The 72,089-nt window shown below is 45.1% G+C and overlaps 1 protein-coding gene and 3 pseudogenes across 2 annotated transcripts; 3 read left to right on the top strand and 1 right to left on the bottom strand.

Annotated features, from left to right (window-relative positions):
• Window positions 1-30,837: 30,837 nt before the first annotated feature.
• LOC136507270 (uncharacterized) lies at window positions 30,838-33,274 on the bottom strand (annotated as a pseudogene).
• Window positions 33,275-33,490: 216 nt separating this feature from the next.
• Window positions 33,491-35,729, top strand: LOC136509540 (uncharacterized; annotated as a pseudogene).
• A 4,223-nt stretch (window positions 35,730-39,952) lies between these two features.
• LOC136507269 (1,4-dihydroxy-2-naphthoyl-CoA thioesterase 1-like) lies at window positions 39,953-42,849 on the top strand (annotated as a pseudogene).
• Window positions 42,850-45,817: 2,968 nt separating this feature from the next.
• LOC136508573 (protein-tyrosine-phosphatase PTP1-like) lies at window positions 45,818-51,645 on the top strand. Of its 2 annotated transcripts, none has more exons than XM_066503285.1 (9): window positions 45,818-46,254; window positions 46,974-47,055; window positions 47,176-47,252; window positions 47,369-47,506; window positions 49,731-49,856; window positions 50,410-50,552; window positions 50,627-50,768; window positions 51,141-51,210; window positions 51,327-51,645. In XM_066503285.1, exons 1-8 carry the CDS (start codon window positions 46,015-46,017, stop codon window positions 51,207-51,209), a joined length of 1,017 nt encoding a protein of 338 aa, XP_066359382.1. In that variant the 5' UTR covers window positions 45,818-46,014; the 3' UTR covers window position 51,210; window positions 51,327-51,645. The 2 variants fall into 2 exon arrangements, with proteins under 2 accessions (XP_066359382.1, XP_066359381.1); XM_066503284.1 differs by having other exon boundaries at window positions 51,321-51,645.
• The last annotated feature ends 20,444 nt before the right edge of the window (window positions 51,646-72,089 follow it).

The following is a 72,089-nucleotide window of genomic DNA, read 5'->3' as shown; positions in this document are numbered from 1 at the left end:
GGGCGACCGGCTCCTTCGGGTCGGCCCTCGCCGACACCACGCCAAGTTGTATGGCGGCTTGCGCCTCCACCACCCAGTGGGCGGTGGAGCTAGGGCTCACCTTGAGCGCCTTAAGGGGCACCAAGGTGGGCACCTCCACAGGTCGCTTCCAGCTAAAGACAAAATACTTACGGGGTCAGCATGAGACTGAAGAACGAACGGAAAATGATGCAACTCCGCCGAAAATATGCTTACCTCGAGCGGGGCTGCAACCGCTTCGGCACAGCGACCCTCCTCTACGAAGGCGGTGGCGGCGGTAGAGGCACGGCCTCTGTATCCGCCGGCACCGGCCGGTCCTCGACGGACTCCGGCGCCCCCTCGGTTCTCTGCGGGGGCAGTTGTGTCGCCCCCGCCGCCACCTGCTCCACCGCCGCCGTCGAGCCCACCGGGCTGACGGCGCGCTTTCCCAACGCCCGTGCCTCGGGCGTGTCGGCCTCGGCACCGGGGCGGGCGATCGCCTGCCCCGAGGCATCTCCTCCTCTTGGGAGCGCCGAGCCGCTCGCCGATGCCCCAGGCGCCATCTCCCCGACGTCAGGGAGATGGTCCAGGGGACCCCGCCCCCTAGCGACGGCCTCGGACGTCGGGTGACGTTGAAGTTGCTCTCCATCTTGGCATAGTAGTCACCATGGCCTCCTCTGCCTCTAGCGCCGCCAGCGATGTGAGCATCTTGGTGATGGACCGTCCTTGTCTTCCTCAGCGGCTAGGAAGAGGGAGGCATCGCCGGCCAGCCACGATGATGGCACTCGCATGAATCCCTCAAGGTCCGGTGTAGCTATCTAGGTCCTTTCGATTCTAAGTGCTTAAGTTGGGCGTAGGGCAGCGTTGGAGTAGCAGGGGCCAATATTGGCCTACGAATGGGGATGGCACGAGCGGTCTCAGAAGCAGCGTCCAGACGTGCGTCCTGTGGCCGAATGTCCGGGGGCTGGCCCTTCCGGTATTATTTTGTTACCCTTGCAACACACGGCTATGAGTTTAGCAAATCTACTACCACCTAAAAAAGGAGAGGCGGTTTCGTGCACTTCGTGTGCGTGCTCGGCCCCTAGCCCCTGGCCTAGAGGCTACGATCATGTGCGCACTCGCTTCAATCGCTCACCCATGCTACGGAGTCTGTCATCTAATCGTATGCCAGCTGGAATTAAATATGCAAGCGTGTACATGCACACCGCAAGGAGAGGCTGTTAGATTAATAGGGTCCACTAGCCATAGATCCAATGGGTCAAACTGACATTTGGGATATGGAGTAAACCCTAGAACTTGATCTAGTGTGAGGAAACAGAGAGAGAGATAGAGGTTGCAGAGGTGCAAATCATCGGCCACCTTCGTAGAAGACAAGCTTGCCATGGGGTGCTTGTCGTGCAGAGGCGGTAGTGGCCGGTGGCGGTCTTCCCGTCACTGGCAGCGCCCCCTCACAAGATCGGCTTAGGGTTTAGGGACTGTAGGTGGCGGCTCAGGTGAACCTCTAAAAGCTCTAGTTTGGTTTTGGTGAATTGATGAAACCCTAAGTGCTAACCTAGTTTATCACGTGATCATGAGATAGGTAGCACACTCCAAGTGATGAAGCAAATGAAGATCATAGCATGCTGATGATGATACCATGATGATGATCAAGTGCTTGGACTTGGAAAGAAGAAAGAGAAAAACAAAAAGCTCAAGGCAAAGGTATAAACCATAGGAGCTATTTTGTTTTGGTGATCAAGACACTTAGAGAGTGTGATCACATTTAGGATTGATAGCCGTACTATTAAGAGGGGTGAAACTCGTATCGGAATGCGGTTATCAAAGTGACACTAGATGCTCTAACTCATTGCATATGCATTTAGGATCTAGTGGAGTGCTAACACCCTTAAAAGGTTTGTGAAAACATGCTAACACATGTGCACAAGGTGATACACTCGGTGGTTGGCACATTTGATCAAGGGTGGTGAAGTTTAGGTGCAAGGGTAAGAAACTCCACCGGCGCCCTAGATAGAAAAGACGGAGGTCACTGTAAGTGACCAGACGTTGGCCTTGGTTGGACCAGCATGTCTGGTCATGTGTAACAGTGAAGACGCTGGCGTCGGTCAAATGACCGGATGCTGGGTCGCTCAATGACTGGACACTGGCAGGGTGCGTCCGGTCAGTGCTGACGTACGCTGACGTGAGGCGCACAGAGAAGACGTTGAGTGACCAGACGCTAGGTGTGTCCGGTCAGGCATGACCGGACATGTCCGGTCGTGAAAATTCATGTTTGGAACCTTACTAGAAATGACCGGACGCTGAGGTCCAGCGTCCGGTCACTTTCTAACTGACGCGTCCAGTCATCACTTGACCGTTGAAATCGGGCGATCGGCGTTTGAAGCCGATGACACATGGCGATCGGTGTTTGAAGCCGATGACACGTGGCGCACATCATACGATCGGACGTTGAGATCCAGCGTCCGGTCAATATGATCGGAGGGTCCGGTCGGCCCATGTTCAGTGCAGTGAGGAGCCCAACGGCTCTATTTCGTGGGGGCTTCTATTTAAGCCCCATGGCCGGCTTAAGCTCACTCTCTTGGCCATTTGCATTGACATAGCAACCTTGTGAGCTTAGCCAAAGCCCTCCCACTCATCTCCATCATTGATTCATCATCTTTGTGAGATTGGGAGAGAATCCAAGTGCATTGCTTGAGTGATTGCATCTAGAGGCACTTGGTGTTCGTGTTTCGCTATGGATTTCGCTTGTTACTCTTGGTGGTTGCCGCCACCTAGATGGCTTGGAGCAGCGAGGATCGTCGAGCGAAGGTTGGTGATTATCTCCGACTCTGATCGTGGTGATTGTGAGGGGTTCTTGACCTTTCCCCGATGGAGAGCCAAAAGGTACTCTAGTGGATTGCTCGTGGCTTGTGTGATCCTTATCTTGTGTTGGTTGTGCGGCACCCTATTGAGGGTTTGGCGTGTGAAGCCAATTAGCACGTGAACCTCCAAGTGAGTGAATCACCACAACGAGGACTAGCTTGCCAGCAAGCAAGTGAACCTCGGTAAAAATCATTGTGTACATCATTGATTCTGAGGTGATTGGTCTTCATTGTCATTCATCCTTGTAATTGATTGGTTCCTTCATCTACACGGTGGGATAACCTTCTTGATCACTCTCTTTATATTACCGCAAACTAGTTATCAAGCTCTTTAGTGTAGCTAGTTGTGAGAGCTTGCTTGCTTGGTTGGTGTGGCTCTTTAGTTAGCCTTTGAGAGCACACTAACATAGGGTAGTGTCATAGCTATTGTGTGAATATATACTATCTAAACTAGAATTGTTGTAGGTGGCTTGCATTTTGAGTAGGCTAGCGCAACACTTGCTTCGCCTCATAATTGTCTAACCATTTTGTTAAGTGTTGTTGTAGAAATTTTTATTAGGCTATTCACCCCCCCCCTCTAGCCATTAGGATCTTTCAAGTGGTATCAGAGCCGAGGTCACCATGATTTGAGTCTTAACAACCTTCGGTGTAAAAATGGCTCAAATCAACAACACCAAGAAGCCACCCCAATTTGATGGCTCAAATTATCCTTATTGGAAGGCTAAGATGACAACATATATCAAGTCAATCAATAGGAAGGTGTGGAAGGTAGTAGAAACTAAAATTGAGATTGGTGATCCAGAGAATCCCACCGCGGCCGAAGAAGTACTTCTCCAAAACAATGACATTGCTCTAAGTGCTATTCATGATGCAATTGATGAGAGAACATTTGAGCAAATCAAGAATATTGAGATGGCTCATGAGGCTTGGAAGAAATTGGAGGAATCATTTGAGGGCACTCAAGCCGTGAAGGGTGCAAAGGCATACATCCTCAAAGAGAAGTTTGCAAGCTTCAAGATGAAGGAGGGTGAGAGTGTGCCAGAGATGTTTCATAGGCTTCAAGTGCTTGTCAATGATCTCAAAGCACTTGGAGAAGAGGTGAAGGACAAGGACTTCTCCCACAAGTTCTTAAGATGCTTACCTTCAAGATTTGGCACATTGGTCACTATTCTAGTAAGGAGTGGTTTGGACACCATGACACCAAACCAAGTGTTGGGAGACATCATGACCGATGATACATATAGAGATGAAGATGAGAAGGAAGAAAAGAAGGAGAAGAAAGATGAGAAGAAGAGTGTGGCATTCAAGGCCACATCATCCAAGGGCAAAGCTAAGCAAGAAACATCTAGTGAAGAAGATGATTCATGGGATGATGATGATGATGAGAAGATGGCTCTCTTTGTCAAGAGATTTGGCAAGTTCATGGTGAAGAAGGGCTACCGTGCTAGAAGAAAGAAGTCTTCATCCAACAACAAGGAAGAGTCAAGAAGGTGCTTCAAGTGTGGAAGCAAAGATCATCTTGTTGCTCAATGCCCATACAATAGCGACAATGATGATGACAACAAGAAGAATAAGAAGGACAAGAAGGAAAAGAAAGAGAAGAAGGACAAGATGGCATTCAAGAAGAAGAAGGGTGGTTCATATGTAGTCACTTGGGATAGTGATGCTTCCTCAAGTGATGATGATGATGATAGTGATGATAACAAGACCACCAAGAAAAAGGTTCTTGCAAGCATTGCTATCAATGAGAAGCCTTCTCTCTTTGAATCTTCATCATGCTTCATGGCTAAGGCCACTAAGGTACAATCTTGTGATGATGAAAGTGATGAAGAACATGATGATGAAAATGAACATGAAAATGAAAATGATAGTGATAGTGATAATGATGAACCCACTAAAGATGAATTATTTGACATGCTAGAAGATGCTAAAGAACACTTTGACATCAAGAGAAGAGAATGCAAAAGCTTGCGTAAGGAACTAATAGCCCTTAAGCAAGCCTTTGATGAGCTCAATGCATCTCATGAGAGGCTAGAGTAAGCCAATGAGAAGCTTGGCAAAGCTCACAAAAAGCTTGAAAAGGCTCATTCCTTTTTGTTTGATGAGCAAAATAAAAAGAAGCATGTTGAAACTTGCAATGTAGGTTTAACTTGCGATATAATTGATGAATCACTATCTATGTCTATCATTGTTCCTCCCACTAACCCTTCTTGTAGCACTTCCACTTCTACCTCATCTAGTAGTGATGGTCTCACTTATGATGCCTCACTAGTGGTTGAGAATGAGAACCTCAAGAAGGAGGTCAATAAGCTCACTCACACCTTAGCTAAAGCTTATGGTGGTGAGGACCGCTTGCTTATGTGGTTGGGTAGCCAAAGAGCTTCTCTCTACAAAGAGGGATTGGGCTATACCCCCAAGAAAGGCAAGGCGGCCTTTGCTCCTCATAAGACTAGTTTTGTGAAGAACAATGGTCGGTTTTGCACAAGTTGCAAGCAAGTTGGTCACAAAGAGCAAGAATGCAAAAACAAGAGCAAAAATGCTAATGTATCCTTCATTAAGATTGATTCATGCTATATGCTTACTAAGGGTACAAATGGTGTGAAGGCTAAGTTCATTGGTAAACCATGGATGGGCTCAAAGAAGAAAGCCATTTGGGTACCAAAGAGCTTAGTGACTAACCTTCAAGGACCCAAGCAAGTTTGGGTACCTAAAAGGAATTGATCTTCTTTTGTAGGTTAATTACAAAGCTAGAGGAAGGCATTGGGTTCTTGATAGTGGGTGCACTCAACACATGACCGGTGATGCAAGAATGTTCAACTCAATCAACACCAATGGCAATGATGGTTATGATAGTATCACATTTGGTGACAATGGCAAAGGCAAGGTCAAAGGGCTTGGTAAGATTGCAATATCCAATGACATGAGCATATCCAATGTGTTGCTAGTAGAGAGCTTGAATTTCAACTTGCTATTCATGGCTCAATTGTGTGATCTTGGATTCAAATGCATATTTGGGGTAGATGATGTAGAGATCATAAGTGTAGATGGATCTAACTTGATCTTCAAAGGCTTTAGATATGAGAATCTATACTTGGTTGATTTCAATGCTAGTGAAGCTAGATTATCTACATGCTTGTTCACTAAGTCTAGCATGGGTTGGTTATGGCATAGAAGGCTTGTTCATGTTGGAATGAAACAATTGAATACATTGGTTAAGCATGACTTAGTTAGAGGCTTGAAAGATGTTGTGTTTGAGAAGGATAAGCTTTGTAGCTCTTGTCAAGCTGGCAAACAAGTTGGAAACACCCATCCTAAGAAAAGCTTGATGAGCACTAGTAAAGCATTTGAGTTATTGCACATGGATTTGTTTGGGCCAACACAATACACTAGCATCGGTGGTAATAAATATGGCTTTGTGATAGTGGATGATTACACTAGATACACATGGGTATTCTTTCTAGTGGACAAAAGTGATGTGTTTGCAACATTCAAATCATTTGTCAAGGGCATTCACAATGAGTTTGAAACAACCATCAAGAGAGTTAGAAGTGACAATGGTAGTGAGTTCAAGAACACTAGAATTGATGAGTTGTGTGATGAATTTGGAATTAGACATCAATTCTTGGCCAAGTACACTCCACAATCAAATGGCCTTGTTGAGAGGAAGAATAGAACACTCATTGATATGGCAAGGTCTATGCTTAGTGAGTACAATGTGAGTCAATCTTTTTGGGCCAAAGCTATCAACACGGCTTGCTATTGTAGCAACTGCCTCTATTGTCACCCATTGAAAGAGAAGACACCATATGAGCTCTTGAATGGTAGAAAGCCCAACATTGCATATTTTCGGGTCTGTGGTTGCAAATGCTATATCTTGAAGAAAGGCACTAGATTTGGCAAATTTGACAAGAAATGTGATGAAGGATTTCTACTTGGTTACTCCACTACAAGCAAAGCATATATAGTTTGGAATTTGGATAGTGGTACTCTTGAGGAAGTTCATGATGTTGAATTTGATGAAACCAAGGGTTCACAAGTAGAGAATGAGAACTTGGAAGATGTTAGAGGAATTCAACTTTCAAATGCCATGAAGAACATGGATATTGGTGAATTGAGGCCTAGGCAAGTGAATGATGATGAAGATGATCAAGTGCAAGTGCTCTCTAACTCAAATGTGCAAGATGATACAAATCAAGTTAGTGCAAGTGGCTCACATGACAATGAACAAGATCAAGTGGCTAGTACATCATCTCAACCCAATGATCAAGCGAGTGCAAGCAATCAAGTTCCAATCCTCCAACCAACCAATATTGCAAGAAATCATCCATTGGACACTATCATTGGTGATATTTCAAGAGGTGTACAAACAAGATCAAGATTGGCATCATTTTGTGAACACTTCTCATTTGTGTCATCCATTGAACCAAAGAAGATAGATGAAGCATTGAAGGATGTTGATTGGGTGAATGTTATGCATGAAGAATTGAATAACTTCACAAGAAATCAAGTATGGGAATTAGTAGAGAGACCAAAGGGACACAATGTGATTGGAACCAAATGGGTCTTTAGAAACAAGCAAGATCAAGATGGGATAGTAGTAAGGAACAAAGCAACATTAGTAGCAAAAGGCTATACACAAGTTGAAGGTCTTGACTTTGGAGAAACATATGCCCCGGTTGCTAGATTGGAAGCAATAAGAATCTTGCTAGCCTATGCTTGTGCCCACAACATCAAGCTCTATCAAATGGATGTTAAGAGTGCATTTCTCAATGGCTACATCAATGAAGAAGTATATGTTGAGCAACCTCCTGGTTTTGAAGATGACAAGAAGCCCAACCATATGTATAAGTTAAAGAAAGCAATGTATGGCTTGAAGCAAGCACCTAGAGCATGGTATGAGAGATTGAGGGATTTTCTACTCTCTAAAGGGTTCATGATGGACAAGGTTGACACCACTCTTTTCATCAAGAAGATTGGAAAAGATCTATTTGTATTGCAAATCTATGTTGATGACATCATATTTGAATCAACCAATCAAGACTTTTGTGATGAGTTTGGAAAGATGATGGCTAAAGAGTTTGAGATGTCCATGATTGGAGAGTTGAGTTACTTCCTTGGTCTTCAAATCAAGCAATTGAAGAATGGTACATTTGTGAGTCAAGGCAAGTACATCAAGGACATGATCAAGAAGTTTGGCATGAGTGATAGCAAAGTCATTAGCACGCCAATGGGAACCAATGGCAACTTGGATAGTGATGCAAGTGGAAATATGGTGGATCAAAAATTGTATCGGTCTATGATTGGAAGCCTACTCTATGTGACCGCATCAAGGCCGGATGTCATGTTTAGTGTATGCATGTGTGCAAGATTTCAAGCCTCACCAAGAGAAAGTCATTTGAAGGCTACAAAGAGAATATTGAGGTACTTGAAGCATACACAAAATGTTGGTTTGTGGTATCCCAAAGGAGCAAAGTTTGAGCTAGTTGGTTACTCCAACTCGGACTATGCGGGATGCAAGGTTGAAAGGAAGAGCACCTCGGGCACATGTCAATTGTTGGGAAGATCACTTGTTTCATGGTCATCAAAGAAGCAAAATAGTATTGCATTATCAACCGCCGAAGCCGAATACATATCTGCTGATAGTTGTTGTGCTCAAGTACTTTGGATGAAGGCCGCTTTGAGTGATTTTGGAATCAAGTTCAAGAAAGTGCCATTGCTATGTGACAATGAGAGTGCAATCAAGTTGACCAACAATCCGGTTCAACATGCAAGAACAAAGCATATAGATGTCCGCCACCATTTCATAAGAGATCACCAACAAAAAGGGGACATTTGCATTGAGAGTGTTGGCACCGAAGATCAACTTGCCGATATATTCACCAAGCCATTGGATGAGAAAAGGTTTTGCAAGCTAAGGAATGAGTTGAACATATTGGATTTCTCAAATATGTGTTGATGCACCCCCCTACTTATATGACATGCCTCTCCTTCGAGCAATCCAAGGTAAAAGTTGATTGGCATGACATACATCATTGCTAAGGACATGTTTAGTGCATCTAGTCATCTCTCCATTTTATTAGGCTCATTCATGAAAATCAAATGAATTTGATGATTATATGGTATCACTATTGCTCCTATGCTTGACTTGATCTAGTGATAGCATATGACATGTTTATGGGCTTGTAAACCTAGTGTTTTGATCTAGAAAATGAACTCTAAGTGTTTAACTCAACATGGTACAAGATAACCCTTATTTGGAGGTGTGAAGAAGCTTGTCCTTGGATCAAACCAAGTTAAATATCTTTGGTAAATGATCTAGATTGGACCAAATTTGGAAAAATGATCCTCACCCCATTGATTGACATTGATAATATTAACCTATCTACTTTTTGAACCTTTGTGGTCATTGATGACAAAGGGGGAGAGAAACAAAGATATAAGTGATAGGGGGAGAAACAACAAAGATATTAGTACATGGGGAGAAAAGACGAATGATATATTAGTGTACTAAGATGGTAAAAAGGAGGAGAGATATGACAAAGGAAAGGAATCAATTAAAATTTTGAGCACACAAGTAGGGGGAGCAAGCTTATGAACTTGTATGGTGCATTTGAATGTGCATTTAATATGTTTGCTTGCATGGCACAAGTTTTATCCATGCTTGTGTGGTGTATGCTAGTTGTAGGTTTGAATGATGAAATGAAAAACTAGCATGCATAGGTTATCTAGTGATTTTGTTTCAAGTGTTGTTTCCAAGTGGTATCAAGCTAACCATGATGCTAAGGATGGTATAATGGTGCACTCCGATAGGTATCACGCTTCAAAGGTCCATCTTTTATACCTTAGCATCATTTGGTAGACATTGACTCCTATATTTCCTATCCAAGCATATGTGCAAGCTACAATCCAAACTCTTAGCACATATGTAGAGGGAGCAATCGCTACCATTTGGGGTTCATGAAACTTGTCCATATCCTTTTACACATGGTAAATATGCTTGGGCAAGCAACATGGATTCAATTGAATTTCAATTCATATATTTGTGAAAGGGTTGTCATCAATTACCAAAAAGGGGGAGATTGAAAGCTCTAGTTTGGTTTTGGTGAATTGATGAAACCCTAAGTGCTAACCTAGTTTATCAAGTGATCATGAGATAGGTAGCACACTCCAAGTGATGAAGCAAATGAAGATCATAGCATGATGATGATGATACCATGATGATGATCAAGTGCTTGGACTTAGAAAGAAGAAAGAGAAAAACAAAAAGCTCAAGGCAAAGGTATAAACCATAGGAGCTATTTTGTTTTGGTGATCAAGACACTTAGAGAGTGTGATCACATTTAGGATTGATAGTCGTACTATTAAGAGGGGTGAAACTCGTATCGGAATGCGGTTATCAAAGTGCCACTAGATGTTCTAACTCATTACATATGCATTTAGGATCTAGTGGAGTGCTAACACCCTTAAAAAGTTTTATGAAAACATGCTAACACATGTGCACAAGGTGATACACTCGGTGGTTGGCACATTTGATCAAGGGTGGTGAAGTTTAGGTGCAAGGGTAAGAACCTCCACCGGCGCCCTAGACAGAAAAGATGGAGGTCACTGTAAGTGACCGGACGCTGGCCTCAGTTGGACCGGCGTGTCCAGTCATGTGTAACAGTGAAGACGCTGGTGTCAGTCAAATGACCGGATGCTGGGTCGCTCTGTGACCGTACGCTGGCAGGGTGCATCCGGTCAGTGCTGACGTACGCTGATGTGAGGCGCATAGAGAAGACATTGAGTGACCGGACGCTGGGTGTGTCCGGTCGGGCATGACCGAACGCGTTCGGTCGTGAAAATTCGCGTTTGGAACCTTACTAGAAACGACTGGACACTGAGGTCCAGCGTCCGGTCATCACTTGACCATTGAAATCGGGCAATCGGCGTTTGAAGCCGATGACATGTGGCGCACATCGCACGACCGGACGCTGAGGTCCAGCGTCCGGTCAATATGATCGGAGGGTCCAGTCGGCCCGTGTTCAGTGCAGTGAGGAGCCCAACGGCTCTATTTTGTGGGGGCTTCTATTTAAGCCCCATGGCCGGCTCAAGCTCACTCTCTTGGCCATTTGCATTGACATAGCAACCTTGTGAGCTTAGCCAAAGCCCTCCCACTCATCTCCATCATTGATTCATCATCTTTGTGAGATTGGGAGAGAATCCAAGTGCATTGCTTGAGTGATTGCATCTAGAGGCATTTAGTGTTCATGTTTTGCTGTGGATTTCGCTTGTTACTCTTGGTGGTTGCCACCACCTAGATGGCTTGGAGCAGTGAGGATCGTCGATCGGAGGTTGGTGATTGTCTCCGACTCCGATCGTGGTGATTGAGACGGGTTCTTGACCTTTCCCCGGTGGAGAGCCAAAAGGTACTCTAGTGGATTGCTCGTGGCTTGTGTGATCCTCATCTTGTGTTGGTTGTGCGGCACCCTATTGAGGGTTTGGCGTGTGAAGCCAATTAGCGTGTGAACCTCCAAGTTAGTGAATCACCACAACGAGGACTAGCTTGTCGGCAAGCAAGTGAACCTCGGTAAAAATCATTGTGTACATCATTGATTCCGAGGTGATTGGTCTTCATTGTCATTCATCCTTGTAATTGATTGGTTCCTTCATCTACACGGCGGGATAACCTTCTTGATCACTCTCTTTACATTACTGCAAACTAGTTGTCAAGCTCTTTAGTGTAGCTAGTTGTGAGAGCTTGCTTGCTTGGTTGGTGTGGCTCTTTAGTTAGCCTTTGAGAGCACACTAACATAGGGTAGTGTCATAGCTATTGTGTGAATATATACTATCTAAACTAGAATTGTGGTAGGTGGCTTGCATTTTGAGTAGGCTAGCGCAACACTTGCTTCGCCTCATAATTGTCTAACCATTTTGTTAAGTGTTGTTGTAGAATTTTTTATTAGGCTATTGAACCCCCCCTCTAGCCATTAGGACCTTTCAACCTCGTGCCTTGTGCCTCAGCCCCCACCTCCCTTTTATGGCGTTGTGCGACGGGGGCCACCAAGCATGGAGCAGTTGGGCGCCCCCGATCAGGGCACGGATCAAAGGGGCCAATTGGCCGTTGGGCCAATTGGTGGAGATCAATCTAACATTCTCCCCTTGATCTCACCTTATGACATAAACTCAACTTACTTGCTTTATCTTGTTCCCATTCCATCACAGATCAGTGCATAGAGCATGCCTCATCATCACGGTCTGTTGCCATTAGATTAAATAGCTTCAATCCATCTCTCCATTTTGAAATAGATTCTCAACTAGGCCCTCATTGTCTAGGAATCATAGGCTTTCCCTCAAACCCATGTCGGCTAAGTGTTCTCTGAACACGCTGGGTGGAATGCCTTTTGTAAGCGGATCCGCGAGCATCTTTTATGTTCTTATATGGTTAAGACTAATTATATGACCCCGGACTTTGTCTTTCACAACATAATACTTTATGTCAATGTGTTTGGTAGCACCACTTGACTTATTGTTGTGAGCATAACATACTGTTGGATTATTATCGCAGTATAACTTGAGTGGTTTATGTATGTCGTCTATCACTTTCAACCCGGGCATGAATTTCTTTAGCCAATTCACCTGCCATGTGGCCTCATAACATACTACAAACTTGGCATACATTGTGGATGATGTAGTGACGGTTTGCTTTGAGCTTTTCCACGATATAGCTCCTCCTGCGAGAGTGAATATATATCCTAACGTGGACTTTCTATCATCTCCCACATAATCAGAATCTGTATACCCCTCTATGTGCATGGAATCAGATCTTCTGTACGTTAGTATGAGACCCTTCGTACCTTATATGTAACACAAAACTTTCTTTACTAATTTCCAGTGTTCTACTCCTAGATTACTCTGATATCTGTCAAGTAACCCGGTAACAAATGCTAAGTCAGGGCGAGTACACACTTGAGCATACTATAAACTTCTGACAGCTAAACTATATGGAATCGCTTTCATTTGATCGATCTCATATTGGTTCCTAGGACATTGAAATTCCCCATATCTATCGCCCTTGACTATGGGAGCAAGTGAAGACCTACAATTTTGCATACTATATTTCTTTAGAACTTTTTCTAAGTATGCCTTTTGTGATAATCCTAAAACCCCCTTTTCTCTATCTCGATGAATCTCTATTCCTAGGACGAACGAAGCTTCACCGAGATCCTTCATATCAAACTTTGAGGACAAGAACTTCTTTGTTTCTAGTAGTAGATTAGCATTACTGCTAGCGAGCAAGATGTCATCCACATACAAGACTAGGAAAATGTATTTTCCATTCTTGAACTTTGCATAAACGCAATTGTCCTCTACATTTTCTTGAAACCCAAACTTTCTTACTGTACTATCAAACTTCAAATACCACTATCTTGAAGCTTGTTTTAATCCGTAAATGGATTTCTTCAGGCGGCATCCCATACGTTCTTTTCCTTCCACAACAAAACCTTTCGGTTGTGCCATATAAACATTTTCCTCTAGATCCTCGTTTAGGAACGCCATCTTTACATCCATCTAATGTAATTCTAAATCGTAATGTGCTACAAGCGCCATTATGAATCTAAAAGAATCCTTACATGAGACTGGAGAAAATGTCTCATTATAATATATACCTTCTCTTTGTGTGAAGCCTTTCGCCACAAGTCACGCTTTGAATCTTTCTATGTTCCCTTTGGAGTCATGTTTGGTTTTATAGACCCATTTACAGCCAACTGTCTTGGCTCCTTTAGGAATTGTGTTGATAGAATATCGTCGGCAGTCCTCCAAGGGGTATCCTATGAAGGTAGATTGATCGGCAGGGGAGCATGAGATCAAGAACAAGAAGGCAACAGAGACACACGAGTTAGACAGGTTCAGGCCGTCAGTATGACGTAATACCCTACTCCTGTGGTCTGTTGGTTTGTATTAGCTATCGTATGATATTGCGTGAGTTTGGAGGGGGGTCCCTGCCCGCCTTATATAGTTCGGGGAGCAGGGTTACAAGTCGATTAGATCTGAGAGATAACCAGAAAGTAATAACTGATTATAGAAATCTTGAGATCATACATATCCTAACAGATCTCATAGTATCTTCAGGATATCTTCCAGATGCCCTACAGAAGGCGCCGACCAGAGTTGTGCCCCGTAAGTCTTTGTCTTGTGGGCTAGGCCACCCTTGAGGGCGCAGCCCATGTGGTCTGCCATGGGTATCTAGGGTCATACCCCCCATAGCTAGTCCCCGAGCACCTTGTACCTGTTGTGCAACGCCGTCTTGAGCTTGTCCGAGCAAGTGCAAACAAAGCCAAGCAGTCAAACTCATGGTCCGACCACCATGATGAGTTGCCGAGCAGTTGTGAGCAGTTGCCGAGCAGCGTGTGCTGTTATCGAGCAACACAAACCGTAGCTGAGCAGCATAACCCAAACACAGCTTGCCATAAGGGTGTAAGGAGCTCAAGTTCAGAATCGAAAATTCCTTCGCAGTGGACCAAGTGTGCCCGCTTAGAGTCCGACCACGAGAGAAAGAATTAGTCTTGTTCAGCTTCGAGAGGCACGGAGTCTTCTAGAAAAAAGCAAGCACATTCACCACAAGGTGAAGTGTGCCAACTTAGTCCCTAAGCCTGATAGTAGATGACGTAGTCGTTTGGTGCCAGGGTCCAAAGTAGAAGAATAGAGGACCAGACGAGCAGACAGCTAGTCCCTGGGCTTAGACCTAAAAAGCACATTCACCGCAAGGTGAAGTGTGCCCACTTAGTCCCCGAGCCTGATAGTAGGTGATGGAGTCACGTGGTGCCAGGGTCAGAAACAAAGAAATAGTGAAAGACCAGCCGACCAGGCAACTAGTCCCCAAGCCGCAAGCAGAGGTATCGGAGGAATCCAGCCATGGAGAAAGAACCGGAGAAACAACTATACAGTAACGGTTACTGAGCCTCAATAAACGGCGGAGAAGTCAGCGATTATTCGGCGAGTAATAACCAATGGCGGTGATAAATGAGCAACATGGGCTACAGTTACGCGAAAGACCCGGCTGCGGCCCATTAATCCGTGTCAGAGAATTCGGAAGGGCGCAAACTATGGGCATGGTTTCCAAAAACCCTCGAATGCGAGAGGGTGGGGAAAGTGCTTTATAACTGCGCCACCGCATCCCGCATTCATACCTTTGCCACTCTACCAGTCTGTCTTCATCCTCAATCCTCGTGTTTCCAGATTTGCTTCCACATTTACTTCCACCGCCAAACCCCAATCACATCGCAGAGATGGCGCCAAAGAAAGGAGCTACCAAATCGAAGAAAACAAGCCCCAAGAAGGCGAGCGCCGGCGCCCGACGGGATGAAGAGTGGGTGTCGTCACGAACGGGAGAGGTAGAACTTAATAGATTGGTGGAGGCTGGCATTCTTCCTGACCGTGCTACCTCCGGATGGTGGCCGGCCCTCGGTGAGTCCTTCCCAACACCTCAGACCGATGAACTGGTGGTATTCGAGGATTATTTCTAGCGTGGGTTGGGATTTCCTGTTCACCTGTTTCTGAGGGATCTGTTGGAGCTTTGGGTGGTTAGTCTGTGCAACCTCCATCCCAATACCATTCTGCACATCTCAATCTTCATCCATTTCTGTGAGGCATATCTTGGAATCCTCCCCCATTTCAATCTCTTTTGTTACCTGTTCTGGCTAAAAAAGAGAGGCGACGGTGGTTCCAAAGTGGTCGGTGGGGTGTACCTTCAGCTGTGCGATGGAATGGCAGGCGAGTACCTTACTGTGCCGCTGAACACATCATTGAAGGGGTGGAACGCTAGGTGGTTCTACATGAAATAGAGCCACCCAGCCATCCGCTGCGATGCCGATCACATCCCAGAGAACCAGAGGGGCTGGTTGGAAATGCTGAACAGCGCTGACATGGAGCAAGTGAAGGAACTTCTTGCCTTAATAAAGGGTGTAAGAACCAATGGCGGATTGGTAGCGGCTAGCTTTATAGTACACCGTGTGTAGCCCTATAAAGAGAGAACGCATCTAGCCTTCGAGTTCAAGGGGGAACCGACAGTACCCGGGAGAGGCTGGAGATGCTATCAAGGAACGTTTGTGAAGAGCGGGCTGCATAACTATTCGCTCCATTTTCCTCTTTCAACATGTCAGGGTATACGAGGCCCTTTAACTGCAAAAATCTGCCTCCTCAAGTAAATATCTCAGTTGTGTGTTCCTGATGCATTTTATCCTTCTTCATTGCCGAGCAGCAGACTAATTTACCTATGCGAAGATCCATTCACAGGATAGGGCGGTGTACTTTTCAAGTGTACCGAAGGGCAATTGGCCACCCGCTGTGGATGCACGACCAGCAACCCAACCTAAAGGAAGTGCCATCAGCATCTCATCGGACTCTGGAGGCACAGATGTTGGTCAGATGGAGAGTTCTCCCCCAGTGTCGGAGAAAGCCCAGGGAAGAGGGCAGCGGCAGACAAGCCAGCCTAGAAGAGGAGGAAGACGGCGGGTTCTGCTTCCATCAAACCAGGCGGCATCTCGCTTGGCGATGATTAGACTAGTCGAACGCGGAGGACCGCTGTGTTTGACTGGTCGGATGACGACAAAGTCCCGATGGATCCTCCACCGAGCACGAAGGAGCCTCCACGTAGCACTCTCAAGGGGAATCAATCAAGGGCATGCGAAGAAGTCCCTGAGCCATAGACGAGGGAAGTCCCCGAGCAGCGGACGAGGGAAGTTACCGCACAGCAGATGATGGGAGTCCCTATGGGGCAAGCGATGGGAGTCCCCGAGCAACAGGCGGAGGCAAACCTGGAGCTACAGGCGGAGAGGGCCCTAGAGCCACAGACAGAAAAGAGGTCAACTGTGGAGGAGCTGAGACATCCCCCACAGAGCACAAGAGTCGACCCCACTCATGCGCCTGGGGGCTCGAGCAGGCACCGTCGGTTCAAGAAATTGAACCGACAGACCAAACCGTAAGTATCCTTGTCTTGGAGTTACTTTGCTAGAGTTTCTTAACTTTTATGGTGACTAATGAGCTGACTTGATGCAGAGCAAACCATACGATGGATCCAGTCCCGCCCATCAAGTCTGACGAGCAGCCAAAGGCTGGCTCCGGGACGGAGGGAATGCCGGTGGACCCCATCCTAAAGTCTCCGGGTACTCATCAGCACGCGGGGGAGCCAATCGCCCCCGTTGGTAGACTTGACGACAATGAAAAGTTGTCGTTGATGGCGAATGAGTCGGTGACAGCACCCTTGACAATGGCAGGTGCCGCCGGGTCCTCTGTACTAGAAGATGTAGTTACCAGCATCGCACCGGAATCTGGGGTGGAGAATCTTGAGGTGCTGAAGGAGCAGACGACGCTCCCCGAGGCGTCGGAGGGAATGGTCGGACCCGCTATCCGGCCACTGTGTCTCCAGGTGGTGCCTCCAGCTATAGCAGAGGAGGACGAGGTGGAGGAGATCGAGCGTGAGGAGCCTCGACCCCAAGCTGTCTGAATCCTCCAAAAGCGCGGTGATGACATAGTAATTGTCGAAGAGGCGGACACCACCAGGGAGTTCAGGAGACTAGAAACCACCCTTGCCGGGGTGACGAAGCAGATCAAGGTTAGTACTATGTCTGCAATGCTCCTTTTTTATGTTGGGAATTGGATTTTGACATTGTCATTGTGCATTTACATGGGATAACACGGACTACCGAGCAGCGCCGTCAGTTGATAAAGAGGATGGAGCCCCTCGTCGAGGAGAACAAAAAACTCAAAGAGGCGGTGAACCTCTCGAAGAGAAACATCCAGAGGGCCCGGCGCGAACGAGACCTAGCAGAGTCCAACGCGCGGGACCTAGAATACTAGAGGGGGTCCTATCCGAGTGGCTAGTGGTGGCGTCTGAGCAGCTGTAGAGCCAGTCCGAGCAGCTGGCTGCTGCCTCCAGACAACTGAGAAGTGCCTCCGAGCAGTTGGAACAAAAATCCGAGTAGCTTAGAAGTGTATCTGAGCAGAAAGCAGGTAGAGTATATCGGCGAATGCACTTGGTATTGCTGAACAGCCATATTTTTAGTGATAACTGTTGCGCTTGTAGAGCAAGATACGGAGCTCGGCCAACTGCACCAAGCCATCGAACAACTTCGACATGAGAAGGCAAAGGAGTCTGAGCGAGCAGACAAACTGGCCGAGGAGCTGAAAGGTGAATACCTCCTAGTCGAAATTACTGTTGAAGTTGTTTCCTTGTATGATGGAACATTGTAACGCTTGCAGGCTACCATCATAAAGCCAAGGCATAGTTTGATGTGCTGGTGCAGGAGGCCAGGACCCAAAGGGATAACTTCGACGCTGTAGTCGCCGCAATTAAGCCGGTGCTTGACTGCGTCGACATGGAACCGGGTATTTAGCTCGATGGCCGGCGGCAACATCCGGACACCATCATCCAGAGGTGCAAGACAGCGTGGGAGAACTTCAAGAGCTTCAACCGCGACGCCATACTGTCCATCTCTACTCATGTCCTTACAGTTGTTCGGTCCCATTATCTGGCTATCGACCTTTAGGCGATAGGGGGCGGGTTCACCGAAGGGCTGAGCGATGCGGAGACCCAGCAGCTAGAGGATCAGGTAGAAGACTCGGTGAAGAAGTTGGCCGGCGATATAGACCTGTTCGGCGAGACGGATGGCAACGATGGAGCACAATGATCTGCTTAGTGAATATCATCTGTAATTTCTAGACAGTGTAGTTAGAACGCGCGAAAGCGCAAAAACACTTATATACATGATAAATGTTATAAAGTACATGTGCATGCAGTTAGATTGTATTTCGGCGAAAAAATCTTCGTAGTTGCGACCATAAGGTATTTATACGGAGTATAAGTAGAGTCTGAGCAGTTAGTTCGCTACTAACCCCCTTGGCCTCAGCTTGCCCATAGTCCATGACGTCGAGCGCGGAGCCCATGCACGTGTAGGAGGAACAGGCGTGACCAAGGAACCATAGCCGACCACCCATAACGCAGAGCGTGGAGCCCGTGGCATGTGTAGGGAAAGATCAGAGACTGGGTCTTTTCCATAAAGAAAAGAGCGGAACGTGTGCTGCTCGGCGGTTATCGAAATAACTTGGAGATATATATAGTATAAGCGGCGTCTGAGCAATTAGTTCTATGCTGAGCTCTCGGCCTTGGCTAGCCCATAGTCAATAACATTGGGCGCGGAGCCCATGGACGTGTAGGATGAATAAATGTGACCAAGGAACCACAGCCGACCACCCATAACACAGAGCGCGGAGCCCGTAGCACGTGTAGGGAGGGATTGGAGACTGGGTCTTCTCCGAAGAGAACCGAAAAGAAAGTATGCTGCTCACTGATCGGTGAAATATCTTGGAGATTTGGAGCAAGGTGTTCGGCGACTTGGAGAAAACTTATTTGGCGATTTTAGGTGAAAATGTGTCGGTAAATAGGAGAAATCATTCAGCGATATTGGAGAAAAACCCATCGGCGATAACGTTGGAGATTTGGAGAAATGTGGTCGGCGCAGTTATGGCGATTTTGTATTGGAGTTCGCAATGGAGTAGCATGGAGCTTGGCAACCACAAGTGGAGATTCAACCATAATGGAGAAAAAGTGGAGACAATTTATGGAGACCAAAACTTTGTTCATCATAAAGTGGATAGTACATATCTGGGGTGTTTCAAGGATAGAAACGTATGAGGTGCTCGATGTGCCACGAGTTGGAAACATCGATGCCTTCTAAGTCACACAGGCGATAAGACCCTGGTCGGGTGACCTCTTTGACGACGTAAGGCCCTTCCCAAGGGGAGGAGAGCTTGTGCATCCCTTTGGTTTTTTGTTTTTTGTGGAGAACGAGGTCGCCAACAGCAAATGAATGACCTTTGACGTTGCGGTTGTAGTACCTCCGCAAGCCTTCCAGATATTTGGCTATGTGGACGCAGGTGATTAGGCGTTCTTCCTCGGCCATGTCGACGTCTTCTGTCCGAACAGCTGTGGCCTGCTCTTCATCATAGTTTTCCACCCTAGGTGCTCGGAAAGCAATGTCCGCTGGTAGTATGGCTTCTGAGCCATAAACCAAGAAGTATGGAGACACACCGGTGCTGCGACTAGCTTGAGTACGCAGTCCCTAGACTACAGCCGGTCGCTCTTTGAGCCATCTGCCTGGGTGCCTTTCTTCTTTCTGATATAGTCTCTTTTTGAGGGCATCAAGGATCATGTCATTCGCCCGTTCGACCTGGCCATTGGCTCTAGGGTGAGCAACGGAGACGTATTTGACAAAGATGCAACGGTCTTTATAGAAGTCCCAAAAGTGATGGCCAGTAAATGTAGTTCCGAGGTCGGTGATGATGCTGTTCGGGAGACCGAATCTGTGGATGGTATCTTCAAAGAGCTCGACTTCTTTTTTTGCAGTAGCCGAGATGAGCGGTTTATACTCAATCCACTTGGAGAACTTATCAATGGAGATGTATACGTACCAGAAACCACCTGCCGCTGGCTTGAAAGGCCATATCATATCCAGTCCCCAGCATGCGAAGGGCCTGGAAGCTGGGATGGTTTGTAGGTCTTGTGCCGGCACGTGTATTTGCTTGGCAAAAAATTGTCATCCTTCACAACATCGTACGAGGTCTTCTGCATCGAAGATGGCTGTGGGCCAGTAGAAACCAGCTTAGAAGGCCTTGCCGACCCGTGTTCTTGAGGCCGCGTGGTTGCCACAGGAACCAGAGTGAATTTCGAGAAGTAGCTTCACTCCGTCTTCTTGGGTGATGCATTTCTATAGTATCCCTTCCTTGGCACTTTTCCTCATCAAATTGTCATCTACCAGCACATAATGCTTGCTATGATGAATTAGGCATTCGGTTTTAGTCTTGTTGGTGGGTACTTCAGCGCTGGTGAGGTACTTGATGAATTATTCCCTCCAATCGGCGGCCGGCGAAGGTACCGATAGTACCAACTGCTCGGCGGGGGGAACTTCCTTAATTTCCTTATCTTCCTTAATGGATGGCACCAAGAGATCTTGAATGAAGACCCCTGGCGGGATCGCGGCACGAGAAGAGACCAACTTGGATAAATGGTCGACGAGCTGATTTTGGTCGCGTACCACGTGGTGGTACTCGATGCTGTAAAATTTTCCTTCAACTTTCCTGATTTTGGCGCAATATGCATCCATCTTCTCGCTAGAGCAAGACCAATCTTTGTTAAGTTGGTTGATGACCAGCGCGGAGTCCCCGTATACCATGAGGCATTTGATGCCAAGCTCAACAGCTATACAGAGTCCGTGGAGACATGCTTCATATTCGACGACGTTGTTGGAGGCCGGAAAGTTTATCTGGAGAACGTATCGGAGCTTATCCTTGGTCAGCGTAATGAACAGGATGCCCGCACCAGCACCGTTGATGTTAAGGGCACCGTTGAAGTACATCACCCAGTGCTCGAGGCAGGTGGTGGCGATGGGCTCTTGGATCTCGGTCCACTCAGCGATGAAGTCAGCAAGCGCCTGAGACTTGATCGTAGACCTGCTTCTAAATTCGATTGAGTAAGTGCCGAGCTCGACAACCCACTTGATGATACAGCCATTGGCTTCTTTGTTATGAAGGATGTCCCCCAGAGGGAACTTGGTGACCATGGTGATCTTGTAATACTCGAAGTAGTGGCGGAGCTTACGTGATGTAATCAAGATGGGGCTTTTGGACCTAAGGATAATGAGTTTTGAGCTCATTAAGGACCTCGCTGATGAAGTATACCAGATGTTGCACCTTATAGGCGTGCCCGGCCTCCTCACATTCAACCATGATGGCTGTGCTGACGACGCGGGAAGTAGCAGTGATGTAGATCAGGAGAGTTTCGTCTAGCCGTGGTGCTGTCATGATCGGAGGCTTTGTTAGGAACACCTTGAGCTGCTCGAAAGCTATATCTGCCTCTTCCGACTAGGAAAAGTGCTTGGAGGCCTTGAGGAGTTTGAAGAATGGTAGCCCTTTTTCACCGAGGCGCGATATGAAGCGGCTTAAAGCAGCCATGCAGCCTGTAAGTTTCTGTATATCCTTGACGCATGTTGGCCGTTTCATGTTGGTGATGGCAGAGACCTTGTCAGGGTTGGGTTCGATGCCATGAGAGCTGACGATGTAGTAGCCCAGCAGTATACCAGACAGAACTCCAAAGATGCACTTTGAAGGGTTCAACTTCCATCGGTATTTTTAAGGTTGGCGAACGTTTCTTCAAGGTCGGCGATAAGATTGTCAGTGGCCCTAGACTTGACGACCACATCATTGATGTAAGCTTCGACGTAGCGGTCGATCTGTTGATCGAGGCACATCTGGATGGCCCTTTGATAGGTCGCCACAGCGTTCTTGAGACCGAAGGACATGGTGGTGTAGCAGTATGCACCGAAGGGCGTGATGAATGACGTCTTGATCTGGTCTTCTTCCTTGAGGGAGATCTAGTGATAGCCGAAGTAAAAGTCAAGGAAGGAGAGCAGTTCATAGCCGGCGGTGGAGTCTACAACCTCGTCTATCTAAGGCAAACTAAAGGGCTCTTTAGGGCAGTATTTGTTAAGATCAGTGTAATCAACGCACATTCTCCATTCTTTATTCTTTTTTCGAACGAGAACAGGATTAGCTAACCACTCAGGATGATACACTTCTTTCATAAATCTGGCAGCTAAGAGCTATTTTATTTCTACCCTAATAGCCTCCTTCTTGTCTAGCGCGAATCGGTGGAGTTTCTGCTTGATCGGTTTGGCGGTCGGCGAGACATTTAAGGAGTGTTCGATCTTCTCCCGTGGTACCTCTGGCATGTCTATAGGTTTCCAAGCAAACATGTTGGCGTTGGCATGTAGGAAGGAGACGAGCATGCTTTCCTATTTGGGGTCGAGGTGAGCCTCAGTCTTCATGGTCTTGGAGGGGTCGTCGAGGCTGAGGCCGACCTCTTTTATTTCCTTGGACTTGGCGGAGGCACGGGAGGCTCTAGCTCTAGGATCTCCATGTCATCGGCGGGCAACGTCTTGGCTTCGGTGACCACGCTGGCCATCTGGATGGAGAGGTCGGTCGCTTCGGCGAGAGCGAGACTCTCTGTCTCGCAGGCATAGACGATGGAGAGGTTGGCCCGCAGGCCCAGAACTCCTGCAGGCAAAGGCATCTTCACACCAGATACACGTAATGCGGTATAGCCATGAACTTGGCCAAAGCTGGCCGACCAAGTATGGCGTGGTAGGCGGTGTTGAAGTCGGCGACATAGAAGTTGATGTGTTCAATGCGGTAGTTGCTTGCCGTGCCGAACTGTACTTGTAGGGTGATCTCTCCAAGCGGTTTGGAGGCCCTGCCAGGTACCACACCCCAAAAGGAGGAGTCAAAGGGTGTGAGATCTGATAACCTGAGGCCTAGCTCCTTTAGGGCTCCGGCGAAGAGGAGATTCAGAGCGCTCCCACCATCAACGAGCACCTTTCTGAAAAGCACCGTTTGAACAGTTGTATCGAGGACGAGGGGGAAACGCCCTGTGTAGGGGATGTCCGCCCACTGGTCAGCCCTGCTGAAGGTGATGGGTACCTCAGACCATGGGCTATAACTGGGGTTGGCGGTGTGAAAGGTCCTAATATGGCTAGAGGGGGGTGAATAGCCTATTTAAAAATCTACAAATCGACTAGAGCAATTTGATTAGTATGACAAATAGCGAAATGCAAACTTGCTCTAGCTCTACAAGGGTTGCAAGCCACCTATCCGACAATTCTAGTTGCAATAATTACTAGGCACACAACTCGCAAAGTTACTACTCACTAAGAGCTCTCAATCTTGCTACTCTAATGAGCTCCACTAGATGAACTTAAAATAACAAAGCAAGCTCTCAATTCTAATTACACTAAAGAGCTTGCCACAACTAGTTTGCAAGAATATAAATGAGTGAGTACGGTGATTATACCGCCATGTAGAGGAATGAACCAATCACAAGATGAAGATTATGCCAATCACCGGGAGAATACAAATGACAAGAGACAACCAATTTTCTCCCGAGGTTCATGTGCTTGCCAACACGCTACGTCCTCATTGTGTCGACCAACACTTGGTGGTTCAGCGGCTAAGAGGTGTTTCACAAACCTCATCCACACGATTGGACACCACAAGAACATACCCACAAGTGAGGTAACTCAATGACACGAGCAATTTACTAGAGTTACCTTTCAGCACTCCACCGGGGAAGGTATAACTCCCCTCACAATCACCGGAGATGGCCATGAACAATCACCAACTCATGCCGATCCTCCACCGCTGCACCAAGCCATCTAGGTGGTGGCAACCACCAAGAGTAACAAGCGAAATCCGCAGCGCAACACGAGTACCAAGTGCCTCTAGATGCAATCACTCAAGCAATGCACTTGGATTCTCTCCCAATCTCACAAAGATGATGGATCAATGATGGAGATGAGTGGGAGTACTTTGGCTAAGCTCACAAGATTGCTATATCAATAAAAGTGTGCAAGAGGGTGAGCTAGAGCCGGCCATGGGGCTTAAATAGAAGCCCCCATGAAATAGAGCCGTTGTACCCCTTCACTGGGCACAGATCGAGGTGACTGAAAGCTCCGGTCGCCCGATGTCAGCCATGTGTCAAACTTCACTTAACTGTGACCGCCAGATCTCAACGGTCGATAGTTGACCGGACGCTCCAGCACAAGTGACCGGACACTGAAACCCCAGCGTCCGGTCGTTTATAGTAAGGTTCCAAAACCGGTTTTCTTCGACTAGACACGTCCGGTGGCACTTGACCGGACACAGCCAGCGTCCGGTCAGTTACCCCGACTTCTGTGCAGCTTCGTCTGCTCTGACCAGACGCATCCTTCCAGCATTCGGTCAGTCAAAGGCCCAGCATCCGGTCACATGACCGACGCCGGGTAATCACTGCCATGCCTGACCGGACGCGTCGGTCCCCCTGAGACCAGTGTCCGGTCAGTTGTAAAACAGCGAGACTGACCCTTTATCATCTCTATCTCCTTCACCCTTGCTCAAATGTGCCAACCACCAAGTGTAACGCCTTGTGCACATGTGTTAGCATATTTTCACAAATATTTTCAAGGGTGTTAGCATATTTTCACAAATATTTTCAAGGGTGTTAGCACTTTACTAGATCCTAAATGCATATACAATGAATTAGAGCATCTAGTGGCACTTTGATAACCGTATTTTGATACAAGTTTCACTCCTCTTAATAGTACGGCTATCTATCCTAAATGTGATCACACTCACTAAGTGTCTTGATCACTAAAACAAAATGGCTCCTACATTTTATACCTTTGCCTTGAGCCTTTTGTTTTTCTCTTTCTTCTTTTCCAAGTTCAAGCCTTTGATCATAACCATGCTATCACCATTGTCATGATCTTCGTCATTGCTTTAACACTTGGAGTAGTGCTACCTATCTCATGATCACTTTGATAAACTAGGTTAGCACTTAGGGTTTCATCAATTAACCAAAACCAAACTAGAGTTTTCATGGTGGCGTCGTCCGTAGTGATGGAGAGCACCCGCCATGCGGCGAGCTTCCGTTCTCTTCTGCTCTCGGTGGAGGCGAGGCCCCCGAAGATGGTGGCGACCACCTTGTCGTGGTCTTGGAAGGCATTGTTGTTGCCCACAGGTGGTCGGCGGTCTCTGGCTCCATCGTTGGCGTCGTCTTCTAGCTTTTTGTCCTAAAACTCCTTAGCCAAGCCGAGGCAGTTCTTCATCTTGTGTTTGGCATTCTTGTGAAGAGGACACGGGCCGTCGAGGATTTTTTGGTACTGTTCGTCGTAGTTGCGCTTGGCACGAGGTTGACTAACGGAGGCGATGATGTGGTCTGGCCGGCGGCGGTGATTTTGGCCAGGCTTTGGTCCTTCGGTTCGATCACGGCCGATGTCACGATGGTAACTGCGGTCGTCGAAGCGGTGGTCATTGTGGCGTCGGTCGTCGGGGCAGTCATCGTAGCAGCGAGGTGGGCGATGGGTGCCCGCATCCTCGTTGAAGCGCACCTCGGCTTCCTCGGCGTCGGCATACTAGTTGGCAGTAGTGATCATCTCGCCAATGTCTGTAGGCGGCTTGCGGTTGAACTTGGAGCGAAGCTCGTGATGGTGGAGTCCTCGGGTGAAGGCAGTGATGACCTCAGCTTCCGTGATGTTGGGAATAGAATTCCTCATCTCGAAAAAGCGTTGAATGTAGCTGCGGAGCAGCTCGGACGGCTTCTGGTTGATGCGGTTGAGATCATGCTTGGTGCCCGGCCGAGTACACGTAGCCATATAGTTGTCGGTGAAGACTTTTTTTTAGCTCTTCCTAGGATCCGATGGAGTCCGGGGCAAGGCTAGTAAACCAGCTCATGGCGGGTGGCGTGAGCATGATGGGGAGATAGTTCGCCATGACACTGGTGTCTCCTCCGGTGGCACGGATAGCGGTGGCATAAGCCTATAGCCACTGTGTTGGATTCATCCTTCCCTCGTAGGGCTCGACCCCAGTGATTTTGAAACCACAGGGCCATTGAAGTGTTTAGAGTGCCCTTGTAAACGATGGGGGCCCTTTGGGGTTGTGGTCGGCGTCAGCTGTAGCGTTGTCGGCATCGATTTGCTCGAGAGCTGAGTCTGGGTCTCCGTACTCCTGCTCGTACTCCTAGCGGCGGCGTACTTCGTCTTCATGGCGACCGAAGAAACATTGCTCGATACGCCATCATGCATCCTGGAGGTTACTAAGGTGCAGTCAAGCGTCCTATTTGACCTCCCGGTCGTGTTGGCGATGGAGTTCGGCTCGGTGTCCCCTAGCTCCCCCTGGAGAGGCAGTGACTGGTCGGCAAAACGGCTTTGACTGGGGCGGCGATAGGATCTTGGTGCAGCTGATCGGTGAATCGTGCTCGTGGAGCATGAAGGTCTCTGATCCTCGCGAATCTCGTTAACCTAACAGTGTGCCGCTTTAAGCATGGCGGCGACCTTGGCGAGCTCGGGCGTCTGTGGGAGGCGGGCGAGCTCATTGGCGGCCACTGCCAGATTGGCGCTTGGAGTCTTAAAAACGTCATGGCCGTCAACGCGGAGAAACTCTTCATCGAGGTCACGGTGGAATTGGAGTGGCCTTCCTTGTGAGTCGAGCTGATTATTTCGAGCAGCCTCGGCCCTCGCAATAGTTGCCTCATTTTCTTAGCGCTGCGTGTGGTTGATGTTCCTGTTCTCACGAGCGACACGTTCCTCCTCGGTTTCGCCATTTCGAGGAGGGTTGTCGATGCTGACGTTGAAGATCGCGCCACCCTAGAAGGGTGGGAGAAGGACTTGCTCGGTAAAGGTTTCGGCGAGGGTCTCCATAGAGCCCTGAGACTCGGAGCCCGGATTTTCCTCCAGGATGGTCTAGAGGGATGCCCCGGGGCACCAGCCTATGTGTAGCATGTTGACGGCTGGCGGGGGCTGGACGGTGAGCTGGTCGGCGAGCGGATGGGCGTCTCCCACCTGGTCGGTGAATTTCCCCTCAGGGTGTCTTAGTAAGTAGCGGCGACGTTGGTGAGCCCGAAGGGCAGAGCCGCAACTCCTGGAGTTTTCCGAGCAGCCTCCGATAGATTTGGATCGGAGGGTGGTCGGCGCTGAACCAAAGTGTCTAGGGCCAATTCGGCGATGGAGAGGCAATCGGCGAGCTTCAGAACGATCCGATCGATGGATTCAATCAGATCATCATTATTGACCTGCCTCCTCTGGTAGCGAGGAAGCGAGTGGCGGGTTGTTGATGAAGGCGACCTCAGAAGTAGTTCCAAGATTGGATCTGCAGTTGCGGGTGAGAGGGTGGTCGGCGCAGAACCGATCTGCACCGGCTCAAGGAGCTCTCCGACTCCATCAGCGTTGATGACCCACGAGATGGATCCGACCATGAAGATCTGGCCGGGCTACGAAAGGGACAAAGAGCCTGCGGAAAAAACCATATTGTTCGACAAGGAAACAGCACGCACACCCCTACCAGGCGCGCCAACTGTCGACAAAATATCGTCGGTAGTCCTCCGAGGGGTATCCCACGAAGGTAGATTGATCAGCAAGGGAGCGTGAGATCAAGAACGAGAAGGCAACAGAGACACACGAGTTAGATAGGTTCAGGCTGTCAGTATGACGTAATACCCTACTCTTGTGGTCTGTTGGTTTGTATTATCTATCGTATGATATTGCGTGAGTTTGGAGAGGGTCCCTGCCCGCCTTATATAGTCCGGGGAGTAGGGTTACAAGTCAGTTAGATCTGAGAGATAACCGAAAAGTAATAACTGATTACAAGAATCTTGAGATCATACATATCCTAACAGATCTCGTAGTATCTTCAGGATATCTTCCAGATGCCTTGCAGAAGGCGCTGACCAGAGTCATGCCCCACAAGGCTTTGTCTTGTGGGCTAGGCCACCCCTGAGGGCGCAGCTCATGTGGTCTGCCATGGGTATCCGGGGTCATACCCCCACAAATTGTTTCTAAGTCCCAAACATCGTTGGTTTTCATTGATTTCATTTCATATTCCATGGCTTCAAGCCACTTTGATGGGTGAGCGCTTCTCATGGCTTCTTCAAATGAGGTGGGATCACCCTCCATTTGAAATTCCTCACATTCATAAACTTTGTAATCTTTAGGAATGGCTGATCTCCTAACTCTTTGAGACCTTCTAGGGGCCTTGTTAGATGACGCTTGTTCTATATGAGACTGTTGTTGCTCTTCCTCGTCTGTGACAATGGGTTCTAAGGAATCCTAAAAGACAGGTTCCTCATGTTCATTCATTGTTGCCATAGGAGAACTAACAACAGGTGATGTTACTATAGTATCTTGTACTGTTGGTGCAGCAACAATAGGTAGCGTGAAGAATGGTTCCTAAACCATCGGAGTGGGCACATATACCCATTTCTCTTCAAAATTAATTTCTCATGCTACCATGCTCCCCCTAATCATATCATCCTCCAAGAATACTGCATGTCTTGTTTCTACAAACTTCGTTTGTCTGTCAGGATAATAGAAACGGTAACCTTTTGACTTTTCTAGATAGCCAATGAAATGCCAACTGACCGTCTTTGAGTCTAGCTTCCCTATGTTTGGGTTAAAGACTTTTGCCTCAGCTGGACAACCCCACACACGTAAATAGTTAAGTGAGAATTCCTTTTCTGTCCACAACTCATACGGTGTTTTGGGCACCGACTTGCTTGGCACTCGATTAAGAATATGAATGGTAGTTTTTAACGCCTCTATCCATAAACTTATCGGTAGGGTAGAGTAACTTATCATGCTTCTCACCATATCCATTAAGGTACTGTTGCGTCTTTCAGCTACTCCATTCTGCTGAGGCTCGCCCGGTGTAGAATACTGGGTAACTATGTCATTTTTATGTAAGAACCTTGCAAGGGGTCTAGGAACTTGGCTATATGGGGTGTGTCGACCGTAGTACACTCCTCCATGGTCGAACCTTACTACCTTACTCTTTAAGTTGTGCTGATTTTCTACTTCAACCTTAAATATCTTAAATTTATCCAATGCTTCTGATCTTTCCTTAATTGGATAAATATAGCCAAAATAAGAATAATCATCTGTGAATGTTATAAATGAATCATAACCATCCACACTTTTTACAGGAAAAGGACCACAGAAGTCTGTGTGAATTATTTCTAAAATTCCTGCGCTTCGTTTGGCATCTTTCTTTATTTTCTTAACGTATTTTTCTTTTATGCAATCAATGCAATGTTCTAAATCTAAAAATTCTAAAGGCGGAAGAATTGATTTCTTAATCAATCGCTCTATTCTCCCCCTCAAAATATGGCCTAAACGATAGTGCCAGAATTTCAAAGATACATCATGCACTCTCTTCCGCTTATTTGTTACATTCATAGATGAGGAAGCATTCTCATTCTCAGTGATCACAGCATTCACATTCTCAGGAAGTGATAATAAATAAAGCTTGTCTTGTCGGAAGGCAAGACCAACACACGTATTATTAATCACAATCTGACATTTGCCATTCCAAAATGGCAATCATATCCATCATCATCTAATCTTGAAACACTTATCAAGTTTCTACGCAAAGAGGGTACATAAAGAATATCTAAAAGCTGAAGTCTAAAACCATCATCTAATTCTAGAGAGAGATCTCCAATGGCTTCAACTTCAGCTTCCACTCCATTTGCAACTTTAATTCTTCTTTCTCCTCTTTGAAGGGTTCTCCTCGTATGAAATCTCTGTAATGAATTTGCAATATGAAAAGTTGCACTTGAATCAATCCACCAAGTAGATTTTGCATAACTTAAATACAAGGATTCATCTATGAATGTAATGAAATCCTCACCTCTCTTCATAAGGCTTTTCAGGAAGTCTGGACAGTCCCTCTAGTAATGTCCACACTGCTTGCACCATTTGTACTGATCTTTTTCAACTTGGGCATTGTTGTTCTTCTGATGGTGCTCAGTCTAAGGGGCTTTCCCTTGAGGTTTGACATTCTTATTGAAATTCTTCTTTTTGTTGTCCTTCATAAGGTTAGCAGAGTCATCCTGTGAGCTTTTCAGCCTCTCCTCTTCTTGAATACACATTGCAATGAGCTTCTCCATATCCCATTTATCGGGCTGCATGTTGTAGTTCACAACAAAAGTTTCATATTGTTTGGGCAAGGAAGCAAAAACTAAATGAATCAGGAACTCATCCTTGACCCCCAAATCCATTGGCTTCAGCTTTGAAGCCATGTTGCTCATCTTTAGTATGTGCTCTCTATTACCGCCACCAGTGTATTTCTCATTGAATAATTTCTTGATCAAAGTACTGGCGTAAGCCTTTGAAGAGCTAGTGAACTGACTCTCCACTTTATTAAGATACTCTGTGGCGGTATCACAATCTGGGATAGACCCCCTTATAGCATCTGAAATTGTGGACTTAGCCACCATCAAGCACTTACGGTTTGAAATGTCCCATTTCTTGCGTTCGACATCATATTTCATCCACACTTCTGTATGATCTCGCTGTCGAGCAGTGAAATCAGCATCAGACTCATTTTCTTTCCTCACCGGGTCCACTGGCTCAGGACACGGGGAGGTAAGCACTAGGATATTTTCAGACGGCGCAAGTGCTAGTTCATACTTCTCTCGCCATACCCTATAGTTGCCCCCCTTTAAGAGGCGGCATGTGCGAGATAAAAGTTATTGGGTTGAGTCCTGAAAACCACCGTCAGAGATAGTGAGCAAAGCTGATATAATAATTGCATGCCTTAATTTAACATTGGTCAAAATTAAAACATACAACATTTTTATACACTAATTCTACATCACCGTTGGGTAGAAATAGAATTAATGCATGAAAAAACTTATGAATAAACATTATAATATTGCTATTATCAACGTTGATCAGAAAAATAACAATATTATAATTTACTGAATAAAATTTAACTGCTCTTCAAATTAAATTCTCCTGTTGGTTCGAATTTAATTAGAAGATAATAAACTTTAACCTTTGCAGCGGAAACATAAAAAAATTCTTTATCTACTTTTTAGAAGTATTTTACTATACTCATCTGCCCTCTGAAAAAATTATTCCGTTGGTTCAAATTTTGATAAAGATTTAAACTAGACAGAAAAATCATCAAAATTTGCTTCTGAAAATGAATAAAACAATAACACAGTTTTTACCCCAGCCCGTTGAAACAGTGCTCGGCCCAGTGGCAAAATGCCACCCGCGCGCCCGCACTCGTGGCCCAGCAGCGGCCCAACACAGTGCGCGCGCTCGCTCCCCCACGCTCAGACCGTAACCTGGGTCTGGGCCAGAAATCAGGAACTCGAGCCCCAGATCCATTGCCTTGAGGCTGACTTTTATCAACCAGCCTTCGATCTCGCGCATCAGCTGAATCTGGGTCCACATGGGACCCTCGGCGAACCCGCACCACAGCTTGTCGATCACCGGCGCGTTGGAGAGCAGGAACTTGGCGAGCGCCCTCTGCGCGGTGCCTCCCTGGTAATGCACCAGGTTGATCTCCCTCACTTGGTTCCTCAGGCAAGGGATCATGGCGCTCGGCGTCGCGAGAACCGAGTGCGGATTGTAGCTGAGATGGTGCGCGCCAAGTAGCTCCTCCTCGCTGAAGCGAATGTAGTCGGGGCGGTCACCAAAGTCGTGCTCCTGGGGATGGAAGGCTAGTGACAGCGTCTCCAGGTTCGGGGCATGCTCCAGGACCGTGCTCATCGCGGCGATGCGCCGGTGTCGTCGTCGGGAAGGCATCCCCTCATCTCGAGGTGGAGGAGGCTCGAGAAGGAAGGCAATCCTTTGTCGAGGCCTGAGCCGAGGCGAGCGGACTCGAGCTGCAGGTGCTCGGCGTTCACAAACAGCTGCAGAAGCTGCCTCAGGTTCATGAGCTCCTCCTCTGATGTGGCCTCTTCTTCGCAGATGTCGACCTTGCAGTAGGCGACCCTCATGGAGCCGCCGCCGTGCATGGTCAGGAACGAGCCGTCGGTCACGGCGCCCCTGTACTCGAACGCTTGTAACTCCGACGAGTCGACGGCGACGGCCGTCAGGTTGTGACAGCAGCGGAGGGCCAGCCTGCGGAGGCGAGCGCCGCCGACGATGGAGAGCGCGGTCACCGTGCTGCAGGCCTCGAGCGTCAGGTCCGCGAGGCGCGGGCAGCCGGCGACGAGCCGCTCCACGTCGCTCCCGGGGTCGGAGACGTGGGACAGGAGCAGAGTCACCAGGGACGGCAGGCTGACGGTGTCGGGCGGGGCGAGCCGGCAGGAGCTGAGGGAGAGCGACCGCAGGTGGGCGCAGGAGAAGATCATTCTCGTCGCTGTGTAGTCTGGCAGGACTCACGCCACCGGTTCGGCTCGTCGTCGTCATCAGAGGAATCAGAGGAGAGGATGGCGCTGTCATCGTTGGACTCGGATCCCGCCGCGTCGATCGTTGACCTCGGTCTCTCATCAACCATGTCGTCGTCGTGCACGGACATATGGTCGTCGTTCTTGTGTTGCTGTTGGCGGCCGCGGCGGAGTGCGTAAGGGTGGTCGAAGAGCAGGCGGCGGCACCAGAGGCGGAGGTCGAGTTCGAGGCCCTCGACGGGCCCCTGCTGCACGGCCTACGAGACCCACTGGTCCACCGTCACGGAATCGCCGCGGAGACCGCGGTAGCGTTCCACGGCGACGCGGAGGGCTCGCAGGGGTACCGCGCCGCGTCGTCGTTGCCAGGCGATGATCGCGGCGCTGACGATGCTGTAGAAGGGCGGCGTCGCGTTGGGGTCCGGGGGAGGGCGCCACCCCGGGGAGTAGCAGCCGCGGTCGTCGTAGTCGGGGATCGGGCCTCTGGCTCCTCGTGGGAGACGGTGTGGACGGCGCCGAAAACGTGGCGCCACCGCGACGACAGCAGCGCCGCGCGCGCCGCCTCCTCAGCCGGGAGGAAGGAGAGGATGTGGCCGAGCGCGCGGTCCTTCAGCTTGCTCAGGCGATCGCCGTCGCCGTCGCCGACGCCGGAGCACGACGTTGCGTGGGAGCTGTCCATCATGCCCGCTTCAATCGGTCGAGATTGATTTTAGGGACTTTTATTTATGGTTCATCGATCAGGGTCGGTACATTTACTTCTGTCAATCAGAGTCCATAAAAGACGGATGCACAAAATGCGGCATCGACTTGGAGGGGTCCGATCCTCCGATGGCCAAGATCCATAAAAGACGGATCGTCGTAAGGTGAGATCGCATCACAAATTTACAACACCGCGGAGCGCCCGCCGACGATGACGACAGGCGGGGAGGACCGCTTGTCCGAGCTCTCCGACGACCTTCTCCGGCGCATCCTCTACTTCGTCCCCTCCAGGGAGGCTGCTTCCACCAGCGTGCTCTCGCGGCGGTGGGGCTCGCTGTGGCGGTCGTCTGGCGCCGTCAACCTCGCCGTGCAAGTCCACGGTTACCAAGATTTAAGGTATGGCGACTCCTACCAAGGGGCCGAGGAGGCCTTCTTCTCGAAGCAAGAGGCCTTCGTCCACGGCGCCAAGGCTGCGCTCGACGCCGCCGAGGCCCCCATCACAAGGCTCACCTTGCGTGTCGAGTCCAACGACCACGACGGCAGGAGCACCATCGACCAGTTCCTCTGCCGCGGCAGGGACTGGCAAGACGTCGACGTGGTCGGCGCTGTGGTGTCCCACCAAGCGGCGCGCCGCGTTGAGGAGCTCCGCGTCGCCGCCGTCGACGTCTTCGACATCTTCCTTTACTATGAGGAAGAGAACCACAGGCAAGCAGGGATCTATGGGCTCGCCTCCCTCCCGTCGTCGGACACCCTCCGCGTGCTGGACCTCACCAGGTGTGACCTCACCCTGATGGCCGTCTTCCCACTCCCACGGCTGGCGACGTTGCGGCTAAGGTACTGCTCCGTTTATCCCAATGTTGTCCAGGCCCTGCTGGACGCCGCGACGGAGCCCACCACCGTGCAGCTGGAGTCTGTCTTCTTCGTGTTGCCTCCGGACTCACAGCAGAAAACGCGATCTCACTGGCACCACCATGATGACCTCAACGGGGCAGAGCCAGAACCGCCGGTGCTATGCCTGAGCTTCCAGGCTGCGACGACCACGCTCGTGCTGGCGCTGTGCGGCGTGCCGGTACAAGATTCAGGAGATCGCCGCGGCCGGAGCAGAGGGGCCATCGAGATCGATGCGCCGAGGCTGCAATCCTTCAAATACAAGGGTCCCATGCGATGATTCATTCTACGATCGGCGGCGGCACCTGGCGTTGCACGGGTGGACCTGCGCTTCCTCCGTCACGACCCCGACGACCCCTACCGCCGGTATGACAGTGACGACGACAACGAGGAAGAAACAACACGCATGCTCTTCTGGCAGTTCCTGCACAACTTCACCAATGAAAGGACCCTCAAGCTCATGGTGGGAAACGACCTCAAGGACATTGCGGGGTCCCATGCGACGATTCATTCTACGATCGGCAGCGGCACCTGGCGTTGCACGGGTGGACCTGCACTTCCTCCGTCACGACCCCTACCGCCGGTATGACAGTGACGACGACAACGAGGAAGAAACAACACGCATGCTCTTCTGGCAGTTCCTGCACAACTTCACCAATGAAAGGACCCTCAAGCTCAAGGTGGGAAACGACCTCAAGGACATTGCGGCCATTGGCGAAGCCAAGCGCGCCAGTCTCCTATGTGCGTTCCCCAGGGTTGAGCGCCTCGAGCTAGAAGGGGTCCATGGTCCCAAGAGCAAGACGGCGGCCGTGGCCATTGCCAACATGCTGCATTGCTGCCCTGTTCTTAGTGAAATCATGCTGAAGTTGAGCACTGCGACAGCTTGCCTTGACAAGGATTCACGGTATGGACGTGACTTCTTGGAAAGGAAAGATAGATCGGATTACACCAAGTCCATGGATCGATTCGTGCGCCGCCGGAAATCAAAGACAACCATGTCCACGGAGGATAGCAGTTTTGGTGACAGTAAATATGATGATGTTCCTGGTATCACTGGTCTCAGTGGGCGCTCGTTCGCCTGCTTGCAACGCACTCTAAGAAGAGTTGGCCTGCAGTTCCGACTGGACAACAACTCCATCTCCAGCTGCCTTGGACTGCGGCTTATCAAATTCTTCGCTGACCATGCCAGGGTTCTTGAAGAAATATTTGTTGACACTGGCAACCGGAGACTAGACGAGCACCTCAACTTCAATGTGGAAACACAGATCGCACTCGCCCCTAAACCTATCTCAGCCACAGCTTCTATGCAGCACAAGAATCTGGCAGAAAGTTCGTCGGAATTTTCTAGAATTTCTAGTGCGTCCCTTGATTCCACAACAGACCTTGCCAAGAGTACAGTCGGCTTTACGGTGTTACCCCTTCAAAGGCAGGAAAGGATGGACTGCAAGTCTTAATCCATTGCAAACTAAGATAACTAGATAAGAGATGTCACACAATGATCCATCATCCAAGATATCATCAATAAACTGCTTGTTTTGTATTTGTTTTTTTGTAAGAGGCTTTTGGAAATAATGAAATACGTCTTTTTGCTTGATTTGTCCTTGTCCTACAATTTATTTGCAAGATTGTGTTGACAATGTGCACGCATGTAGAGGACAGCTTGTACAGACGGCTTATATCCTTTGCCAATGTTCATCTTCGAAGTCATCAAGAACACAACAAAAGAAAACTTAAACGAAGCCTTTAGCTAGAACACTGCTTTGTGATAATTATTATATGAGTTACCATTATGGTAGTTCTAAGAAAGATACTGTAAATTTAGGGGAAAAAACAAAACATAGGGTTTGATGATCACCATCATGGAAAATCACTGCTATATTATTTTTGATTAATGATAAATCTATATTACACCTTCCATCCCAAGATATAATGATTCCTAGCTATTAGATTTTATTCCAAATATAAGTATTGTCCAGATATTGGTGCTTCATTAAGGCCTTGAGGAGGCACCGATTAGTTGAATATCCATGCATTAATTGCATTTGTGTAATTTTGGTGATTGATTGAGGGGTACAATATGCATGCGTTAGATGTGCCAATGTATCTTGGTGATTGGTCATTTCTCTTCTTCCTTAAGATGTTCTAAAAATGTTTGAAAATCCTTACTAATGTCCCAAATGGAGGAGTAATTAATTAATCCACCTGGAGTGACCCTCTAATGCAGGATGGTGCTTGTGCATGCTCTCCAAACAGAGCATTGTGTCATTCTTAGGTTAGGCAGTTGGGACTGATCAAGGACATCTTATTAGGTTCGATTGTTGTCCCAACACCACAACCTCTGGTGTGGATGTAGTTACATTCTCTGCGTTAGCTGAGCAGTCCCAAACACATATCCCCGATGATGCTTAGCAGCAACACTAAATTTGACCCATGTGTTTCGCTCCGGTGGGTGGTCCTCTCCACCTTGGGTGCTCGATGTCCTTCCCCCATCGATGTCGTTGACTCTTCTAGGTCACCAGTGGCGGCGATTGCTCGATGCTTTTACTCATCCACGTCGGTGACTCTTCCACGACACCAGCACTACTACAGGAATCAATTTGCGCAGCGTGGCCAAAATGGGCTCCGTGGCGGGCACCTCTTTTGCCCGCCACGGTTAATCGGTTGCCGGCCAGCGAGGCCGGCCACCGAGGCGCCCGCTGCGGGAAAAGGGTTTACCGCGGCGGGCCACCTTACTTGCCCGCCATAGTAAATCGTTCTTTACCGCAGCGGGCGGTATGAATCGCCCGCCGCGGTTAATACGATTTACCGTGGCGGGCTATTTAAATTGCCCGCCGCGATAAAGAGTTGATTTACCGAGGCGGGCACTTTATCTTGCCCGCCGCGGTAAAGCCTGTACAAATACACAGCGCCAGCGCCACCCCTTCATCTTCTCCACGGGTCTTCCTCTCTCAAACTCATGGGGGGAGGCTTTGTCCTAAAATTTGAGGAAACTTTTGATTTGAGTTAAAGGGCTTGGATTTGAGGGAGGAGGACATCATAAGAGGTTCATAAAGGCTCTCCCTCTCTCCTTCCATCCTCTCTCTCTATTTCCATCACCTAGAGTTCTCTCTAGATCTAGATCTAGATCTAGATCAATTTTAATGGAAAAAACGATGTCATGTATTTCTTTAACTTTAGATTCATCATAGATGCATGCTTCATCTTTCACATCGTCATTTTCTCTCTTTTTCATAATTTTGGACGTAAAAATCATCAATTTCTCCTAATTCTTCTTTATTTGATGTTGATTATGACGGATAATATTCGCATGTATGATGGATAGGTCAGAATGGATGTACCGGATCGATAGAGTGAATGATCCGCGGTACCTCTTTGAATTAAGGAAGTTTATTGCTGCTGGTAAAGCTCACCGTGAGAGACTGAAGCGGATGACAACCATATGTCCATGTTCTCGTTGCAAGAACCAGAAAGCCCACCGAGACAGCGAGGTGCAAACTCATTTGATCATGTATGGTTTCGTCGAGGGCTACACAGTCTGGGCATTTCACGGCAAAAGAGTTGGTGCGAATGGCGGTGCATCTGGAGTGAGCTCTTCGACGCCGACGACGACAGCACCACCGGTGAATAAAGATCCTTTAGGAGCACCCGGCTCCTCATCATCTTTAGCAGCAGCTGCGCCAGCCGACAGTGACAACAGTTGTCGTGATTACATCACGGTGGATGATCTAATGCAAGACATGGCCGACAAAGCCGGCGACGGTGGGGATGGTCAGGATACTGTGAGCCAACCCGAGGATGTGCAGCTTGTTGAAGATCTAGTCAAACACTTCGATGAAGACGACGTTGTGTTGGGTTGCCCAAAGTGGTTGGAGAATTTCAGAGAGTTGAAGCAGGCGGCAGTTGATCCTCTCTATAAGGACGGCGGCGATTGTCCGAAGGAGTGCACGGCGCTCCGTTTTAACCTCCATATGTTGATGTTGAAGGCTCGTCATGGTTGGTCTGACACTAGCTTCAATGAGTTGTTAAGCTACCTTGCCACCACGTACCCAACGGCTAACAAGGTGCCCGCCAATACTTATCGGGCTAAGAAGCTGATCCGGCCAGTGGCGATGAAACTTAGAAAGTTTGATGCATGCCCTAACCACTGCATCCTGTATCGGGGCAATGAGTATGAGAATTTGACGAGTTATCCGCACTGTGGCTTTAGTCGGTACAAGAAAAATGATGGTTGTCGCGTGGATGCAGAAGACGAGGGAGGCTTGCGGGGTGGTCGGAAGAAGAACCCGAGGATGTGCAGCAACGGCTTCATCCATAGTTGCTCTGATGCCCATCCTTGTCGACTTCCTTCACCAATCAATGGCAGGTGGCGGTGCATCCGTGGCTGTGTCACGGGCAGTGGCGCATCTGCGAGCGGGGCGAGGCATGTGAGAGTAGGGTGAGCAGATGGCAGCGCATCAGCGGTTGTGTCAACGAACGATGGTGCATCCATGAGCGAGGCGTGAGATAAATCGCCATGCTATAATTAAAGCGGTCATTAATCAATCTGGCACATGTGTTTTTGTTCACCAGACGACGGAGTCGGCACAGACTCCGGGGGATTGGCCACAGAGTCTGACGCGCGTTAGTAAGGCGAGCGGGACAGGAGCGTAGATGATTCCTTTTAGTGCTTTTTAGGTGTAGAGATATATCATGTAGATGTAGTTTATAGAAATTTAACAAAAATGATTTTACTTTTTTTTACTCTTTCTTTCCTAAAATATAAGGTATTGAAGCATTCAAAAATTATTCTAAATTATAAGGTATTCGAGGTGAATTAACTCCCAAAAACTACCAATAACATGCGTACCTGCAATTAGTGTTTACCATCAAACTCAAAATATGGTAAGCACGAGATCTCTGTACGGTTAAAGGAGGATTACATTTGTCATTTATTTGCGTCTTAATTTATCCTAAAATTGCTAGAATACTTATTTGATTCATGATCTTTATCATCTATACCGTGTAGGTTTAGCCTAACAAAATTGGTTTTACTTTTTTTCAATTAATACTTGTGTGATTAGATTTAGCCTTAAAAATTGGTTTCACTTTTTTCAATTAATAATTTATGATTTATTATTATGCATTTTGATTTTTACCATTTTTACAAAATAATAAAAATCTAACAAACAAAACCCTAAACTATTTTCAAATCTATTCAGGCTTTCTCTATTTTTTTGTGATTTATTATTATACATTTTGCAAGATTAAATTGATTATAGATGACGTCGAACTCTGAACAACCTAAGCAGCGCCTAGCAGCCGGTTCCCTTTGATATTTTATTTAGGAGTTGATGGTACTCTTGGACTGGACTGCAACGGCCCAACAAAGCCACGTACCCTATCAAAAAAAAAAGCCACGTAGTCCGTAGAAGACACGGTTTGACGTACGTAGGGGATGCGAGCGCGGTGGAGGGGAGCGCGCGCACGAAAACGGTCCCTATTTTTTTAGGTGGTACTAGATTTCGCCGAGGGTTCATAAACCTCCTCTTAATCCTAAGTTTTTAAAAAGATTTATAAAAAATTTATCTCCAACAACTTCTAATACAATCTCCTAATATTTTAGTAGTTAAAAAAATCCTCCTCATCTGCATAACTTTACGCGCCGTAGCCTCGCGCGTATCCTTCAAGCGCAGTGGTGAGGACGTCGTATACGTCTGTCGGTCTGTGCCACGCTAGCTTTTTCATTCCTCCTCCAGCCTCCACACAGGAACAAGGACAGAGGCAAGAGTCAATGATGGGCGGCGGTGCAGGCGTGGGCGCAGGCAATCCTCCTCCTGTTCATCCACCGCCGCCGCCGGCCTTCCGTGTGGACCGGGCGCTGCAGGCTCTGGGCTTCGAGTTCACCCGCGTCACCGCTGAGGAGGTGGTCGGCTGCCTCCCCGTCACCGAGACCTGCTGCCCAGGTAGGGTAGGAATAGGATACGCGCGCGCGCCGCCACCGCCGATATTTTTGTTTTCATCTCATCCTTATCGACGCGATCAATGCAGCCGTTCGACTGGCTCAACGGCGGCGTGTCGGCGCTGATGGCGAAGACGACGGCCAGCATCGGCTGCTACGTCGCGTCGGGGTACCGGAGGCTGGCCGGGGTGCAGTGCAGCTGTCCATCAACCACGTCGGCCCCGCGCGCCTCGGCGACCTCGTCCAGGCGCGGGCCACGCCCATCCAGCTCGGCCGCAAAATCCAGGTACCCACTCTACCCCATCTGAAAAGCAAAAGCATGCAACGCCTTGCAGATGGAGCCAGATTTCTGTGGAGTTCATCAAAGCAACAGCCTAGCATCATGATTACTGTTGGCTTCTACTGTACTACCTGCCAGCGGTAGCAAAGGTTGAAACGACGACGGCCTCACCACGACGATGGCGGCGGCGGCAGGGAGCTAGCGGTCTCAGGGTTCGGCGTGCCTGTAGTTTCTCGTGATGGAAAAGAAAAAAAAGCCGCAACATAATTTATGTTGGTCCCAAATTTGATTTTTTAGATGCCATTTATTAGAAACTCTTGGAGATGACCTTCTTTTTTGTCCCCAAATTATTTTAGGAGTTGCCAAACTATAAGTTTTTAGCAGAAAAAAGTAAAAAACTCTTGGAGATGCTCTTAGTATGGGCCCGACCACAGGTTTAATTAATTTCGCCATTCCGACACAGCCCCACCTGCTGGGATTTTTTTATTTTTAATCTTTTTTATTTAATATTTTAATAATAATCACTCCTAAATTTTTTTTTTTTTTGCTAATCTAACCCTTTTGGTCGCGCCGGCGCGACCAGATAACGTTGTCGTGACAACATCCGCTATGTTTAACGACGTTTCCGATGTAAAATATGTGGTCATGTCACTCCCACTAGTGTGACAGTGACCGTACTGTTCTGTCGCGCGCACCGGGAGTGGCGTGATCAGAAAAAAATCTTTGAAAAATCATAACTCTTTGATACGATGTCGGATGAAGATGAAAATTATATAAAAATTGTAGCTCTCAATGAGATCTACAACTTTGTAGTTTTGAGTTTTTTCATTTAAGGATGTTAAGATGCTCAAAAAATAATATAACATTTCAGTAGCATAATAACCGCGTACTACTACTTGTCGCATTAGAAAAATAATATCTTTTTATATTTTATCAAATGAAGATACTTTTTACATAAAAGTTGTAGCTCTTAATAAGATCTACAACTTTATAGTTTTGAGTTTTAACATTTGGAGTCGTTAAGATACTAAAAAAAATAATACAAAATTTCAGGAGTATAATAACCGCGTATCAGGACTTATGGCATTAGAAAAATAATTTTTTTTATATTGTCAAATGAAGATAATTTTTACATGAAAGTTGTAGCTTTCAATGAGATCGTAGTTTTGAGTTTTAACATTTGGAGTCGTTAAGATGCTCAAAAAAATAATATAAAATTTTAGTAGCATAATAATTAGGTACTAGCGCTTATCGCCCTAAAAAATAATATTGTTTTTGTATCGTGTGAAATGAAGGTACTTTTATATTAAAATTGGAGCTCTTAATGAGATCTATAACTTTCATTTAAAAAGTATTTTTATGTGACATCAAATAAGAAATATACGATTTTTCTAAAAGATAAGCTTTGATGAACGATTAATATGCTGCTAAAACTTTATATTAGTTACTAGAGTATGCTAACGATCTCAAATATGAAAATTCAAAACTATAAACCTGTAAATCTCACTAAGAGCTACAAATTTGATGTAAAATGTATCTTTATTTGACACCGTACAAAAAGATGTTGTTTTTTAAATGCGGCAAGCGTTGGTACACGATTATTATGGTGTTGAAATTTTATATTATTTTTAAGCATCTTTATATCCTTAAACGAAAAAACTCAAAACTAGAAAGTTGTAGATCTCGTCGAGATATACAATTTTCATATAAAAATCATCTTCATCCGACGTCATATTGAAGAGTTATGATTTTTTCGAAAATTCAGTCTTGTCACGCCACTCACGGTGACCCGACAAAACAATACTGTCACGCCACCGGGAGTGGCGCGACAAACTTTTCCACGTCGGAAAGCCGTCCAAATGTTGCCTCGCCATATGCGTTGGCGCGACAGCGTTGTTGGGTAGCGCCAGCGGGACTGGCACGACCAAAAGGGTTAAATCTGAATTTTTTTTTGGAGTGGTTATTATTAAAATATTGAATAAAATATAATTAAAAAATAAAAATTCTCCCAGCTGCTGCCCACTCAGGTCCAGACGAGGCCTTCTGTTGGAGTCTGATTGTTTTCTTCGATCCTCAATAGTCGCGCCTCTTTTCTCATAGGAAAACGGACAATGGCGAGTTCGGATGGCGGTAGCGCACGGAGTCTCCTCGGCCTGGCGATGCCTCGATGCTCTCCTAGTGCGGACGGCGGCAGCGGCGCACAGGATGGACAATGGCATCCAGTGGCGGTACTTGCTGAATTGGGTGGGAAAATGCAATAGAAAGAACACTGATTGATCGCATAAATTTGCCAATAATGCTTGGCTTTGCACTGAAACATCATAAAGTACACTGACTATTGTAGCCTAACTTTGATTGTTCATGGTAGCAGATAACCCATATGGATGTAACAAATGCAAGTAGTGCAATTGAAGGAACTTTGCAATCTAGGAGATCAGTACATAATGGTTGAGTTGTTTTCTGTTTGTGATGGTCTTATAAACCTTCAACTATTAGGTACTATGCACATTTATTAAATGACTTGAAATGCAGCAAGTTTTCAAGGGTCAAATTACTGTCGGGGCTTGTAATGGATGGCGGTGGTGAAGTTGCAGCTGAGGAGGAATTGGACTTCCATCTTGGGACTGCTGATGATAGCAGTTCGACTGATGAAAACACTTCATTGAATTTAAGTTTATCATCAAAGAGAGAGCATATTGCTGGTGATGTACAGAGCAATGCACTTGTAAAGCACCCTCATATGACTCTGTTTTTATTTTATCAATATCAATATCAAGAGGCCCGTCTCTGTAAATTGATTTTATGAGAAGGGCAGTTTTTGACTGCCTCCGTAAATCCATTTGATAGATGATCAATTTGTGACCGCATCCGAAAATAAACTGACTGCCTTCGAAAATCCATTTTGAAAGATGGTCAATTTATGACCGCCTCCAAAAATAAAATGTCCACCTCCGAAAATCCTCTAGTATTTTAGGAGACACGTAAATTTTGTGATTATCTCCGTTGATAAAACAGTTTGTCTCGCAAAACCTTTTTTATAGTGTGTAAATGTGATATGACCCTGATAAACTTTATGGTTGGATTCGTCCGTGCACGTAAGGACACACCTAGTACGAGAGGCTGGAAAGGGGAGCTTATCCAAAAGTAGAAAGGGGACACAGTGTGCCAGTAGAGCGAGACCAACAACGACACAACCTGAGTGAAGTGATGCCGCAACCAAGCTACCATTGCTAGCACGACAGCCCTGCATTAGGAATCGGCCATGTAGAGCCTATTAGCAATTAAAAAAACAATATATTTTTTCTCCCCACTTGCCACTCCCAAATGGACCACTGGGGAGTAAAATTACTGTTTTTGCTTCTTTAAAATTGCTAATGGGCTCTACATGACCAATTCCCAACACTACGACAAAGGACCTATTTAGTAGGGATCTAGATTCTTATAGAAATATTTCAGATCCAAATTCTCATAAGAAACGTTTCACATGATGAATCAGAATCATTTTGATGAAACTGTTTGACTAGCAGACTAGATTCTAAATCTAGAAAACAATGTTTTTATGATAAAATATATAAATAAAGAATTTGCTTCCAAAAACATTTAAAACTTTTTGTGGGCAAAGAATAGCTTGAATACAACCCATTTTCACTTGTTGCACTTAAAAAAGGATAAGTAGAAGAAATATAGTCACGATTATATGGGAGAGACTAGAAACATAATCTAGCGAAACCAGGATTCGGCTGTTTCTCTCACCCAGGCAAAAAAAAACACGAATCCATGTGAAACGTTTCAAGGTAGAAACGATTCCGGTCGAACTGTTCCTGCTATCCAAACGGTGCCAAAATATATGGAATGTGGAGTCAACGTTGATGTGATATTTTTGGGTATTGATCAACTGCTGAAAGTAGTCGTCGAGACTCGACAAGTTTTGGTACTTGGTTATGCGGCTCTAGCAATAGACAATCTTTCGGTGCAAACCTTAGACTTGAATTGCACATCTTATTCCCGTAACTCTCGAAATTGTTTAGATTACCTCCGTATCTAGGGTAGAATTACTTTTCGATGCAGTTTTAACCTTTTCGAGTTAAAAATTTTGGTAAATACATGATAAGATTTTTAAACCATGAAAAAACATCTCTAAGATTCTAAAAAATCCAAAAAACCCACATATAGATATTATGACACAACAAACAAAAATAAAATATTTAGAGTTTGTGTAAATATCTCTAAAAGATTCCAAAAAATAAGATTCAACTCTAGGAAAATAGAAAAAATATCCAATTTTCTTTGAAATTTCCTCAAAACATTTTAAGTGGTGTCTAAATGCATTTTAAAACTTTCCACAACAAAAATATGACTTGTAACCATCAAGAATGCAACATACACCAATGCGATCATGTTGGTTGCATATCATGTTTTTGTTGTGAAAACTTTTCAAAATGTTTTTGAACATCGATTAAGATGCTTCTAGAATTTTATAGATTTTTTTAGATATTTTTCCTATTTTCCTAGAGCTGACTTAATTTTTCAAAACCTTTAAAGATACTTTCACAAGCTCTAAGTATTTTATTTTGGGTTGCTATTCCTCATCTATTTGTAGAATTTTTTTCTTGAATTTTTAAAAACTTAGAGACATTTTTTGTGGTCTAAAAATCTTATCATATATAACCATTTAAAAAAAATAAAGAAACCATCTTGAAAACCACTAAGAAGCCATTTAAATGGTTTTGAGAAATGAAAGGGTAAACTATTTGGTTTTAAAGTTTAAATAAAAAATCAAGCTACATCAACAATTCTTTTTTTTAGAGTTACACGGTACAACGCAAACCGAGATTCACGAAGTTATTGGAGGCGCCTCGATGTCGAGGAGAATGCCGTTTACGACTGAAAGCGCCATTAAAATTCTGGAATTAAATTTAGAAAAATGCTAACACTCGTCTCGGGTGAACAGATCCAATCTACGACCATCAACAAGGCCTTGTTTAGATCACCTCTAAATTCCAAGTTTTTTCACTCTCTCTCCATCACATCAATTTTTAGCCGTTTGCATGGAGCATTAAATGTAGGTAAAAAAAATAACTAATTGCACAGTTTAGTTGGAAATCACGAGATGAATCTTTTAAGCTTAGTTGGTCCACGATTGGACAATATTTACCAAATAAGACAAAATTGCTACTATTTATCGGGTTGAAATTTTTTGCAATCTAAACCTGGCCCAACTCTCACATGCTCTAGTCACGTTCTCACCAATCACGAGAGGCCCAAGTCGTGAGAATTCGGGATGAACATTGGCCGTGCACGGCCTACGGGCCATTAATTAAGCCTAGCAATAAAACAATTCCGCCATTTTCCTTTCTGTAATAAAAACATTAAGGGAGGAGGATTTTGTTCAATGTCTACTCATTATTCCATTTATTATTTAGACCCAGGTCCACGACCACGACGCTACGCCACCACGGTCCACGCCGACGTCTCCGGCGGACCTTCGCGCGCCCTCCGCTCCCCTCTACCAACGTTGCCGCGACCCCGCCTCCGGAGCATATCCTCGGGTAGCGCTCTGGCTTCCCGCGCCGGCGGACGTCCTGGTGGCGGAGGCGGAGGCGGCGGCCTCCGTGGCATGTTGATGAGGGCCGCCGCCCTCCCTCGCCGATCGCCCCGGCCCCCGGAGCCGGGGTCCTCCTCCTCCCGGGCTCCTGCCCCCGGAGCCGCCTTCGACCCCTTCGACGTCGATACCGACCCGCCACGGCGGCATGAGCTCTCGCCCGAGCAGATCGGGCTTTGCAGGGACGCGCTCGCGCACTTCGAGGACAAGGGGAAGCGCTGGGATGACTTGTCCAATGAGTTCAGAAGCCTCTCGGTATGGATGACTGTTGTTCGATTCTGCTTGTTTTGCTTGTATGGCTGTTGCTATTGGGTTGCTTTAATGTGAAACATTGGGGATCTGATCAGAGTGTGTTGGTATAGATGCCGTGTATGGGATACTACAATAAGTTAAATGTCTTGGCTAAACTCAACTGCAATATAAAATTTTAATCATGAGTTGTTTTTTATATATATAAAAAAAGTAGAATGTCACTGCTATCAGGTTCGAGATTGATTTCTATAGCTATCTAGAAGAAAACGTTGCCAACTTTTCTTTACTCTAGGGTATTCATAAATGTAAGGTGTATGTTTTCAGGGAAAAGTCCTCATAAGTACATTTTGATTTTTATTAGTTTCTCTTGCTATATGTTATCATTTTTTATAAGACCTTTGAGTACAAATCTATTGACACAGCGTTTTTACACTAAACACACAAAATTTGTCAAATTGTTGGTCAAAAGATGCAAGCTCTGACTATTTTTTAATCAAAATATGCCTTACATGATGGACAGAAGGGGTACGATTTCTTGATTTAGGAACCTATAAATATTTTCCTCCCAGCCATCTATGACAGATATATTTATTCATATGCCTTTCATTAACCTTCTTGTTATATAATATGCTTTGAATTTTTTTAGCAGGCTGCTGAATGTTTCTAGTCCTGATGAAATCTATGCATTCTAAGTATTTAATGTTTCATGGCCACTTTTGCAGGATATTAGACATATGAAAACGATCAGTGTAGCTCATTATCCTGTTAATAGAGAAAAGAACCGATATATTGATGTCCTACCATGTGAGGTTCTCTGCCTGCATTTGTTACCATTGTGATTATTACTCGTGTGCAACAAGCAAGATTCCCTAGAACTAAAACCATTACAAAAGTTGAATTTGATTCCTTTCTTCTTGTGTTTAGTTGATGATACCAGAGTACAGCTAAAATCCTCAGCACGACCTCCAAACAACGATTACATCAACGCAAGCTTTATAAAGGTAAAACTTGTGTGTCATTTTTTTATGCATCTCAGGTTGTAGTTTATTCCTGAATCCTGTTTGGGATAATTTAGGAATCAGGAGTAGCTTAAAGTTATGGTGTATGAAACTTGCAGGCTACTGAGGACAACAGAGTTGCAACATTTATTTCTACACAAGGTCCACTAGTGAGGACATTTGGAGATTTTTGGGAAATGATCTATGAATATCAGTGCCCTGCAATTGTCATGCTCACTCAATTCGACAGTATTAAGGTAATAAATGCTTGCATCACATTACCTCTTTCACAACTTCCTTTAATTGACATGTTGAACAAATAAAGTATTTGTTGTATTAAAGGTAATAAAATCTGTCAACTGTCATGGCGGAACTCATAAATGTATAACCTTGTGTACTCACTGGAGGAGCCAGGGCCTGGGCTGCCCAGTCTTGGTTCCAAGCCAAAAAGGCAATGCAAATCCTCTAGACATTGTGCAAATGTCAAAGGTTCAAAATTCAAATGACTTAATCTTGTATTAACACTTGATAAGCCTGGGCCAAGCGTGTTTCTGGCTCGACCCCTGTGTGTGCTTAAATATAACTGGGATGTGGAACAATAGGGACATGCAAATTTAATGATAAGTGTGGTAGAATTCCCATCACAAATTCCAAGTCGTCAATTTAACCATTAGATGTACACCTAACTAATTCTCTAAGCTGAACAACACCTCTAGCCTTAGCACAGTTTCATTGCATATTTAAGCACTGCTATATGAACAGTACTATAATAAGCATGCATACCATATGAGATCTTAAGTATAAGTTGCCTTTAAAAGATGATAAAGGAAGAAAACTTAATGCAAGTTTAGAATTCTTTTGGAAGAAAAACATTAGATGCAAGCTCATGAATTATTTGTTCTTCTTTTCTCCTTTTAGTTTAGTATCCTGTTTCATGCTGTTCTTTGGATATTGTGCTTCTGTTCAGCTAACGTTGTGGTGTTGTTTTGCTTTTCTCCTTTTAGTTTGGTATCCTGTTTCATGCTGTTCTTTGGATATTGTGCTTCTGTTGAGCTAACGTTGTGTTGTAACCAGTTCCTTGTGTACTTTTAGACCTATTACTTATTTTGATGATGGGATTTCATGGTCTTTCATTCAAAAGAAAATATAATATAGAAATTGAAAAACAATGGAGGCATGAGTTCTTGGATGATCCAGATTTTCCTAAGTGCTCTCATCACTCACAAATAGTGAATCTAAGTGGTGCAGTCCTCCTCGATTGATTATACTCCCACCGTTCGTTTTTATTGTACATATTACACTCGAAAACGTATTCGATATAGATCTTCGCAAGAGCGGAGCTGTTTTTTTTCTCGAGCAACAGCGCATGGCCATTCGCAGGGCTGTGGCCAAGTAAATGGTTGTCGCATGACATTGTCCTTTCACCTCCTTTGCCCTCAGCTCCATCGTTCATTCGCCTTCCTTCTACAACTGCCGGCCCTGCTGATCAAAACCCAAGAAGCTAACTGACTTTTAACAGAAGCTTCTTTGTGCCAGATAATGATACAAAGTTAATGCACTGGTGGAAGGATGACGTTCCTTGGTCTCCGTGTCTTCCCCAAATACACAAAAACTAGATGAACGGAGGGAGTAATGTTTTGTAGTGAGTAGTAGGACATTACAGATCGTATATGAATGAAGGGAGTAATGTTTTGTAGTGAGTATTATAATATCCTATAAGTTGATTGCAGTGTTATCAAGTCGTCTGATTAATCGCGATTAAGCTGACTGATCGATCCCATGATTCCGATTATATCCACTGACGACTCCGATTCTCTGCCTTGCTCTAGCTCTGCTGCTGCTGCTGCTCCAGCTCTACTGCTGCTGCTGTTCTTGCCTCATGTTCTACTGCTGCTGCTCTCTGCTTAGTGCTTACGTACACCTGCGTGGCTGTGTGATGTATGTGCATATGTGGATAAGCGGCCAACTGGCTATCAAATCTCACAAGAATCTGTGCCCTAGTGCTTTTAGATTCTTCATGCTTGCTTTATACTATATAGTATATCGGTCCTGGAAGATACAGGACAGCTATATGGATGACTAGGACTGACTAGGCTTGACTAATCGAGCTGGTCTACGACTAATCGTGATTACTCATCTGGTCGGTCCCATGGTGACAAGGGTCAACTAGACAATTTGATAACATTGGTTGATTGTTGACACTGGTGATCAAGTAACATGATCCTTACTTTTTCAGGAGCAAAATGGCTGACAGGTGATTTTTATAAAGCTTCTCTAGACTCGTACAAGTATCTGACGTGATTAGGTGTTGTTTGGTATTGGAGTCCTAGGTCGTTGGTTTTGCTAGAGTAATAGGTAATGATGATGAACTTTCAACCGTAGGAAGATCCACTGGTTTTCACTTGTGCTATACACATATATGCTTTGAAACACAAATATTTCATCTGGCCTGTTGATGAAATTATGTTTAATTAATGACAGTGTGATGAATATCTTCCACGGGGAAGTGGACGACGAACATATGGGAATTATGATATCAAGGTTACGAAGACAAGAACAGATAGCCACCATTTACAGTTGCGTGATGTCAAGGTGCAAAATAATGAGGTAAAGAAATTTGAAAGGCATCCATGTGTGTGTTACTTCATTGATCCTCGTATTCATCTCACTAAGGACTTCTTTCTATTAAAGAAAAAAGGCACACATGGACGTCAGTTTTCTTGTTTGGTTTCTTCAATCTGTTAGTCTTTTCAGCAATAGATAAATTTATTCCAAAACTTAGTATTCGTTCTCTCATAGGAGTCTGATCATGTTTTGTTGTATTAGATCTCCTAGGTGGCACATGACATCCTTTCTTTTTATTTATGAATTCTCTTCTCCGTTGTTGAAATATAATTGTATTGTTAACCCAAGGTTCTTACAAAGATATCAGTTATTCATGGATTTATTATAACATTGTTTAGTGATGGTTTAAATGATTAAATTTTGTGATAATGAAGATCACAGTTTGGTCACATGTGACAAAGGATGTGGCCATCATCACTGGTAGATGTCATACTTATTGTACCTTTTGAGTGGTGGTCGAAAATCTGTATTGCTCATTAGCCTCTATAGGTATTTCATGACTAAGGTTATTCTGATTGTAAATTTCATAATGTAGTCAGGCAAGGTTCATTCTGTACTCCATTTAGCATATCTTGATTGGCCCGACCATGGAGTGCCAACTAATACCGATGCTGTACGGCAAATCTGGAAACGACTGCATCACATTCCAACGGAACATCCTATAGTTATCCATTGCAGGTTTCCTTCAGCTCAGCTATGTCACCTACGCGTGCATTTTATTCTATTAACACTGTTATTGTATCTTTCTGCAGTGCAGGTATCGGAAGAACTGGTGCTTACATCACAATCCATAATACAATTGAGCGAATTCTCCTTGGAGATAAAAGCTCTTACGGTCTTGTCGAAACTGTAAAGAATTTTAGATCCCAACGACCTGGAATGGTCCAAACAGAGGTAAGTTGTGCTTTATTTTAATTTTATTTTTAGTCATGTGACGTATTGTTGGCGCTCTTGTTGGGTTCCGTCTCTAGCCTACTGCCTACCCCAAGTCCCCAACTGCTTGAGACTAAAAAGGCTTGCTATTGTTTGTTGATTGTTCGGTCTGTTTCACCTAAAAGATATCACATGTGCAGCATAATTTCAGCACATGAAACATAGCCTTGAAAAATTGTCTCACATAACAATTTACAAAACAGTTATCAGTAGTTTCAAATGAACCTTTTCATAATGTTACAGTACAAGTGATGTTCTATGGTTTCAAGGTAAATGTGTGCATGGGCTTCAAACTATTTTGATGTTTTAAAATAGCATATTTCTACTCTTCAGGAACAATACAAGTTCTGCTACCGGGCAATTGCTGACGAGCTGAAAGACCTGCTAAATTCAGATCATTGAGGTGGGTCACCCGAGACGGACAGCAATATCGTTAGCTACCATTTATTACGTCTTTGTAGACATTTATATGCAATGGTTAAGCAACTCATAATCCTCACTTTATTTTTTTAGCTGTAGGAAGATCTGCAGTGCTGTTGGTTGGTTATTCCGGTCACAGTTGATCAAATACACGTATTTGCACATGTGCCATTTTTTGTGCGCATCTCATCATGATAATGGATCGGCTGCATCAAGATCACGATGGCACCGCTGTTCCAATATGAACTCCACTATATTGTTACCACCACCTACTCGAGTGTAAAGAACCAGAAGAAGTTCAGAGTTTATGGCAGCTCGGCATCTTTAATTTCAAAGCAGTGTATCATTCTTCCACATGCCTATACGGAACTATGTTAGACGACGGTAATATATTGTTGCTCCTACCAACTTTGAGCTACGTCATAGTAAATTGATCGGTTACATCCATTACGTCAAAATCTCACGGTAGAGACGTGAGATAAGCGACGAGCATTTGTTGTGCGTCATGATAATAAATCCAGTGACAGCCGGAAAGCTGCAATCACAACCCTGTTCGTTTGGGCTGGTTTGGCTTATAAGCCATGGCTGAAAGTACTGTTGGCCGGTTTGATGTGAGAGAGAAATACTTTTTGTTGGCTGATAAGTCATAGCTTATAAGCTAGATACGAGCAAGCGAACAGGCTTCCCCTGTGTTACTGTGTAGGAAAGGGGAGGCAACAGAACCAAGCGTGGCAGCAATGACAGGTTCAGCTTCAGGCTTCGTTTGGCAGTGAGGGGGTCCAACCTCATGTGAGAAGGGAAATCCCCGTCTGCCCACCTGATCCTGTCGCATGTCTATTATTTAGCTTGGATGGATTACAGATGACATTGTTGGAACAAGCTCATTATTATACTAAAAATTGATCTAGAGTGCTACATTCATATCTAAAGTTTGAAAAAAAATGACCAAAACATAGCAACCAAACAATCTTTTTGTGAAATAAGAAATGGTATCAAAACTGATAACTTCTGGAAAATTCGAGAGAGAGAAAAACATGTGCATACTTGAACATAGGACAGTGCATGATCTAAACTTGCAGAGACTCGTCTCATCCACAATTTAACAGAGCATTTTATACAGTTACAAACTAGGTTCATAGCAAAATTAAATTTCTTTGTTGGTCTTCCCGACATGCTAATACATATTGCAGCCTTGCTTCCTTCTCCTGGACAATATTGCTCCTTAGATCTGTTGCAAAGCAAGCATCAAGGGAAACTTAGTTGTCTATACTATACACAAACAAAAAGAAAGAAAATCATGTTCGCTTGAACTTATCAGCCTGACAAAAACGGCACTATTCAGCTTACCCCAAAAAACGGTACTATTTAGCTTGTTTTTACTAAGTTGTCTATACTAAGTTGAGCCGGCTTATCAGCCGCAAAACGGCACTATTCAGCTTAATTTTTCAGCCGCAGCATTTTTCTCTCACAACATTTCAGTCGGAACCGTGTTTTTCAGCCAAATTCAGCCAGCCAAATGGGGCCTTATCAGACATGGAACAGTGTTTTTCTCTCACAATAAATCAGCTTCAACCGGCTTATCAGCCGCATAAACCATCAGCCGAACTTATCAACCTTAGAGTGAACAAAGCACTACAATTATTAAGATTTACTCCGTGCAATACTGAAAACTAATTGATACAGCACTTCGTCCCAGACTTCTTAAACCCTAAAGGTGCTGCTACGCACTACCAGTGCCCACACGACAACGACTACAGACAGCAGATGTGATCCACTAATCCAAGATCAATTCAGATCAAGTTTGAGGGGGCCACGGATCCTGGAGAAGATGGTGCACCGCATATCAGTATGAACTAACAAGGCCAAAAAATAGGACCAATGCAACAGAAAAGAAAATGCAATAAGCAATGTGATGTGCTGATTTAACAAATCAAATTTTGACTAAGCGTATATATAGTGGTGCTGTATACTAGTGTAACTGTTTTCTCATGCTTGTCAGTGGAAAATATAATTAAATATATCCAACTAATCGGCTTAAGAGTAGGTCTAAAAAAAGGACTGACAAAAGACTTCGGCTCCGTTCGCTTCTCTTATAATTCGTCTTTCTCACTTTGTTTTTTTAGCTAGAATAATGTTTTTCTCTAACAACAAATCAGTCAAAATAGTGTTTCGGCTTTTTTCAGCGAAGCGAACGGGTTCTTCGAACAAAAACTTCGAAACTCACAGTTCAGAGTCCAGGAAATGATGCGCTCATTTTGGAAGTCGGAAAGCTTGACCCGATTCGAACTGATTCAAGTATGTGGCAGAGCAAGATGCATGTGACAAAGTCAGAGAGACACGCTAGCTTCAAATATTCAAAGCAAAGATGAATGCAGGATTGTTGCTTTGCTACTACGGTACTACCAAGGGGGAAAAATAAAATCCATAGGAAAATTGACATCTGTAACAGAAGTTCCTCTGTAGACTACGAGGTGCAGTCAACCAAAAGAGAAAATTAACAAACACCCTTTATCTCCGATAATGATGCAATTAAGACGTTCGGACGGACAGACGCCTCCCACCGCTCACTCCCGCACGCGCCGCTCGCCCAGCGACCCTATCCGCTTGTCCCGTCCACGTGCCCCAATGCGCTTTGCGCCGTTTCCTCTCTACGTTGCCGTGCCCATCTGCCCACCTCACTTCGCCTCGCCGCCACCGGTCCCCATAATGCAACACCCCATCCCCTGCGGCCTCCTCCACACTGCCTCCTCCGCACTGCATTCCCCACCGGGCCCAATCTGCCTCGCCCGCCTCCACCGCGCTGCCTCCTCGTCGCAGCAGCCCGTTCGCCGCGACCTCCTCCACCGAGCTGGCAAGCCGCGGCCGCCGCCACCGAGCCGGTGAGCCTCCACGACGGATGCTCCGGCAAGCAGGCGAAGGGGGCGAGATTCATGTGACGTTGCGGCCGCTGATGAGTTGCCTGTGTCACTGTCGCACATCGAGGTCCATGCGCCGCTGTTGACCTCCGCACCGGCATGCCTCCATTCGTCCAAACAAAGCCCATATTGCAAGAGTATGTTTCAAGTGTTTCAAATATTTAATCTCGATGTTGTAAATGTTTCATCTTAATGTTGTAAAAGTAGATCGAAATGTTGCACTTGTTGCAGTGGCTATATACATATGTTTTCAAATGTATGTTCCAAATGTTTCATCTCGTTTTCCAGACGTATGTTTGCAAGTGTTTCATGTGGATGTTGCATGTGTTTTCTCACATATGAAATGTTTTGAGTTGTTTTTTGCATGTGTTTGTTTCGAGTGCTTCAGCTGTTTCGTACGTATATTACAAGTGTTTCATCGGGATATTTCAAAAGTAGATCTAGTGTTGCAGCTAGTGTTTCGGAAGCATGTTTCATGTGTTTCATCTGCTTTCAGACATATGTTGCAAATATTGTATCTGGATGTTTCAAAAGTAGATCGAGTGTTGCATCTGTGTCTTCGCTTTTCTGCTACCTCACCTTCGCCTCGGTGTCTCCTCCTCCTCTCGACGCCGGCTAGGCATCCGTCGTCCCCTCCCCCTCTTCTGGATGCTGGCGTAGCCACCTGCTGCAGTTTCTGGCCACGTGCATGCGTGTGAGAAGCATAGGGGGTGTGAGTGGGGACTCCCCATGTGCAGTCGGGCGGGTCTGGCCCCGCGTAGGTGGCCGTGGGATGCAAGTGCTCGGTGGGAGACGGAGTACAGACGTGGGCGTCAGGGCGCTAGCACTACCGTTGTATCTCACCTGTTTATCTTATCACCAGAGATTTGCTGGGACCAAACTTAAATTAGTTACCCTGGACGACTTACACCTGACGCCTTCACCTATCCTGGCACGAAATGTCGATCACTGTAGTTAATTTAGTTTTAGAAGAAACGTTCAGATCATGCTTACAACAAAAGCAAGACTATACAGAAAAAAAAACAATGTAAATTAAATTGCAGATAAAACTTGCCTCAGTTTTTCCCTTCTCCAAACTCCACTCAACTGCAGAGGATAGGGAATTTATTAATGCAACTTCCACTAATTCAGATAAAACCACCAAACAAAGTATCCTTTTTCTTAGCAGAATTAATTTCTATTAGAAAAGATGATGCAAAGCTCGGTAATTTGAGAACATCTGCCTCTCCACTAACCTTCGGTATGGTGGGTTGCACACAAGTGATGGGCAATAAACAAATTGTATTGAAAAAAACAAAACGTCTAGCACCGGAACGTCCGGATGGAGCTAGCGTCCAGACGGCCGCGCCTGTTGCGTCTGCTTTACGTGGGGCTCACGCCGCTTCGTGTCCCACGCCCAAATTGTGGCGCCTCCTCCACACCCACGCGCATGCAGACGGGCCCAGCAGCTGCAGCAGGTGGTTGCTGCAGATGGGTCCCACTGCAACATGTGCAACACCAAGATCAACTTTGCAACATCTATATGAAACACTTGCAACATGCGTCCGAAATAATTGAAACACTTGCAATATACATCTAAAACACCAGGAAAACACGTTTATAGCTATTGCAAACACATATGCAACATCCAGATAAATAATTGCAACATACGTATGAAACACCCATGAAAGCATCTAGGCCCCTAGTTGGGTTTCGGTGATTAATGACAATACGTGATTACTGTGACTAACGTGTGTTTTGCAGAGGCAATTAAGTTAGGTCACTGTAATGGAGATCGATTGGGCTATCATGGTGGTCATGCCCCTACGATGGAAATCATTTCGGTTTTCAAAGGATGGACGACAAGGTTAATGATGGACTAGTTCTAAGTGTTGTTTGGTGTTGAGGAGACACTTAGAGTAGTTTAGGACTTTATTTTTCCTTTGGTCGTACTATTAGGGGGTATGGACGGGTAGCTTGACCTAGGTGAGTCTAGTGGGTTAGGTGTGGTGCACACTTGCTAAATCTAGCACTAGGTAGCTCCTAAAAAGCTCTTAGATCCATTGGAGCAAACTTCATTCACGTATGATCGAGAGTTGGAAGTGAATGGAGGGTCAAATGCTGACCGGACGCTGGTTCCGGAGTGACCGGACACTGGCGCAGAGTTCGGTCAGTTCATTTGATCAAGGTGAAATCGTCTGGCGCGACCGGACGCTGAGAGGTGAGTGACCGGACGCTGGGTGCCAGCGTCCGGTCGACTCCAGTAAGGTTCTAGAGAGGGAAAATCGTGACCGGACACAACTTAAACACTGGAGTTCGGGGAGAACTGACCGGAGCGTCCGATCAACAAGATCGGAGCATCCAGTCACCCCGCAGAGGCACATAACAGTTCGTTTTCAACCAAGGTTATAAATACTTCCTCCATTCGTGTGAGGGGGTACTTTTGCTCATTCCAACAGCTGAGAAACACCTTTGAGAGTGCCAAGAAGAGCAAGGTCCTAGTGAGATGATTGAGATTTGAGAATCCTAAAGAGAGCCCTCATTAGTGAAAGCAAGAGTAGCAAAGTGTGCATCCACCCTTCTCATTAGGCTTGTCGTGGTCAAGTGAGAGTTAGTACTTGTTACTCTTGGTGATCACCATCACCTAGACGGCTTGGTGGTGATTGGGAGCTTGGTGATCATTCGGTGGAGCTTGTGGATGACTAAAAGCTCTAGTTTGGTTTTGGTTAATTGATGAAACCCTAAGTGCTAACCTAGTTTATCAAAGTGATCATGAGATAGGTAGCACTACTCCAAGTGATGAAGCAATGATGAAGATCATGACAATGGTGATGGCATGGTTATGATCAAAGGCTTGAACTTGGAAAAGAAGAAAGAGAAAAACAAAAGGCTCAAGGCAAAGGTATAAAATGTAGGAGCCATTTTGTTTTAAGTGATCAAGACACTTAGTGGGTGTGATCACGTTTAGGATAGATAACCATACTATTAAGAGGAGTGAAACTCGTATCGAAATACGATTATCAAAGTGCCACTAGATGCTCTAATTCATTGCACATGCATTTAGGATCTAGTGGAGTGCTAACACCCTTGGAAATATTCGTGAAAATATGCTAACACATGTGCACAAGGTGATACACTTGGTGGTTGGCACATTTGAGCAAGGGTGAAGGAGACAGAGATGAAAGAGGGTCAGTCTTGCTGTTTTACAACTGACCGGACGCTGGTCTCAGGGGGACCGGCGTGTCCGGTCAGGCATGGCAGTGATACCCTAGCGTCGGTCATGTGACCGGATGCTGGGCCTCTGACTGACCAGACGCTGGAAGGCAGTGTCCGGTCAGAGCTGACGTAGTTGCACAGAAGTCAGGTTAATTGACCAGATGTTGGATGTGTCCGGTCAAGGTCGACCGGACGCGTCCGGTCAAGATTTGCCATCTTTGGGAGCTTACTAGAAATGACCGGACTCTGGGTGTTTTGCGTTCGGTCACTTATGGCAGAGCGTCCTGTCATGTCATGACCATTGAGATCAGATGACTCCTGTTGAACATAGGATGACACGTGGCTGCCATCGGGCGACCGAACGTTGTGCCCTATGTCCGGTCACCCCGATCAGTGCCCAGTGAAAGGGTACAACAACTCTATTTCATGGGGGCTTCTATTTAAGCCCCATGGCCAGCTCTAGCTCACTCTCTTGCACATTTTCATTGACATAACAACCTTGTGAGCTTAGCCAAAGCACTCCCACTCATCTCCATCATTGATCCATCATCTTTGTGAGATTGGGAGAGAATCCAAGTGCATTGCTTGAGTGATTGCATCTGGAGGCACTTGGTGTTCGTGTTGCGCTGCGGATTTCGCTTGTTACTCTTGGTGGTTTCCACCACCTAGATGGCTTGGTGCAGCGGTGGAGGATTGACACGAATTAGTGATTGTTCGTGGCCACCTTCGGTGATTGTGAGGGGAGTTGTACCTTCCCCGGTGGAGTGCCGAAAGGTAACTCTAGTAAATTGCTCGTGTCATTGAGTTACCTCACTTGTGGATAGGTTCTTGCGGTGTCCAATCGTATGGACGAGGTTTGTGAAACACCTCTTAGCCGCCGAACCACCAAGTGTTGGTCGACACAATGGGGACGTAGCGTGTTGGCAAGCACGTGAACCTCGGGAGAAAATCGGTTGTCTCTTGTCATTTGTATTCTCCCGGTGATTGGCTTAATCTTCATCTTGTGATTGGTTCATTCCTCTACATGGCGGTATAATCATCCTACTCACTTATCTACATTCTTGCAAACTAGCTGTAGCAAGCTCTTTAGAGTAACTAGAATTGAGAGCTTGCATTGTTTTACAAGTTCATCTAGCGAATAGAATTGCAAGTGGGGTGTTAAGTGATCATTGCTACTAGAATTGTTGGATAGGTGGCTTGCAACCCTTGTAGAGCTAGAGCAAGTTTGCATTTCGCCATTTGTCATACTAATCAAATTGCTCTAGTTGATTTATAGAATTTAAATAGGCTATTCACCCCCCCTCTAGCCATATTAGGACCTTTTAAGTGGTATCAGAGCCGTGGTTACCATTTGATTGAAGGCTTAACAACCTCAGTGTCAAATTATGGCTCAAGTTGTGTTCAACCATGTGGGGGGCAAACCACCATTCTTTGATGGGACATGCTATGATTATTGGAAGAGAAAGATGAGGATGTATCTTGGTTCAATCAATGATCAAGTATGGGAAGTGACCGAGAATGACTATGCTATCATCGATCCCGATGATCCCACCAACTAAGATAAGATCAACAAGCAATGCAATACAATGGCTCTCAACACCATATACAATGCCATTGATTCTAAGGTGTTTGAGCAAATCAAGGATTGTGAAAGATCAAATGAAGTGTGGAAAAGATTGGAAGAAACATATGAGGGCACACCAGCGGTGAAGAGTGCCAAGTTGTATATCCTCAAGGACAAGTTGACAAGTTTCAAGATGAAGGATGATGAGAGCATTCCGGAGATGTTCCATCGATTGCAAGTCATTGTCAATGATTTGAAGGCATTGGGAGAGAAGATCAAGGATAATGATGTCTCTCATCGGTTCTTGATGTGCCTACCACCAAGATTTGAGATGTTGAGATTGCTCATCATAAGAGGAGGATTGAAGGAGATTACCCCCAACCAAGTACTAGGTGATGTCATGACATAAGAGACATACTGTGTGGAAAGGGAGGGGGATGATAAGGATGACAAGAAGGAAGAAGAAGACAAGAAGAAGAAGAGTATAGCATTCAAGGCTAGCTCATCATCATCCAAGAACAAGGGCAAGTCCAAGAAAGAATCAAGTGATGATGATGATCTTAGTGATATTGATGATGAAGCCATGGCTCTATTTGTGCGCAAGATGGGTAAATTCATAAAGAAGAAGGGCTATGGTGCAAGAAAGAGAAGAGATCACACCAAGAGCAAAAAATATGTGAGAAGATGCTACAATTGCAAGAACCCCGATCACGTTGTAACAAATTGTCCTTACAATAGTGATAATGGTAAGGATGAGAAAAAGAAGCTCAAAAAGGACAAGAAAGATAAAAATGAAAAGAAGGAGAAGAAGGAGAAGAGAATGACATTCCAAAAGAAAAAGAAAGGTGGAGGCTATGTAGTCACTTGGGATAGTGATGGTTCCTCAGATGGTGATAGCTCTAGTGATGATGACAATAAATCTATCAAAAGAGCACTAGCAAGCATCTCCATCAACAAGAAGCTCTCCATCTCCGACACTCCATCGACATGCCTCATGGCAAAGCCTACCAAGGTAAAATATGATGAGAGTGATGATGATGATGAATATGAAAGTGATTCTTGCAGGAATGATAATGATGATGAAGATGAGGATGAGGAGTACACCAAGGAGGAGCTCTTGGACATGTGTGAGCAAGTGCACGCTTGCAATGAAATGAAGAGAAAAGAGTGCAAAGAATTACGTAAGAAAGTAAAATTTCTTGAGCAATCCTTTGATGAGCTAAATGCCACTCATGAGAGGCTAATGGAAGCCCATGAGAAGCTTAGCAAAGCTCACTCTAAGCTTGAAAAGGCTCACTCCTCTCTCATTGAGCAAGTCAAAGTGGAGGAAGCCAAGAAGGAGCAAGTGATCATATCATGTGATGTGGAACTAACATGTGATCTTATTGATGAATCTATTTTTGTTGCTCTCACTAACACTTCTTGTAGCACTACCACTTCTACTTCACCTTTGAGTGATGGTCTCACTTGTGAAACCTCACTAATGGTGGAAAATAAGACCCTCAAGAAGGAGGTGAATGAGCTCACTCGTGCCTTAGGCAATGCCTATGGTGGAGAAGCCTGCTTGCTAAAGTGCTTGGGTAGCCAAAGGTTTTCTCTCAACAAAGAGGGATTAGGCTATACCCCCAAGAAAGGCAAGGTGGCCTTTGTCACTCCCAAAGCTAGCTTTGGGAAGGGCAATGGTCGGTTTTGCAATAGATGCAAGCAAGTTGGGCATATAGAGCAAAATTGCAAAACTAACAAGAACAAGCTACCTAATGTATCCTCAATCAAATTTGATTCTTGTTACATGCTTTATAAGGGTGCCAACAGTGTGAATGCTAAGTTCATTGGTACACCAATTGTGGGCCCAAAGAAGAAGGTCATTTGGGTACCAAAGACCTTGGTAACTAACCTACAAGGACCCAAGCAAGTTTGAGTACCTAAAAAGAATTGATCTTCTTTTGTAGGTAAATTATAAAGCCGGAGGAAGGCATTGGGTGCTTGATAGTGGGTGCACACAACACATGACCGGTGATCCAAGAATGTTCAATTCAATCAATAAAAACAAGAGCAATGGGTTTGATAGTATCACATTTGGTGATAATGGAAAAGGCAAGGTCAAAGGGCTTGGTAAGATTGTAATATCCAATGACTTGAGCATTTTCAATGTGCTACTAGTAGAGAGCTTAAACTTCAACCTTTTGTCGGTAGCTCAATTGTGTGATCTTGGTTTCAAGTGCATATTTGGTGTGGATGATATAGAGATTATAAGTGTAGATGGCTCTAACTTGATATTCAAAGGATTTAGATATGAAAATCTATACTTGGTTGATTTCAATGCTAGAGAAGCTCAATTGACAACATGTTTGATCACTAAGTCTAGCATGGGTTGGTTATGGCATAGAAGACTTGGTCATGTTGAAATGAAATAATTGAACAAGTTGATTAAGCATGACTTAGAGGCTTGAAAGATGTCACATTTGAGAAGGATAAGCTATGTAGTGCATGTCAAGCCAGAAAACAAGTTGGTAACACACATCCTAAGAAGAGCATGATGAGCACATCTAAGGCATTTGAGTTGATGCACATGGACTTGTTTGGACCAACCACATACACAAGCATTGGTGAAAACAAATATGGATTTGTGATTGTGGATGATTTCACTAGATACACATGGGTATTCTTTCTTGTTGACAAGAGTGATGTGTTTACAACTTTCAAATCATTTGTCAAGGGCATTCACAATGAGTTTGAAACAACCATCAAGAAAGTTAGAAGTGACAATGGTAGTGAATTCAAGAATACTAGAATTGATGGGTTGTGTGATGAATTTGGAATTAGACATCAATTCTCGGCCAAGTATACTCAATCAAATGGGTTAGTTGAAAGAAAGAATAGAACCTTAATTGATATGGCAAGATCAATGTTGAGTGAGTACAATGTGAGTCATTCTTTTTGGGCCGAAGAAATCAACATGGCTTGCTATTATAGCAACCGACTCTATTGTCACCCATGATGGAGAAGACACCTTATGAGCTTTTGAATGGAAGAAAGTCCAACATAGCATACTTTTGGGTTTTTGGTTGTAAATGCTACATATTGAAGAAAGGTACTAGATTGAGAAAGTTTGAAAAGAAATGTGATGAAGGTTTCTTGCTTGGTTACTCCACTACTAGCAAGGCTTATAGAGTTTGGAATTTGGCTAGTGGTACTCTTGAGGAGGTTCATGATATGGAGTTTGATGAAACAAATGGTTCCCAAGAGGAAGATGAGAATCTAGATGATGTGAAAGGCACTCAATTGGTCAAGGCAATGAGAAACATGGACATTGGTGAGTTAAGGCCTAGAGTGGTGATTGATGTTGAAGATGACAAGAATCAAGTGCTCTCTAACTCAAATGTGCAAGTTAGTGGTTCTCATGATCAAACCCAAGCAAGCACTAGTGATGGCAATGTGCAAGATCAACAAGTGGCTAGTTCATCATCTCAACCAAGTGATCAATCAAATGTTAGCAATCAAGTGCAAGTGCTTCAACCAACCAATATTGCAAGAGATCATCCATTAGACACTATCATTGGTGATATTTCAAGAGGTGTGCAAACAAGATCAAGAGTGGCTTCATTTTATGAGCATTTCTCATTTGTGTCATCCATTGAACCTAAGAAGATAGATGAAGCTTTGAGGGATGTTGATTGGGTAAATGCTATGCATGAAGAGCTAAACAACTTCACAAGAAACAAAGTATGGGATTTAGTAGAGAGGCCTAAGAATCATAATGTGATTAGAACCAAGTGGGTCTTTCAGAACAAGCAAGATCAAGATGGGATAGTAATAAGGAACAAATCAAGATTAGTGGCTCAAGGTTACACTCAAGTTGAAGGCCTTGACTTTGGAGAAACATATGCCCCGGTTGCAAGATTGGAAGCAATTAGGATCTTGTTAGCCTATGCTTGTGCCCACAACATCAAGTTGTACCAAATGGATGTGAAGAGTGCATTTCTCAATGGGTACATCAATGAGCTTGTGTATGTTGAGCAACCTCCCGGTTTTGAAGATGGAAAGAAACCCAACCATGTTTACAAGTTGAGAAAGGCTTTGTATGGATTGAAACAAGCACCAAGAGCATGGCATGAGAGATTGAGGGATTTCCTACTCTCTAAGGGATTCAAGATGGGAAAGGTTGACACCACTCTCTTCACCAAGAAGCTTGGAAATGACTTGTTTGTAATGCAAATCTATATTGATGATATCATATTCGGGTCAACAAATCAAGATTTTTGTGAGGAGTTTGGCAAGATGATGGCAAGTGAGTTTGAGATGTCTATGATTGGAGAGCTTAGTTACTTCCTTAGTCTTCAAATCAAGCAAATGAAGAATGGCACATTTATGAGTCAAGGCAAGTATATCAAGGACATGCTCAAGAAGTTTGGAATGGATGATAGTAAAGCTATTAGTACACCAATGGGGACAAGTGGAAGCTTGGATAGTGATGCTAGTGGCAACATGGTGGATCAAAAGATGTATCGGTCTATGATTGGAAGCCTACTCTATGTGACCGCATCAAGACCGGATGTGATGTTTAGTGTATGCATGTGTGCTAGATTTCAAGCCTCACCAAGAGAAAGTCACTTGAAGGCAACTAAAAGGATATTGAGATACTTGAAGCATACACAACATGTTGGATTGTGGTATCCCAAAGGAGCAAGATTTGAGTTGATTGGATATTCGGACTCCGATTATGCGGGATGTAAAGTTGAGAGAAAGAGCACATCGGGCACATATCAACTATTGGGAAGATCACTTGTATCTTGGTCATCAAAGAAGCAAAATAGTGTAACACTTTCAACCGCCGAAGCGGAGTACATTTCAGCTGGTAGTTGTTGTGCTCAATTACTTTGGATGAAGATTACTTTGAGTGATTTTGGAATTAGGATCAAGCAAGTGCCATTGCTATGTGATAATGAGAGTACCGTGAAGCTCACTAACAACCCGGTTCAACACTCAAGAATAAAGCATATAGATGTCTGTCATCACTTCATAAGAGATCACCAACAAAAAGGGGACATTTGCATAGAGAGTGTGGGCACCGAAGATCAACTTGCCGATATATTCACCAAGCCACTTGATGAGAAGAGGTTTTGCAAGCTAAGAAATGAATTGAACATACTTGACTTCTCCAATATGTATTGATGCACCCCCAATTTATATGGCATGCCTCTCCTTCGAGCAATTCAAGGTAAAAGTTGATTGGCATGGCATACATCCTTGCTAATGACATGTTTAGTGTATCTAGACATATTTCACATTTGAATAGGCTCATTCATGAAAACAAATGAATTTGATGCTTGTATGGTACCACTATTGCTTGTATGCTTGAAATGTTCTAGTGGTAGCATATGACATGTTTGTGGGCTTGTAAACCTAGTGTTTGATCTAGAAAATAAGCTATAAGTGTTTAACTCAACATGGTACAAGATAACCCTTATTTGGAGGTGTGAAGAAGCTTGTCCTTGGATCAAACCGAGTTAAATATCTTTTGCAAGTAATCTAGATTGAACCAAATTGAAAAATGATCCTCATTTCACATGGTTTCACCCTAACCTATCTATAATTTGAACCTATCTATACTTTAAGCCTTTGTGGTCATTGATGACAAAGGGGAAGAGAAACAAAGATAAGTGATAGGGGAGAAATAGTGTAGAGAGATAAGATATGACAAAGAAAGGGGATCAATTAGATAAGATATGACAAAGGAAGAGGACCAATTATAAAATCTTGAGCACACAAGTAGGGGGAGCAAGCTCATGAACTTGTATGGTGCATTTGAATGTGCATTTCATATGTTTGCTTGCATGGCACAAGTTTTAAATTTCAATATCCATGCTTGTGTGGTGTATGCTAGTTGTAGGTTTGAATAATAAAATGAAAAAGTAGCATGCATAGGATATCTAATGATTTCATTTCCAAGTATTTACAAGTGGTATCTAGCTATCAAGTGGTATCTAGCTAAAAGTAACTAGACTTATGTTCATCATATGGAAACTAGACCCTTACTTGTAATTTTGATCTCATGGGGTATTCTAGTTTTTATGTATGTCTAGTTACTAATGGTGCTAAGGATGGTATAATGGTGCACTCCGATTGGTATCATGCTTCAAAGGTCCATCTCTTATACCTTAGCATCATTTGGTAGAAATTGTCTCCTATATTTCCTATCTAAGCATATGTGCAAAGCTACAATCCAAACTCTTAGCACATATGTAGGGGGAGCAATTGCTACCATATGGAGTGATGAGGACATCACTCCTTTGGATATACCAGCTGATCCTCCAACTGTCATGCAAGGTCCAATGACCCGGGCTTGAATGCGTCAACTCAATTTACAGGTGAGCTCGTTCTTAAGCGATCCTTTTCATACTTTTGAGAATAGACTACTACCTAATGATGTTATCTTGCTTAAGAATATTGGAGAGGGTCAAGAGGGACTAAGAGGACGTGGAGGAGGTGATGATGACCAGCAAGGACGTCCAACACAAGCCAGAGGTCCAGTCCAACACGAATTTGAGTCTGCCTCGGCCTCCAGGACCAGTCTGCCTTAAACTGGTCGCCCAGGACGCATCCGGACTCCGTTTTCGATGATCCACATATGGATGGAAAGCTAATTTGATAAGGAAGCCAATCCCAGTGGTTTCACATCAAAATCTGTTCGGAATCAACGGGAATCGTCGAAACAATTCAGCGTCCAGAATCTGCCAGGGTGCTGCGACACCGTCTTTTGGTCCGTTGGACCATGTATCGAGTTTGGGCCCATTAGAGGCGCGTCCAGGGGTCTTGCACGACCCTAGAGTCTTCATAAACAGCCGCTGCCCCTCCATTAGGGTTTGGGTTTTGTTTTAGATCAATCTGTCATTGAACAGTCGCCGTTATCGGTTTGCAAGACCCCAACTTCGAGTGCTTAATCATTCATCTGCAATTGTCACTTTAATTGAGTTGCTTTTTATCTTGTTCTTGCTTGTGTTCTTCGATTCGCAGCAGGGATTAGCCTTCTTGGCGAGGTCAACCGGATTGTGACACGGTTGATAACCAGAGGAGACATGGTGCTAAGGTTGCAGGGTTTGGGTCTTTATGATCTGAAGCCGGATCGGTGTGTCGCTCTCCGAACAAATCGTTGTTTATCTTGAACCTGACGGAAGATCGGGACCCCCGTCTACATTAAGTGGTAATCAGAGCTAAGGTATACCGTCAGGTTCACTTGTTATTCCCTAGTTTGAGTGTTTTGTATTCGTCCCATAGTCCAGTGCCATACTCATTTTTCCTATCCTAGAACCTTCCTCGCCATAGCCTTTGCATATTTCAGTTTTAGAGTCCGTCGTGTTGAGTTTGTGTTCTGGTTGAGGTCTTGTTGCTGGTTAGGTCGTGTTAGAGTCCAGTTCGTGTGTTTTCCCCCATCGTTTCCATCAAATCTTGGCTGTTGTGACCAATTTTGCACACATTGTTCCCGTTTTGTCCTCTAATTCGGAGCCAATTCTTAAAACTGGTCTAGTTTTCGCATACGAACTCCGTTTTCGACGTTCCATATACGCAAATCGATCAGAAAAAAATTTTGGATCCGTCCATCCCTGGCGTAGCCAGGGTTTGGAATTTTTAGATTGGCCAAAAAGTGGTCACAAGATTCTCGTTTCGTGGTCACAAGGTTTTTGTTGATTTTCATCTAGTTTTCTGAAAATTCCACAGGCCACGTCTTACACTTGTTTGAGCTCATATTTTCTGTGGTTACTGCTTTTGTGCTCCTAAGTAAAGGAAAATTATCAAAAAAATAAAATAAAAAAGTCGAAATTTCCCAAAAAAACAACGACAGCCCAAAAAATAGAAAAAAAGAGAGGCAAAAGAGGAACAATATCTAGAGGAGCACATAGAGAAGCCCAAAGTGAGCTGTGTTTGCGTGTGCTGTCTGGTTTCTTGTTTGTGTTGCTGTTTCCATCCACCATACTTGTTTTTCTCATACCTATCACCTTGCTATCCACCATACTTTTGTCACAACCTGGTACTTGCAACACTTTAGACCAGCAACGAGAATAAGTACTTTGGACTATAATTCAGCATTACTTTCTGTTACTGACTTGTGTGCCAGATATACATATTACTCTTTGTTTGCCTTCCAAGCTCCACAAACTTTTCAGATCAGTACAGACAAGGGGCCTTGTAATCTCGGTACCACTACCTCACAGGTATCACGAACCAGCCGCCGGTTGTACCGCCCACTGCTTGCGTTGGTAAGAACTTGGTAAGAGCTTGGTAAGACGCTTCCACTTGCTGTGAAAAGTGACACCACTCCAACTACGTAGTCATTTGGTAGGGATAACTTTTACCTGTTTGTTCCTGTTTTTGTGTTTTCAATGGCAGGAGGTGAACAGACTGGAGATAACAATCCTAAGGGTTTCAACGAGTGTGTCAGCCAAGAGCAACTACAAGCTGTTGTAGAGGATGCCCAAAAAAGGATGAATGAGGCCGTCAGGAAGGCCATTACTGACGCACTCATTGAACTCAACATTGGCAATAGCATGGAGAGATTGGACAAGTGAATTTCTACGCTAACCGACAAGGTTACTGAGTTGGAAACCTTTGTGGCGGGCAACAACGATGTTTCCGGCAGCAACACCGATGGTCAAGACACGGTGCATGATGCCGCTAGAAACAAAGGTCGAGCAGCTATCCGACAAGAGAGATTACGGCAACGTCTTCGCCGCAACACGACAGGTATGGGTGGTGTCCACCACCACCACCGTCAAGGTAATAATCACCGTGTGCCCGATGATCCTTATGCTAAGATTAAGTTCACAATACCATCTTTTTCGGGTCATTATGATGCTGAGGGATATCTTGATTGGGAGATGACGGTAGAACAAAAGTTTAGTGCCCACCTTGTACCTGAGCAGCATAGAGTTAGACAAGCTACTAGTGAGTTTAAGGATTTTGCCATTATTTGGTGGAATGGGCTAGCTGCATAGGATGCTTTACCTGGTACATGGGAAGAACTTAAGGTAGCTATGCGTGATCGTTTTGTTCCTCCTTCTTATCATAGAGACTTGCGTAAGAAATTGATGCGTTTAGAACAAGGAGATAAATCTGTACAGGATTACTATGGTGAGCTCCAAAAGGGATTGATGCGCTGTAGTGTTGTAGAGGGAAACGAAGATGCCATTTGTTGTTTTTATTCTGGTTTGAGGCGTGACATTCAGGATATTGTTGATTATAAAGAATTTAACACTGTCAACCAGTTGTTTCAGTTTGCTATGCTTGCAGAAAAGGAATTGCAGGGGCATGAACAGCAGGGCAAGGGCAAGGTCAGCACCAGCACATACACGCCATGCTCGGCACCATCTTTGGGGCTGACCAAGCCAACCACGTTTCGGACACCTCCACTAGCGAGCAAGCGACCAACAGCCTCTGGAGTTTCCGCTACACCTAAGACACCTCCCGCATGACCTTCAGATTCAGGTAAAAATTCTTTGCAGGTGCCTACCAAGAGTTCCTCATCCGTTGCATCGACGGGACGCACTTCGGGTATTCAGTGCCACCGTTGCCATGGCATTGGCCATGTGCAGAAGGACTGCCCAAGTCAGCGGGCATATATTGCTACAGAAGATGGTTACATCAGCACTTCTGACATTGAGGATGGAGAAGACCAAGAAGCAGATGAGGAGGACGCGCGAAGTCCTTGGTGACGAGGCCACGGCGTCCTATAGGAGCATTATTGTACAGCGGGTGCTCAGCTCACAAGTCCAGCAACCTGAGAAGCTACAACGCCATAACTTGTTCCAGATTTTCTTCGTCATCAGCAACCGTCGAGCATGTGTCATTATTGATGGAGGTAGCTGCAACAATTTGGTGAGTTCTGATTTGGTCAAGAAGCTTAGCTTGACCACACACCCACACCCACGTCCATATCATATTCAGTGGCTAAATGATTCTGGTAAAGCAAAGGTAACACAAACTTGCAGAGTTTCATTTTCCATTGGTTCTTATGTTGATTCTGTTGATTGTGATGTGGTACCTATGCAAGCTTGTTCACTTTTATTGGGTCGTCCTTGGGAATATGATAATGATGCTACACACCATGGTAGAAGTAATAAATACACTTTTGTGCATAAAGGAAAGAAAATTACTTTGGTACCTTTGACCCCTGCTCAAATTGTACAAGCTGATAGAGAACGCGCTACTAGTTTGAATGATGTTCAATCTGAAAATCAGCAAGTTGCTAATTCTATTTTCCCACCTAAAAAGGATAAGTCTACATCTATTTCTAAGGCTGAGGGGATTAAATTGAAGGGTGGTGTTATGCTTGCAACAAAATGTGACTTTGCTGAAATTTCTGTTGATGATATTTGCTATGCTTTGGTATGCAAACAAGCTATGTTTTCACTAGATGATATTGTTAGCTCGGTACCTCCTGCTATCACTAACCTTTTGCAGGAGTATGAGGACATTTTTCTAGCTGAGATACCCCCAGGGCTGCCACCTATGAGAGGGATAGAGCATCAAATCGATTTGATTCCGGGAGCGACCTTGCCCAACCGAGCTGCATATCGAACCAATCCTGAGGAGACTAAGGAAATTCAGCGGCAAGTCCAAGACCTTTTGGACCACGGGTATGTACGTGAAAGCCTTAGTCCTTGTGCCATTCCTGTACTTTTGGTTCCTAAGAAAGATGGAAGTTGGCGTATGTGTGTTGATTGTAGAGCCATCAATAATATTACTATTCGGTATCGTCATCCTATTCCTAGGCTAGACGACATGCTTGATGAGTTGTGTGGTTCTATAATTTTCACTAAGATTGACTTGCAAAGTGGCTACCACCAGATTAGAATGAAACTTGGAGATGAATGGAAAACTGTATTTAAAACCAATTTCGGGTTGTATGAGTGGTTAGTTATGCCTTTTGGTTTGACAAATGCACCTAGCACTTTCATGCGCTTAATGAATGAGGTTTTAAGAGTTTTTATTGGTCATTTTGTGGTAGTTTACTTTGATGATATATTGATTTAAAGCAAGTCTTTTGATGAACATATGGATCACTTACGTGCTGTTTTTAATGCCTTACGTGATGCACGTTTATTTGGTAACCTTGAGAAGTGCATCTTTTGCACGGATCGAGTTTCTTTTCTTGGCTATGTTGTAACTCCATAGGGAATTGAGGTGGACAAGATGAAAATTGAAGCCATAAAGAGCTGGCCGGTTCCCCAAACTGTCACACAGGTGAGAAGTTTTCTTGGTCTTGTAGGATTCTACCACCGCTTCGTCAAAGATTTCAGCACCATTGCTGCCCCATTGCATGAGTTGACGAAGAAAGGAGTGGTGTTTCATTGGGGAGAGGCACATGAGGAGTCCTTTGACACTTTGAAGGACAAGCTTACACACGCACCATTGCTGCAACTTCCAAATTTTGGTAAGACTTTTGAGCTAGAATATGATGCTAGTGGACTTGGCATTGGTGGTGTTTTGATGCAAGATGGTAAACCTATTGCTTACTTTAGTGAAAAATTACATGGTCCTGTTCTTAATTATTCCACATATGATAAAGAATTGTATGCACTTGTCCATTCTTTAGAGACATGGCGTCATTATTTGTGGCCTAAAGAATTTATTATTCATTCTGATCATGAATCGCTTAAGTATCTTCACTCTCAAAATAATCTGAATCGTAGGCATGCTAAATGGGTTGAATTTATTGAGTCTTTTCCTTATATTATCAAACATAAGAAAGGGAAGGATAATGTGATTGCTGATGCTTTGTCTAGAAGATATACATTGCTGTCTCAACTTGATTGCCGGATTTTTGGTCTTCAATCCATTAAAGAACAATATGCGCTTGATCCTGATTTTAAGGATGTGTTGCTTAATTGTAGAGAGGGACGCACATGGAATAAGTTTATGATCAGCGATGGGTTTTTGTTTAGAGCTAACCGCCTATGCATTCCAGTTGGTTCCGTTCGTCTTTTGTTGTTGCAGGAGGCACATGGAGGCGGATTGATGGGACATTTTGGTGCCAAGAAGACGGAGGAGGTGCTGTCCACACACTTCTTTTGGCCTAGGATGAGGCGTGATGTGGAGCGGTACGTGGCTCGGTGTGCCACATGTCAAAAAGCTAAGTCGCGTTTGAACCCACATGGTTTGTATATGCCTCTTCCTGTTCCTTCTACTCCTTGGGCAGATATATCTATGGATTTTGTGTTGGGATTGCCAAGGACTAAGAGGGGGAGGGATAGTATTTTTGTGGTGGTTGATCGTTTTTCTAAGATGGCACATTTTATTCCTTGTCATAAGAGCGACGATCCTGTTCATATTGCTGACCTTTTCTTTCAAGAAATTGTTCGCTTGCATGGTATGCCTTCTACTATTGTTTCAGATCGTGATGCAAAATTCTTGAGTCATTTTTGGCGCACATTGTGGAATAAATTGGGGACCAAGCTGCTGTTTTCTACAATATGTCATCCCCAAACTAATGGGCAAACTGAGGTTGTGAATCGAACATTGTCCACCATGTTGAGAGCCATTTTGAAGCGCAATTTGAAGATGTGGGAAGAGTGTTTGCTGCATGTGGAGTTTGCATATAACAGGGCGGAACATTCCACCACCAAGGTAAGTCCTTTTCAGGTAGTGTATGGTTTTAACCCACGTGCTCCTATTGATCTTTTGTCTTTACCTACCACTGAGAGAATACATAGTGATGCTAGAGAGCGTGCTGATTTTATTCGTAAGTTGCATGAAACAACTAAAGCAAATATTGAAAGCATGAATGAAAAGTATAGAATTGCTGGTAGTAAAGGTAGAAAAGAGATTAAACTTGAACCGGGTGATTTGGTTTGGTTACATTTAAGAAAAGATAGATTTCCTGAGCTACGTAAGTCTAAATTAATGCCAAGAGCAGCTGGTCCTTATAAGATTATTGAGAAAATAAATGATAATGCATACAAACTTGAGTTGCCACCCGAGTTTGGGGTTAGTCCCACATTTAACATTGCAGATTTGAAACCTTATTTGGGAGAAGAAGATGAGCTTGAGTCGAGGACAACTCCAATTCAAGAGGGGGAGGATGATGAGGACATCACTCCTTTGGATGTACCAGCTGATCCTCCAACCGTCATGCAAGGTCCAATGACCCGGGCTCAAATGCGTCAACTCAATTTACAGGTGAGCTCGTTCTTA

This window comes from Miscanthus floridulus, chromosome 15 (assembly GCF_019320115.1).
Source record: "Miscanthus floridulus cultivar M001 chromosome 15, ASM1932011v1, whole genome shotgun sequence".
NCBI classification, from domain to species: Eukaryota; Viridiplantae; Streptophyta; class Magnoliopsida; order Poales; family Poaceae; genus Miscanthus; species Miscanthus floridulus.
This window is presented reverse-complemented; position numbering and strand designations above follow the sequence as displayed.

What these genes read in the sequence shown, in the direction of transcription:
- LOC136508573 (XM_066503285.1), top strand. Translation starts at nt 46,015, where the DNA reads ATGTTGATGAGGGCCGCCGCCCTCCCTCGCCGATCGCCCCGGCCCCCG. An exon ending in CCTATAGTTATCCATTGCAG is followed by an intron (nt 50,553 to 50,626) that starts GTTTCCTTCAGC and finishes ATCTTTCTGCAG; the next exon opens with TGCAGGTATCGGAAGAACTG. An exon ending in CTGGAATGGTCCAAACAGAG is followed by an intron (nt 50,769 to 51,140) that starts GTAAGTTGTGCT and finishes TCTACTCTTCAG; the next exon opens with GAACAATACAAGTTCTGCTA.